This window comes from Nannobrachium achirus (assembly GCF_963921795.1).
Source record: "Nannobrachium achirus genome assembly, chromosome: 11".
Lineage (NCBI taxonomy): Eukaryota > Metazoa > Chordata > Actinopteri > Myctophiformes > Myctophidae > Nannobrachium > Nannobrachium achirus.
In genome coordinates this window covers 47,805,014-47,877,102 of record NC_137820.1, presented here as the reverse complement: position 1 = coordinate 47,877,102, position 72,089 = coordinate 47,805,014, and the positions used below count along the sequence as shown (strand labels likewise).

At 44.4% G+C, this 72,089-nt stretch overlaps 1 protein-coding gene across 1 annotated transcript; it reads left to right on the top strand.

Moving 5' to 3' along the window:
• The first annotated feature begins 13,996 nt into the window (after positions 1-13,996).
• On the top strand, positions 13,997-71,214 carry peak1 (pseudopodium-enriched atypical kinase 1). Its single transcript, XM_080737667.1, has 7 exons — positions 13,997-14,054; positions 25,552-25,622; positions 46,724-50,566; positions 57,522-57,757; positions 59,804-60,522; positions 64,980-65,201; positions 66,943-71,214. Exons 3-7 carry the CDS (start codon positions 46,869-46,871, stop codon positions 68,392-68,394), a joined length of 6,327 nt encoding a protein of 2,108 aa, XP_080593793.1. The 5' UTR covers positions 13,997-14,054; positions 25,552-25,622; positions 46,724-46,868; the 3' UTR covers positions 68,395-71,214.
• The last annotated feature ends 875 nt before the right edge of the window (positions 71,215-72,089 follow it).

Below are 72,089 nucleotides of genomic sequence, written 5' to 3'. Positions count from 1 at the left end.
AGCTTTCTTACTGTGTCTCAGTTTCCTACTGTCTGTCTCTCCTACGCTGTTTTCGTCCCCAACTTCTCTTTTGGTCGTCTCTTCTACACTGTCTCCCTTTCCTACGGTCTCTCTCTTACACGTCTCCCTCTCAGCTCACCTATTTTCTCTCTGTCCGACTCCTACACTGTCTCTGCTTTCCTGCTATTTCTCTCCTACACCTTTCCCTCGCTGTTTTCCCTACTGTCGGTCTTTTCTACACTGTCTCCCTCCCAGCTTTCCTACTATTTCTCTCCTACACTTTTCCCTCTTTGCTTTCCTACTGTCGTCTCACGTACATTGTCCCCCCTCATCTCATGGTGTTTCTCTTACACTGTGTCCCTCCCAGCTTAATTCCTACTGTTTCTCTGTTACTCTGTGTATACTGTATGTGTGCTGTGTATCTCTATGCTGACAATTCCACTGTCATTCAGGTAACATTATGCAATGTCACATTCCAATCTATTGCCCTCATCTGGGATTCATTGAGCGTGTGTGTGTAGCTAGCTGACTGTCGTCTCATCCAGTTTGCTGCAATTACATTTGTCCTTTATTTTCCATTTGTGCTTCAGTCCATCGCAGATCCTCTCTCCCCTCGTTCTCGCTCGAAGTTCATCTCATGATGTTTAGCGCAGTCACACTCCTATCATCTCCCACCACTGAAGAAAGGTCAGTATAGACGTAATGGATCTCTGAGAGCTCATCACATCCAGTAGTGTGCGTGCATGTGCTCTGCCTACAGACGTGTGATCCACCATACAGATGACTCATGATCAAAATACACTTTCTCATCGCCAAAAACCTGTGGACACGGTTTCTAATCAGTCCACATTGTTCCATTGAAAGGAAGGTCTTTATGTGCTAAAATGTTTGCAAAATTGTAGAAATGTTCCAACTAGTGAAAAGCCATTCCAGAAATGTAGAGAATGTTTAAAAGGGCACCAACTCCACATCGATGCCTGTGATTTTCTTCCATTAATCCACAAGATTAGCTCATTTACTGCCCCAACCCGAGAATCCAGAGAAAAAGCCGTTGGTCCAGGCTGCTGCGTCCGAGAAACCAGAGAAATTAATTTGATTTCATTTATAAAAACAAGCCAAAACCAGATTGCCGATCCGCGGCCCAGTAGTGCCCAGTTTGTTATACTTCCGGGTTAGGCCGGAACCGGAAATAGATTTTTTGGGTGGAAGTACTCTGTACTCTGTACTATTTCTTTCTGTTTGCTTACATTGTAAACAGTGCTGAGGCTAACTGGAGAACAGCAGATCGGATTCACATGTGTTTTTTTGTGTTCGCGAACAGCGTGCACACTCGTCGTGCACGATCTGTGCACCATCATGGACTATGGACGTCCAACCCGGAAAGTCGACTTTTTAAGGTTAAGATATACAGTATTAGTAACTTTCATTTTCAACCCCGGGTCTCCTGTGCAAGAGCTGAAATGTTAACCACTGAGCTAATAGAGCCTGCCTGCTTGCTCAGGGAAGAAATGTCACCTTCAAGCAGTGCCATTTGTCAACCAGTCGTGTCAAACCAGACAGGAGGATTTAAATGTCTCTATAGAAGAGCAGGGAGGACAAAATAACATTGTATTCACTACATTTTAAAGAACCCAAGAAATTACTTATTTTATTTCTACCGATTACTCACCCAATAATTGGATGACCAATAATTTGATGACCAGTAATTTGATGACCTGTGGAGTGTCCGCTGTCTCCTACTGACCTGCCACCCAGTCAGCCAATTATTGGCTCAGGAAGGAGATAAACAAAACAAATCTCCATGAATTCAAGGCTTCATACTGTGTGGGATGGCAATTCTGAAATGGGAAACGGCCTTCCGCAAACTGTTGCCACAAAATTGGAAGCCCGCACTTGTGTATAATATCGTTTTAGCTGTAGCATTAAGATTTCCATTTCCTGAGGGGGAAAAGGGCACTAATTAGAAACACTAATTAAGGTTTCCACTGACTTCTTGTCATATATTGAGCTAGAGATCTGCACTAGGTTCCCATTGCAGATTTCCAACGGAATTTCTGCTTTGTTTATTTGCGTTTGGATAAATTCAGGAAGCCAGCTCTGTAGCAAACAAAGGCTTATCATTTAGCTTTGTAGCAAACAAAGACTTATGACTACATTTTGTTCTGTGCTGCCTGCCTGCCACGGATGGGCCCATGGCAATTTGCATATCGTCAAAACAGATCCAGCTCTAAACCCCGTCCTGTCTGGATGAGGGGAACAACAACTGCTGTTTGTGGACTACAGCTGTATTTACTGTAGGTACTGTATGTACTGTACTTATGCTGCATTCACACTAGCAGCGACAAAAGCTATAGAACGTCCACGCGTGGTCAGCTATACTGTTGCTGAGTTCATGTGGGAACAGGTTATACATTTTTTTACATTGTCGTACAACAGTGTCAGAGGTAATAACCTGCACAGCTTATACTCTGCGTCTTTCAAACATGCACATTTTATTCTCTCTCTCTCTCTCTCTCTCTCTCTCTCTCACTCTCTCTCTCTCTCTCTTCACATATTTAAACACATTTTCTTATCCAGAGCAATTTACAAGTGCAAGATCAGAGCGGTAAATGTCATGAACCCTAGTGAAATTGCAAAGTAAATGTCAAGTAAATGAAACAATGAAAAGACTAAACAATTTAGTGCAACAATGTAACTAGGGTAGGTCACCCCCTCTTTTTTTACAGCGAAGACCTGCAACAAGGTCAATGACTCAAGTTTGATGTGAGCTTTCCAAGGGTTTTCCCATGGGGTTAGGCTGTGACGTGACATCACAGGATAACAGTATACTGTATACCAGGGGTCCCAAACTTTTGTCTCAGGGCACCCCATAAATATCTTTTTAATCCGAGGCACCCCTAAATAATAATTTTCACTCCCAGCACCTTATATTTATAGCATATCGTCGTTGTCGGGTGGAAACCTTGAATGTCCAAAACCATTCGTTTTGTATTTATCATCCATAAAATGTACTAAACTAGTGAAAACAGCAGATCTACAAGCACACAACGGCGTTGTGTGTTTGTAGATCTGCTGTTTTCACTAGTTTTGTCTTTTGACAGTCTTGTATGATGGAGCAGGGCTTTGCTTTACCAAAAGACGTACACATTTGAAACTTGGAGATACGAGGTTTCTGTCCGACAGTGACGATATTTTAGTGATTATGTTGTGAGAAAAACATTGAGATAATAGCCATTTTGGTTAGAACTGACTGAAAATAACTTTGTAATTAAAGTTTAAAATGATACTAAATATTTAAGTGTCCAAATAAATTCTAAATATTATCAAATGATCTCGTGACAGCCCTGGACTGCCGTCACGGCACCCCAGGGTGCCCCATCACCCACTTTGAAAACCCCTGCTGTATACAGTATAGTGCGAAATGAGCACCGCTCACTTCGCACATTTGTATCTTTTTTTGGTTAATGTGCATTTTCAGATATTTAACCACTTGAAACCCTCACGACTACTTGGTCTGCTTTTTTCCCCAGTCTGCACCAGAACGCTTCTCTGAAAAAACAATCTGCAATTTTCAGCAAATGTTCCCATCAGAATAGGGAGGGATGCTATGGTTGAAGTGTTTTAATGTGTAAAAAATAAAACTACGCCCCCACGTAGTAACTCTTGAAGACCCATGCCATACTCCTCCTGCCTCCCAGCCAACCATGCGTCGCAACAGAAACAACCCAACGCTGCGCTTTTTATCAGGGCCAAACACTCCTCTGTTCCGCTCATCTCTCTCTCCTCTGGGCTCTCTCAACCTCTCTCACTGTCGCTCTCCCCCTTTCTCCTCTTCCTCTCTCACCCTCGTTCTCTCTCTCTCTCTCTCTCTCTCTCTCTCTCTCTCTGGCACTCTCTCCCTCCCAGCAGTGAGACCATCCTCCTCTCCTTCTCTTTGATCTGTTCTAGCTCATTAGGAGTGTTTGCTGAGGGATTGAAGCAGGGACACCATGCTACAGTACTTACTGTATGCCAGAGAGGGAGAGACTGGGGGGGGGGGGGGGGGGTTACGGGTAAAGAAAAGTAGAGAGATAGTGGGGGGAGGGAAAGACAAATACACAGGCACGTACAAGGTGTGTGCGCACAGCCACACACACACACACTCACTTACTTTTCGGTATGTGACATTGCTGTTAGGGCTGTCACAATTATTACATAATCGTCTAATCGCAATTATTTGACATAATCGTGATTATTTTTCATAAACGTCTTAATCGTTTCCATGTTGAAAAATGTTACATAATCGTCTAATCGCAATTATTTGACATAATCGTGATTATTTTTCATAAACGTCTTAATCGTTTCCATGTTGAAAAATGTTAATATATATATTTTTTTAAATTGTGGAAATGGCAGTTCTACAAAGTTGTGTATAAAGTTGTCAAATATGTCAGTAATTTCTTTGTATATTTAGGTTATGTGTCATATCTGCCATGTGCAACTTCTAAGCCTAAAAGCCAAACAGAAATGTAATTGTCATCGCCAAAAACACAATTAAATCATTAATCGCAATTATTTGAGTGACAATTAATCGTCATTGTAAAATGTCATAATCGTGACAGCCCTAATTGCTGTGCATCTAAGTATAAAATATGGAAGTCTAACCCCAAACCATAAAACTCTAATCTTAACCGTACCCTCATCCTGAATCCTGTCCTAATGGTAAGCCTACAGTATCCATGCAACAGCCATTTGCATTGTGAGGACCGGGAAAATTGTCCTCACAATGTCTATTTCTCAAATTCTACCCTACTACTGAGGACATTTGTGCCTCACAAGTATATTAATACAAGTGAACACACACAAACAAACACGCGCGTGCTCGCATAGCACACCCATCCTTGATAATGCTGAAAGTCATTAAAAATCATGTGCTAGCTAGAAAGACTGGCCAAAACAGCTCAACTCTTCTCCGCTAATTGCCTCTTCCTCTCTCATTTCCTGAATCTCTGAGGTGGTGTGAACACTCCAACTGTGTAATAAAGTCATTATACTTGACTGATGATGTCAACCCAGAAATCTGTGATGGTACAATAACAGCCAGTTGTTAATATACTTTAGACATTCTGAATGGATTAAAGCAGCACTTTCCACCCATTTCCAACCTTATCTTCGTATAATTTGTCCTCACTTAATGCTTATTATACGATGGCACAATTTACGTCTACTAGCTCTGTGTCTTTTTTTTTAGCAGGCTGTGGACAGTTCGGCAACCTGCCTACCAAAGGCATCATTGACGTGGATTCCCAGCTAATAGAATCTACAGCCTTTCTTGTCCTGGAAAGTTGGCATACTGAAATAGAAGCCATTGTTCTTGCATCAAAAAAGTTAAATTAAAGAAAGGTTTGAAATCTTGAAATAAGCAAACCTGCCTACCGATGATGTCAATGTTAGGCACAATAGCAGAACTGTCCATATAGCCCTCCTCTGAGACATGAGTGAGTAGACATACATGGTGCCATCTTATAATGACCATTAGTGTGGATTAATTACGAAGATAGCCTGAAAATGTGTGAAATGGTCATATGACGATTTCTTCCAAAATCCATACGTGTGGCTTGTGTATTCCTTTTCATTTGAGGCGTAACTCGGGTTGGGATCTGGAAGAACCTGCGAAACCGGATCCAACATTGAGGAACATGAATGGGTTTCATCAGATATGGAACCGTTTCTGGAACTGATTTTATCACACTCATGTCAGAGCTGGTGTGTGGACTTCACGTCTGCTATACAATTATATAATATCGGTGGTTCTCAAACCTTTTGAATTTCAAGGACCACCAAAACTCTGAGAGTGCACACATGGGACTGGAAAGGTCCATTTGGTTCCATTTGTACACTCTTGAGTTACAGACCTTTGCACCACAACACCTAACTAAAGGGCAGCGCTCTGTGGATTTGTCTATAGGAATTGTTAAAGGGAAGCCTTAAGGAATCGGACTCAAATCGAAAATCCCAAAGGATCCCAGCCCTAGGCGTAACCACCTGTTGTTATTGGGAGCTGCCTCTGTGTGTTTTATATACAAAAAAGTCCTTTAAAAGTTGATGGTGAAGGACACAGGATGGATGGAGGGAGCCTCAGCGTGAGAGATTGTTTCTGTCTTTCTGTTAAACAGAAAGATGGATGGATGCATGGAGAAAGAGAGTTCACATCGTTTATGTCAAAAAGAGGGATGAGAAATGGATGTGTGCAGAGTGATGAGAGGTGTGTGTGTGTGTGTGTGTGTGTGTGTGTGTGTGTGTGTGTGTGTGTGTGTGTGTGTGTGTGTGTGTGTGTGTGTGTGTGTGTGTGTGTGTGTGTGTGTGTGTGTGTGTGTGTGTGTGTGTGTGTGTGTGTGTGTGTGTGTGTGTGTGTGTGCGCACGTGCATGCATTTTGCCTATCTCTGTACAGTACCTGTATATGCACATCTGTTTCATACAAACAAACACAGGCACACAGCTCTTCTGAGCTGTGTGTGTCACCTAGACTTCTATTCCCCAAAAAATCTGCAGATGAAAGAGAGAGAGACAGAGAGACAGAGACGGATAAACATCATGTTGACCAGCTGTACAGTCTAACCACAGGTCTCTCTCTCTCTCTCTGCGTACAGTACAGCTAAATTCCAGGTTGACCAGGTATAATTGACTATTACAGTCTAACCACAGGCATCTGTCTCTGTGTGTGTGTACAGTAAAGTTAAATGTCAGGTTGAGTGGGTATACAGCAGTATATAACACTTTAACCACAGGCATTGTGCCTGAGGCAGTGGAAGCAGGACTGACACACTCTGTGACTGCTCCTGTCTCTATCTCTGTCTCACTGACAGACAGTAAAAACACACAGCACCTTCCTGTTAGATCGTTGGTTCTCAAAGTGGGGTCCGGGGTAGGAATGGGACGATATGAACATTTCATATCACGATTATTGTGACAAAAGAAATCGTGATTTACAATACAAATACAATACAATACAAAATCCATTATTCTGGGGAGGAAGATTTGCCAAAAAATAGCAGATCTACAGCTATTTTTTGGCAAAGACATTTGATAGAGAGTGATAAAAAGACTATCAAGTATGTATATTATATTAAGTATCTTTTACCAATTATAGAGGATTAAATGGTACTGGATATGCAGCTCGGCAAATAAAAGTTTAATTGATCCCAGTGCATGACGGAGGACGATATCGTGATAAATTAAATCATGTTTTTTATCACGATAAACGACAATATTTCTTATCGTCCCATTCCTAGACTGCTCCTGCCTCTGTCTCACTGAAAGACAGTAAAATGCACACCACCTTCCCACCTGTTAGATCGCTGGTTCTCAAAGTGGGGTCCGGGGACCCCCAGGAGTCCTTGAAGGGGTTCCAGGGGGGTCCCCGGCAAAATTGGCTAATGTAGCATAAAAATAAGTTTAACCACTTGAACCCTATTTGACAACATTTGAACACAAAAACAACAATTTTAATTGATTGATTGAAGACTTTATTAGAAGTTTGCATAGGAAAAGGTACAGTTTCATGACGGTACAGTTCACTGGTACAAGGTCAACTAAAGAGATCCTAGAAAAGACTAAGCTTATTTCCATAGGAAACCATTGAAGTATCTCATATAACATTGAATGACAGACGGATAGAACACAGTACTATGCAGTAGATATAGTAAAAAAAGAAAAAAGTTAATAAAAATAAAATAAACAGTGCAAAAAATATATACAGTAGGTAAATACAAAGAAGGGTCAGGGGAGGCTGGGCTAGGTTTGTTATTGCCAGTTGCGAATGGCTGCCGCCTGTAAGTGGTTTTTCAGGGCGATTTTAAAGGATGCTAGGGAACCACACTCTTTGAGGCCTTCGGTAGGGCGTTCCACATTTTGGTTGTATAGCAGAAGAACGAGTTTGACCCTTTGTTTGAGTTTGTTTGAGTTGACACAAATCTTCTCTCCTGTGGTCCTTGTTCTGACAGGACATTTTTAACCACTGTGTTAGATACTTCTGTGATATTGGGTATTCTTTCTGTGGTATTCAGGATTCTTCAGTGGAATTTGGTATTCTGTTTCTTGCCTGATTAAAAAAAAAAAAAATGATGTACCCTCCATTCATACACAAATGGTCGTGAGCATTGCCAGGCATAAACAAATGTTGTCCACCAGGGAGGTCTGAGGTGTTGACACTAAAGGCATTATTATAAATTATTATTGTAAATATTATAAGATTTAGCACAAGATGCACATTTTCACCCGTAGTCCCCAAAATAAAAACAGGTGCTGGCTTGCTTACTTGTTACATCATGTAGTACAGTACTGGTACAGTAGGTCGGTGTTTCCCAAAGAACTGAGGGTCGGGAGTCGGGACCCATTTCTGGGCCGCTGACCCATTTTTTATGGGTCGCAAGTAAATGTCACTTTTTCCTTTTCTACCTTTTGTATAATTAGTATTATCTATACTATAATTTTGCGAATGTCTGAGTGAGTGAGTGAGTGAGTGTCTGTCTGTCACAGCGTTTCTCCTCGGTGGCTGGAGCAATTGATCTGAAATCGCATCACCATAAGCATATGAACACACCTGACGTAACTGTGAAGCCCGTTTGTCACTTTCACAAATCGTATGCTGTATATTAGCATTTTTATGGTGTATCTATATCTATTTAGCCTACAGTACCTTTTGTGACCACACATGTTAAGGGAGGGGCGCTGTTGTTCAGGCCATGCACAATCACACACAAACCACACACACACACACACACACACACACACACACACACACACACACGGGGGGGGGGGGGGGGGAGAGTGTGTGCAGGCGGGTGGGCGGGCGGGCTGGGGGGGGGACACAGTATCTCTGTAGCCATTAAACGAAACAAGTTTCTTACATTGATGCTCCTACATCATGCAAGCACCAGTTAAAGTTACTTTCCATCCCTCATATACTGTATGCACAGTGCACATCCCATAACCCACACACTGCACATCATTTTGGAGCTCATATCTTTGAACGGGTAAGGGCTAGTTATTTCTAAAGAAACAAAACACATTTTCATGAATAAATAGAAGAATAACATAAATAAAAAATAAAATAAAAAAAGAGTTCATGAAAATAACAGATACAAGCTCAAAACACGTCGTGAGCTTTTCACTAACTCGGGTCCAGAGGAGACAAGTAGCTCTTTCAGGACTCAACTCAAAAGTTTGGGAACCACTGCTGTAGGTGAACAGAACTGCACTATGAGAGAATATAAACATGTATAATGTTGTAGAGTTTTAAGGTGTCCAATGTCCATCCATCCATAGTGAAGCTGTCTGCCTCAAAATAATCTGCTCAGATTAGCCCTGATTGTCTCCATGTTTATGAGACAATGCTAGAAATGTGCAGCTGAGGTCTCTCTCTCTTTCTCACTCACACACACTGTGGACTGGGTATGGGGATTTGGGAATCGCTTGGCTTTCTGCAGCCACACACACACACACACACACACACACACACACACACACACACACACACACACACACACACACACACACACACACACACACACACACACACACACACACACACACACACACACACACACACACACACACACACACACACACACTACACAGAGTACACTTGCTCTCCTGTTATCCATTGTCCATTCTGCTCCTCCAGCAATCTGGCTTGAGAACTGTGGGTTTGAGGAATGGCAAGGATTTATTTGGCCTTGTTTCTCTATCTCTCCCCTCTCTCATTACCCCCTCCCCTCTCTTTCTCTCATTCTCTGCCCCCCATACTCCCTCTATCTCCTTCTCTCTAGTTCTCTCTCTCTCTCTCTCTCTCTCTCTCTCTCTCTCTCTCTCTCTCTCTCTCTCTCTCTTTCTCTCTCCCCTTGGGGTAGCAGTGTGTGACCAGAATCCTCTCAGTCTCACAGGGTATAACGACACCCACTGTAACCGTTTGCATTTTCCATTGATGAGTTGCAGCTTAAAGCTGGTGCTAATCCTTTTTTTTTAAAGAGTGAGGATTGAATCATACAGTAAGAGCCCTTTCTATTTATAGAAGCCATCTCTTTCAGCTGGTATCAGGCTCACTGCCTCCTTCCAGACAGGCTGCCCTTGCAGGTCCTTGGATTTAACAGCGTTTAGCTCCACAGCGGGGGGCTCACTGTGAACCTCCCTGGTCCTTTGGCCCCTTAATTAATGCAGACACACATCTGGACATGTGGTCCAGATGTCTGGGCAGATGACCACCGTCCATACGTTGTCCCTGTGTAGGAGAACTAGAGCAGTGGTCCTCAAACTGAGGCTCAAGACCCTCAACGGGGGGAGGGGGGGGCATCAAATGATTTTGGGGGGACCCCAGATGATTTGCTTAACACATGGGCTGCCATTGTTTGAAAATTCTATGTGCTGTAGAGCTCATAGAATTAGTACTAGTACTAGTGACAGCAGATCTACAAGCACACAACGCCTCGCATCGCGAGGCGTTGTGTGCTTGTAGATCGGCTTGTAGATCGGCTTGTAGATCTGCTTGTAGATCGGCTGTTTTCACTAGTTTTGTTCGACAGTCTTGTATGATGAAGCAGGGCTTTGCTTTACCAAAAGACGTACACGTTTGAAACTTGGAGATACAAGGTTTCTGCCCGACAGTGACGATATTTTAGCGATTATGTTGCGAGGAAAACGTTGAGATAATAGCCATTTTGGTTAGAACTGACTGAAAATAACTGTGTACTTCAAGTTTAAAATGATACTAAATATTTTTGTGTCCAAATAAATTCCAAATATTACCAAATTATCTCCCGGCACCCCTGGACTGCCATCACGGCACCCCAGGGTGCCCCGTCACCCACTTTGAAAACCCCTGCTGTAGAGAGCCGCCGTTCACTTACGCTTTATTTTGAAGAGCTCACGTGCGTGTGCATGTTGTCTAATCTGACGATTTTAATATGGACGTCAGTCTGTTTGCATTCGGTCGCGAATGTAAAATCCTAACTGCGACCTGTCGTCACGGCCCGGTGTCGCCGTGAAAAAGAGCGTCTCCCTGCCTTCTTGGCGTTCTGAAAGTGGATTCCAAGATAAAAGTTGTTTCTTTGCATCTGCATAGAACCGGAGTCTATGGAGAATATGCACTCCATGATGCTGGCGGCGGAGTTGCATGATGGGATTTGTAGTGATTTCACTCGCCAGCCGCTACCGCAGCCCCTGTTTACCTGGTAACCATGGCAACCCTTAACTCGTCTGTGGATGAGATAACGCTGCCCTGGCACAGCTTAATAAATAAGATAATGGAACAATCACGGTCCTTCTAATGTATGAGCGCTGCAATTTTTTTAATCTACTATTTTCAAAGCGAACATTTTTATTTTAAAATCTTTTCTTCTGGGGGTCCCTGGAACCAAATATTTTGGGATGTGGATCTGCAGCCAAATTCATATAATTCTAAATCAGGTCTAAATGGGTTAAGTGGTTAATAGACAGGGTATTAGGACAGACAGTGGACTGGGGTATGTCCTTGACACACAGCTTGGATGGAGGCCACTGGTGAGTAGATGTGTGTGTGCTAGTGGACACCACTCTCCCCAGGGCTCTGTGGACTCTTGTACAGTGTAATTACCCCCCCACCCCACCCCACACAACACACACTCACACACACCTCTGATGGAATGAGTAAGGATGACCTATATGCATCTCTACAATGTAAAAAAACTGAGTGGTCATTTTATGATGTGTTTTCTTCGTACAATTAAGTTACCCTAAAATCTATATTTTTAGAAGAAAATAAAAAAGGTATTGATGTTTGTTGATGATAGCTGATGTTTTCTGCACCAGGAAACATCAATGGGACACTTCTGACAGCATCACTTCATTTGTATTCATTGCCCCAAAATATTTACGGAGGCGTTTTGCCGTTTGTCTCTCCGGCTCAGGCTCAGAACATCAGTATCTCAAAAATATGCATTGTGGTTTTCATCCGTCACCTCTGGCCCAAACTCAAAAATACATTAATAGCAGCACAACACAGGTAATGGAGTAATAACTTGGCTGCCTGCCTTCCACTATGAATCCATTCTATGTAGAATATCGTCGTTCTCAGGTGGAAACTTTGTATCTCCAAGTTTCAAATTTGTATGTTCTTTCACCAAGTAAAGCCCTGCTTCATCGTACAAGGCCGTCGCACAAAAGTAGTGAAAACAGCTGATCTACAAGCACACAACGCCTCGCACGTGTGCTTGTAGTTTGGCTGTTTTCACTAGTTTAGTTCATTTTTAAAATGATAAATACAAAACGAACGGTTTTGGACATACAAGGTTTTCACCCGACAGCAACGATATTCTGCTTACTATGGAAGCAAAAGAAAACCACGCACAATGTCTTCTCAATATTTAATTCATCTCCCTGTGTTGGGCATAGCTGCAGGCTTTCAGATCATACAGTACGCTCTCACCCTACACACAACCACATCTGTACATTCTATCGGCTGAGGAAAGTGTTTCTCACATCAGCTTTAATGGAAATCTTTGATGTATAATGGATTTCTTGGTGGATATGGAGTCAACAGCGCAGTAGAATGAGCTATCACATGTCATCGCTGCCCCACTTTTACACCAAAGACGGTCTCGGTAGGGACGTCAAAGTGAATCCTTAATCACATGACCTAGAAGTGAAGGTTGTGAGTCGAGGGCTGACAGTGGGTTTTAGTAGCTGGTGAAGTTCTCAATCGGCGAACAAGTCACGTTAACCCCCTAAGACAGGGGTCTTCAGCGTTTTCAGGCCAAGGACCCCTTAGTTGAGAGAGAGATGAAGCAGGGCCCCCCTCATAGATTCCATATAGTTTCATTGTTTGACAGCACAATCATAAGTGTATTTTGGATTCTTGTCAATTTGTGTTTTCAGATATTTAACCACTTGAACTGTCAATACTTAATAAACTAAAGTTCTCAGAATATGGACGCTAGGGTTCAAGTGGTTAATATAAAAAAGGAGAAAAACAGTTTCTATCATTCAAAGATTTGGAGGACCCCCTGTAGTAACTCTGGGGACCCCCTAGGGGTCCCGGACCCCCTGTTGAATACCCCTGCGCTAAGACCTGAGGGCGATTCTACAAATCCCTAAAATAAGTAGTTCTCCAACTTTTTTTGTGCCATGGACTCCCAACAATGTATATTTGGCGGCGGATCCTCCAATCTGCAGTCGCAGTGCAACACGAAGTGACACGCTGTGAGCCTGTATAACTAGTTACTCTTTCCCATTAGGTAACGCCGTTATAGTTGCTGTGTTTTCATATAAACACAGTACACTGTAACTGTACATTTACAGTTTACACATCAAGAGTTGCCAGACGGTGAAGTCTACACAATAGAAGTCAGTCTGTAGTTGAGAGATAGAGAATGAAGAATGAATATGTTCCATATAATGTAACATATACATTTCTATATATAGTCTCATTAGAGGGAAGAACACAATAGTATTTGGTGTGCATTCTAAGCTGCCAGGAGAAAGAATGTGTGTGTGTGTGTGTGTGTGTGTGTGTGTGTGTGTGTGTGTGTGTGTGTGTGTGTGTGTGTGTGTGTGTGTGTGTGTGTGTGTGTGTGTGTGTGTGTGTGTGTGTGTGTGTGTGTGTGTGTGTGTGTGTGTGTGTGTGTGTGTGTGTGGTACGCTTCCTCATTAAGAAACTGATGGATCTCTCTGGGAATTCAGAACACTCTCTCTCTCTCTCTCTGTCTGTTTCTATAGCATGAAAGCTAAGTGTTATAGATCATCTCTCCATTCTGTTGGGAATTGACAAGTCATTCATAGGGGCTTCTCCCTTGACATTGTATCTCTCCCTCCCTCTGCTGCTCATACTCTCTCTCTCTCTCTCTCTCTCTCTCTCTCTCTCTCTCTCTCTCTCTCTCTCTCTCTCTTGCTGCAATTGTTTTAACTACTAATCCACACCACTCTCTCACACTTATTCTCTCTCTCCCCCTCTCTCTCTAGTAGCTGAATGGTGTTAATCCATGGTGTGTCTACTGTCTGCCCTCCTCCGCTCCTCTGTCCATCTGATACGCTCTCCTCCTATGTAAGTACACTTATCCATGTCCTTCTCACCTCTCCCTCTGTTTCTCTCTTTTAAAAAGATAATCTTTCCCTCCTTCTGTTGACCCACCTGCACCTCCTCCTCCTCCTCTGTCAGATGAACTGTTGACCTGCACAATTATGTTTTAATGTTATTGTTACACTTAAGGTTCATACAGTATATGTTTTAGCATGTATATGTTTTAGTTTTATGTCTGTGTTTCCTGTCCAGGGGTGTCGCACCAAATTCTGGGCCCTGGGTACAAGGATTCACTGCGGGCCCCCCATTAATGTTACTAAAATAGCAGATATACAAGCTCACAGCGTGGCACCGAGTGCCGCGCTGCAAGCTTGTAGATTTGCTGTTTTTTTAAAATCGTGAAAGTTTGTGCAAGTCTTTGAATATTTCAGTTTGTATGTCAGTGGTGCTCATGTGAAGAACCCCCAAAATGATATTTATTTGGCCACAGACCCCCATCTCAAAATATTTAGTTCCAGGGACACCCCAGAAGCAAAAATGTAGTTGTGACACCCCCTGTTCTTGTCCACCTGTTGGACCTCTGTTTTAAATCAATGTAAAGTTTGGTTGTGACCAATGTGAAAAACAAAAGAAAAATGAAAAGATAAGCTAATACAAGAATACAGAAACAATTAATTACAAAATCAGAACAAACAAACAAACAAAAAGACAAAACAAAGCAAGCAAGTATGTCACAGTCTAGCCTAGCAGTTATATTCTTACCTATACAGTATGATATACAGTATACAAATACAGTGCACCTAAACCCCCCCCCCCCCCCCCCCCCAGCCTCCACTAATATCCATGGTTTCATATTCTTATCTACATCTCCATCTGAGCTCAGGCCCTGATAATGTATTGTACACAATAAGATCCAGAGTGAATTTAACACTGCATTGTGTTCTGAGCTGCTACTGATTTTTTTTAACTACCTAAAAAAACGTTATCTGAACCTCCCACACCTCCCTTGCTCACTCACTCTCTTTCTTACATTCAATGTATCTCTCTTTCTCTCGCTCTCTCTCTCTCTTCCTCAACCCTCTGGGCGTGTTAATAATACAATCGGCAGAGGACTGTGTGAAGGCTCCTGTTACAATAGAAGTGTAAATGGAGTGACTTACTTACTGAGGTATTGTGTCAGTGATATGTCGATGCATAAAGGACCATAGTGGCATGAATACATACAGTGCCATTGTCCATTTGCACCTTCAGACATACATTGTACATACACACATTTTATTCCAATAAAATGTATGTTTTTCGACTTGCCATTTGTTTACATAATTGTGATTAACTCATTCGTAGTTTACGGCCGTAAAGCCCGTTAATTTCTCTGTCTTTCACTGCCGGCTTCTCCGAGTCCTACCTGTTAACGTGGGCGCTCGTCCAGTTCCCATCGTGCGTGATCGGACACTGCTCGTGTGTTCGCGTATTCCATCAGCTTCTCAAATCCGTTGAAACTTTTTCAATTGATCAATAAGTTCTCCATCTGTAAGCCGCGGAGTGCAGACAGTAAGCTGGGCCAAAATAGAGGACGGACTTCCGCTTCCGGTTCAGGGACTCCAATGTTAAAGGTGTCCGCTCAATAATGTGTCCGTGTAGAAACCGATCACGGAGCATTAGTTCCGGCCTATTTTAGTTGCGTTTCGATAAAAAAATGTTTTTTAATACATTTTTATTACATTTACGGGTTCTACGGGCATGGCAGAGAAGGGGTACAAAGGGGTATTTTGATGGCAGAGTTTGTGTTAAAATGTTACAGAACTTGCCTGAATCAATCAGTTAATGTTAATAGGTCATGGATGCTTGATTTTCATTTATTTCAAACCAACCGGCATTTTAAAATGCATTAAAAACATGGATAAGTTAAAATATCCATGCAGACCTGACACATGCTTCACACGTGTCATGTCTCTGCAGGTAGTTTTTGTTCGAATACCATATATAGGAACTCTCTGAACTCTCACTCTGTACTTGGTCTGCTCTTTTTTTACCTCTACTCCAAACCTATTTGCCGAAAATAGCCGATCTACAAGCTCTCAACGCCTCGCAGCTGCTATTTTTGGCTAAAGTTCTCCTGATATGGATCCAAAAACGATCAAGTGAATGAAAAAGGAAATGTCTGCACATGGCGATTCATCAAAAAATCTAACATGCTGTACCATGTTACGCTCTGTGAAAACGTCAAGTGTACTGCCAGTAAAGCTAAACATACCAGACCGCCAGTATGGGCCACATCGTCAAGTGGAAACCTTGGATGTCCAAAACAGTTACTTGTTTTTATATTTATTATAGAAAGAAAAGTAAAATAATGAGCCCGATTTATGCAATGCACTGCAAGATTGTACATCCGTTATTTTCACTACGTTTGTGCGACACTGGCATTAGTAGGGCATTCATTTAACGAAAAAAGGAAACATAAAAAGTAGGCTAAATATGGAGATAGAAGGTTTCGGACCTTGACCAATGATATTCATAATGGTTATTTATTGGTTCAGCTGTTGGACCTCAATCTTAACTTCAACTAACTTTCCTTTTTTTGCTTGTGTTGTTTTGAGGCTGTTTGTGTCTCTTCCATTGATAGAAGTAACAGATGGAAAGGGGGAGAGAGACTTGACAGATGTTTCTGGTAGAGAGAGAGAGAGGGAGAGGGAGAGAGAGAGGTGTTGTGAAATAGGAGAGCCATGTTATTAGGAGGAGTGATGATCGATTGGGTCATTTTTCCTGTACATCTGTTCATCTTTGGACTCCTCCTCCTTCCACAGAGCATGGATGCTTTTATTAGTTGGACCTTATGTTTATCTGACAATTACATTTACACGCCAGACACTGCAGAGCAGGCGGTCCTCAGACTTACTACAGGGGATCCTTCAAATCTTTGTGTGATAGAAACATTTTTTCTCCTTTTTTATATTAACCACTTGAACCCTAACATCCATATTCTGAGAACTTTAGCCAAAAATAGACGATCTACAAGCTGCTGTCAAACGATGAAACTATATGGTCCCTGTTTCATCTCTCTTTCAGCTAAGGGGTCGTTGGCCTGAAAACAATGTGTATTTCAGGACATATAGATAGCTGATCTAACTAGTCTTTCCTGTGTCTCTCCTCCACTGTCTCCCTCTCAGCTTTCATACTGTCTGTCTCTCCTACCCCGTCTCCCTCTCAGCTTTAATACTGTCGGTCTCTCCTACACCGCCTCCCTCTCAGCTTTCATACTGTCTGTTTCTCCTACACCGTCATCCTCTCAGCTCTCCTACTGTCCATCTCCCCTACATAGTCTCACTCTGAGCTTTCCCAATGTCTGTCTCTCTATCACGTTTCCCTCATCCTTCCGTTACTTAAGATAGAAACAGTCTGAGATGCCCTCTCGCTGTCCCTTTTAGAAAACTCAAGATCAAACTCTTTTGGACATAGTCTTCGTGTTCTAATAGATTCTGGCCCTCTGACATGGTGTGTTGTGATCAATAGAAGGTGTCAGAAGGACAACAGCTGTAACTACAAAGAATATGCTGCTGAGTCATGCCCCGGGGGAGCTGATGTTCCATTATGATGAGTCATACTGGATGGCAGTGCCAGTTGCAGTGTGATGGCAGCAGCAATGGCTTTGTAATGACTTTAGATTACAGAGAGAATTATTCAGAATTCATCCCAACAATACTGCTGTACATCAGCAATATCACACGAGAGGCAGTGCTGTGTCAGCACAGCTGTGTTTTCAGCAGAGTGCCGAGGATAATCTCATCTGTGCTCATTATTATTATACAGTTAGAACCACGTAATCTGCAACAGTTGGACTATAAGCTATTTATTTTAAAGGGAAACAACAGTTGATGATCCTGTCGACGATTTTGCCTCCCATCAACTAATCTCTCAAGAACAGAGGGTGCTGTTTTTTTTTGACGATGGGTTCCCAGATTGCAATAAAAAAAAATCAGCACATGACACCTCTTGTCATTTAAATTACCTCTCATGCCCTCTTTCACACATGAACTTTTCAATATGTTTTTTATTTATTTATTTAACTTGATTTGACACTGAAATAAACTGCTACGGTACAGTGCGTTGTTAACCCTTTCCAAGCCACGGGGAGCCACTTAATATTAAAACCGTTTTATACCGGACATCTGAGCAAGGATGTCTCAGCCGCGCCGTCTTTTACCGTACTGGGTCATTAAAAACGAAATAAATGATTTATATCCGAAAATCGAAAGTCTAACCTTCCCTAGTCACCGCTCGTCCATCGATAGCGCATGGCTCCTCTGACATGAAGCAGAAGTGACGTCAGGTCCTTTCCCTGTAATAGCTTCCCAGCTACCGTCCATTTTCTGTTTAGACGTTAGTGCTCGCACAGCTGGAGTGCTGGGGGCTAAGCTAGCGAAAATGTTCATATCTACTCTAGAGTCATACTTGGATTATTTGAGCCGACATTTACGTGAACGGATCGCGCACGCGAAACGCACGGGGAGAAGATGCGTCGGCCGAAACCACCACTCTAAGCCAATGCAGATGGAGGAATTTCGCTGGTGACTGTGGTGAGAATACAACGGGGATCGCGTGATGTTTATGGGGGATGAAGACCACGTGATATAGCGCTGATGGTCTTGTAAAATGAATGCAGTTCAGATCATCTATCTATAAATGCGACAAATCTCTGAGTATGTGCCCCGCGTATCTCGAGAACCGTTCGTCCCACCGGCTTCAGATTCGGCACGCGTGTTCCCCGCCGCGGCGCGGAGTGCAGTGTCGGGCCTCGACCCGACCCGACGCGCGGTTTTCCGAAAGCGCCGCAAAACGTTCGGAATCTCCTTATGCAGAGCTGACTGTTGACATCAGGCTGTTCCGGAGGAAATCGGCACAAGCGCTGACTCATTGTGACATCACTTAATAAAAGGCTCTGACATCACGTACGCCACATGAGTCAACAAAAAATGTCATGGTTACATATTGAATGTCATCAGTATGACGTGTTCTGATGTTCATATATGGGCTAAGGGACACAGACAAACAGATACAGAGATCTCCATATATGGGCATAAAATGGATGCAGACAGACAGATACAGATATCTCCATATATGAGCATAAACGGAGACAGGCAAACAGATACGGGTCCTAGAGAGATCTCCATATATGGGCATAAAATGGATGCTTAGAGACAGATAACTCCATATATGGGCATAAATGGACACACTCCATATATGGGCATAAATGGACATAGGCAAACAGATGGTCAAAACTGGTCCTACAGAGATCTCCATATATGGGCATAAAATGGATGTAGACAGACAGATATCTCCATATATGGGCATAAATGGACACACGCAAACAGATGGTCAAAACGGATCCTATGAACACAGGTATAATGGGGTTTGCATTAAAGGGCGGGGCATTCATTCTCTAATTACATTGTTCCCGAGTTGGCCAGGACGCCGACTAGACGCTCTGGGCGGCCGAGCTTCTAGTAATATAATAATAGAAATCTCACGTCTAATCTACCAACAAGCCATTCTATTTCGGCTGGCGAAGTGTTAACCAATTTAGACCTTAGGTCGATTCTAAATCCTGCGTTTTCTGAAAATAATAATAATAATAATTAAAAAAAAATAATATATATATATATATATATATATATATATATATATATATATATATATATATATTTAAAATATCAACAGATGCTTTCCCGGATTGAATGTTTTTCCATAATTCGCCTGACAATGTACAGTAATGTCCTACCAACCATGCAGCCGGCAGATGTTATTATTGAATAATAATATAGTGTTCTGTGTTTGTTCAGCTGTGCTCATTATCCTCTAATGTTTACTGTAACATTTATATGGATTCTAGACAAATACAGGGGAGTGGTACTGTATGCTGCTTGCTGTGTATGTTTTGACCACAAAGACAGACACAGACACACACACACGCACACACACACACACACACACACACACACACACACACACACACACACACACACACACACACACACACACACACACACATTTACCCACAAATAACTATACTGTAAACAACTCACAGGCTTAGTTGCATTATTTATTTTGTACAATGATGATGAGACACAGACACAATGAGATGAGACCAGGTTGTTCTGTCAAATAGCTCTATTGAAGATCTATTGTGATGGTTCTCAGCACGTCCTGATATGAACTTGTGTGTCTGCTGTTTTTGCCAAATGTTGGCCTATTTTTGCTGAATGTTCATTACGTTATGATCATGCCCAGAATAGGGATGCTATCGTATTTATGTCACGACAGTATTGGCACAGTGTTCATGGGGGGTAAAAAGATGAATTTATGCACGCATGTCTGTGTGCTCAGTAGAAGTAAAAATCACACCCGTGTGAACTGAGCGGTGGTTTACCCACCTCATAGATCATGTGTACCGATTTTTGTGACATTTGAAGAAAATATGTAGGAAAAGGAGCAAAAAGTGTGTTTTGGAGAAAATTCAAGATGGCGGAAAATCTATCCTGGCGCAAATGGGCGTGGCCTATATGGGGAGATGCGTCTTGACCCAAGGAATCCAGGGAAAAAGGATTTTTAATTTTCCGATCTACGGTTCAAGAGTTACGGGGCAAAACGTAAAGTGGGCCGTTATAGCGCCACCATGAGGCCGAGTGATGTAATTATTTTTCGATTCATTCTTAAAATCATTATGAATCTCCTCTCCGAGGTTTGAAACTGTAGCTCCTATAGTTTACGAGAGAAAAATACTTGAAAGTGATTTCTTGCATTGTCCCATTATAAGTCAATGGGGACAATTAAGCGTCGTTTTTTGCCGATTACGTCGGCATGGTAAGGCGGATCGGAACGAACCATTCCCGGCCGAGCCGCACATTTTGATGTATATATTGCGCGAGTGGCGTAAATGGTGCGGCACTAGTTACGCGCCGAAGTTTAGGCTACATACAGACACGGACGGAGACAGACAGACCCACACACACGGCCACGTATAGGAGCGTTGTGACCACCGCTCAAAAAAGGTATATTTACAGAAAAAAGGGGTGGGGGCGAAAAAAGGTGTTCAAAGTTGTTATGTAAGGGATAATGTCTGTCTCAGCGGTCATTATCGAGAAATAAAATCCCGATTGTCTGTTATAGAGCGGAGCGGTTGTTATCAAGAAATAACACACCGCTTATTTAAGCGATTGACTAAATCAGAATCAAACATTACACTAACTAACTGTGTAATAAAATAATTTATTTTAGGTTAGTTTTGAGTTTGGGTAGGGAGTCTATCTTTAATGGCTTTTAGTGAGGCATTCTACCTTATGGTGGAAGCATTGTAGAAAGCATTTTTCCTGTTTGTGTGCGTGCATGCATGTACACTCAATCCACACTCTGTAATTTACCTGGACTGGGATCTCCAACACAAAGAATGTGAGAAATATTGATGTAGAGAGGTGTCCTAATAACAGGACGGAGAGATGGGAGGAAAAAGCTGCCAGTTCAAATCCGCACAGTCACCAGGTGGGGAAAATCCAGGTGATGTCACAATGAAAGCTAAGCTGGAGTTAAATTGTTGTTCACCCAGAGTGACCAACAGTCTAACCCATCTTAGCTCACATCTGTTCCATTGGACAATTTAGAATTTAGGCGTTTTAACTTGCAACGTGAAAAAGAAAAAAACTTCCAAACCCCCAAGTTGAGCATATTTCAGCTCTCAGTAAGCAGAGAACAATATGTGAACGTGCAATTTTAAAATAAATGCTCATCACCTTGCCACACGGCTGGGGTTTCCAAAAACTCAGCCGTTCCAATTGTAAACAACTCGAAACAAACGTTGCGAGTATACTTAGCTTTGTGGACAAGCAAACGGTATGTTGCATCTGCAATTCCACTAACATTCATCAAAAATAGACAACAAGTGATAAAAGTAATGAGGCGTGCTGGGAGGTAGAGTCTGAAGAGATGAGTTTTCAGATTGTGGTGAAAATGGGGGGTGAGTTTGCTGTCCTGACTGGAGGGAGGAGGTCATTCCACACGTTGCGAGCCATTAGGGAGAAGAGTCAAGGACAGACCCCTGTGGGGGACTCTGGACAAGAGGCTTGCCAAGATTAAAGCTAATGTTTTTCCATGAAACTTTGTTGATCCGACCAATGATGCCAATGCCACGGTCTGAAAGGGTGTTGACTGTTTCGGATGCTGCAGAAATGAAGGATGAGGACAGAGGCAGTTTGAATCCAGACTGTTTGGGATTCCTAAAGGTTATTCTTTGAGAGATGCAAGAGAGGGGGTTGGAAACGACTTGTTTAAGAATTTTGGGAACTAAAGATGAGGACAGGGGTGCTACTGGTCTGTAGTTCTTGACGTCAGAGGGTCAATTTCTTGAGGAGTGGAGTAACTAGCTTCTGATATTAAACATTATTATTATTATTTTTTTAATCAAAGTAGGTGACAACTTCAGCAGAGAAGGGTGAGGGCTTGGGAAAAGCTTCTCACTGGAGTTTCTGAGTGTCCAAATTAAAGCGCCTTTCAGACGGACTGCGCTGTGCCCTAGTAATTCATTTTCAATCAGAGGCGGGCGAAAATAATATTGAACCAATGAAAAGTAGTAAAAAGCCCTTCGTCAAAACCTCCTAACTCCACTTGTGCTCATTTTCCCAAAAATGAACATTTTGGAGTTAGGAGGTTTCGGCCCGACAGCAGAGATATGCAAGTGGAAGTACAATATGTGCAACATATTATTACTAGAAATTCGCGGCCGCTCATATCTAGAAATCGCGCTCACATTTGATCATAGTCATTGAAGACACAGAACTGTTTTAAAGTAGCAGTGTCTCTGGCAATATCAGCAAAAAGACAAACGAACAGACAGACAGAGGAAATGTAATAGTCTCTCTCTCTCTCGTGGTACCCCTCTCTCTGTTACTGTATCGTTTGAGAGAGAGAGAAATGTATATCTGTGCACAAAGACGTAACGTTACGGAGCTGCCCTGCCACCAGGGGACACAGTAGGCCTACTACACTCATAAGTACACTGCACCGTGGAACTATTTGTAAGTCTGTGTTTCGGCCGGAAGGTTTATAATGGACGTACTATGATCGACATGGGTTCTGAAGGCAAAGGTGAATTCAGTGACGTAACGGCGGCTCCGGCAGAGAAGTATAGGTTCCACTTGCGCAAAGGCACGTCGCATCCGCATACGTCATGGACGTTTACTTGAGAGACACGGAAGAAGGAGAGACTGTAAAGGATAAGTAATTATCGTCTCAGGAAGAAGGACAGACCTTTCAGGAAGAAGGATATGTGACGTAGCACCGTTCGCGGTTGAGGCAGAAAAGCGTGGCAAAGAAGGTAAAAGAATGCATAAAGACCCAAGAAATAGCGACGGTCCAAAAGCGAGAGGTATGATTGTGCTGTCGGTTAAATGGTTTTGGGAATTGGGCCGTAGGTCTGTGCTAACATAGATGCAGTGTAGCTGCGGGATACAGTACACAGGGCGTGATTAACTTCTCAGGGAGTGGCTAACTTCTAAATTGTAAGTAAGGATGTGTTGGGGGTTTCATCCCAAAAAAGACATTGTATGAATGTTGTTTTGTTTTCCATTTCTTTGTTTTGGAGGGATTTGTACATTCAGGGTAGTTGAAAAAAGACAGAGATAGAGGTGGATGCTCCAAAAAGATGGAGAGAATGAGAGGAAGACACAAGAGAGGAGATAGGGTTGAGAGTGACTGACTGTGTCTATAGTGACAATATAGTTCCCAACAAGCTCTTCAGAATGTCTTGTGAATGTGAATCCAGCATCTGGGGGCAGCAGTACTGTATGTTCCAACAATTTACACACACTCGCTTCAAGGCTTCTCTCTCTCTCTCTCTCTCGCTCTCTCTCTCTGCAGAAACTCTGCTTTCATGACAGATTGTGTTTCCATTGAGAAATGAGTAAATAGTCTATAAACCCTTCTTCCCAAGGCTGCTGGGGAAGATGTAGGAGAAGTTATTTTTAACTCCTCCTAACTAAGATGTATGCATGGCTCCTCGTATGAATATGGATGCAGAGCTGGCTCTGTGTTTCTGTAATCATGCACGTTTTCTAACGTTGTTTTGGGATCAGTTCTTCTTAGTTTTCTTTTTTTCTTTTTTTTTTGTTGCGTAGCAACGCTGAGCGAAGAGAGGAGAGGGTGGAAGTGAAAGGAGAGATGGAGAGGAGGCAGAGGGGAAAATTGGGAGAAGAAAGGCAGTGGTGTAGTGTAGGGGGGTATGTGATTGGAGAGGAGAGGAGAGAGAGAGAAAACAATGGGTGGGAGAGGAGAAGGAAGAACGGAGATGGAGAGAGAAGCGAGAGGAAAAGCATGTGAGAAGACCACTTGTGTGTGTGTGTGTGTGTGTGTGTGTGTGTGTGTGTGTGTGTGTGTGTGTGTGTGTGTGTGTGTGTGTGTGTGTGTGTGTGTGTGTGTGTGTGTGTGTGTGTGTGTGTGTGTGTGTGTGTGTGTGTGTGTGTGTGTGTGTGGTACTAAGTTCTCTACACACGGGACACCACGCTTTGAAAATGAGCTACAGTACTGTAGTCTTCTAGACTCCTCGCCTCGAGCGAAGTAACAAATACGTCTCTCCTCCCTCCGCCCCTCTCCCCCCTCCTCTATCTCCCTCTCATCTCTGTTTCCAACTCTATTTCTGTTTTTTCGCTGTGTGTGTGTGTTACTGCACTGTACTTGTGAGGATCAAATGACCCCACAAGTATAGTTGCAATTGAGAAATAAACATTGCAAGCACCATTTTCCTGGTCGTCACAAGAACAATGGTTGATTTAATCCATTAAGACCTGAAGAATGCCTAAAAATGTCTTCTAAATCGGAATCCCAATGGTTTTCTTTGTGTGTGGTGCGCTGTGAGCTTGTATATCTGCTATTTTTGAATAGCCAAAGTATAAAAACATAATGGTTAAAGTGGTTATGTGACACAGATTCGTTCCCGGCCTTAGTTAATGGGTTAAAGTTAAATATGATTTGGTTTAGGTTACAATTAGGAAACAATATCCAGCTTGTGGTTAGTATTTGACCATTTTCTTATAGATTAGGTGAATGGGTTGAAGTTCTCCCGAAACACTGAGAAATAGCCGATCTACAAGCTCACAACGCGTCGCACTGAGACGCGTTGTTTTCAATCGATGCTGTCCTAGAATGTCAATGTCCTTACAAGTATACAGTACTAATACAAACACTTGCGTGCGTGCGTGCGTGCGTGTGTGCGCGCGCGTGTGTGTGTGTGTGTGTGTGTGTGTGTGTGTGTGCGCGCGCGCATCTCTCCTCTCGTTCTCCGTTATTCAGTTCATCTCCAGTGTGATTAATTAGATTGACATACAGAAGATGATACTTGTGTCGCTACAGTTGCTGCATTTCATTATTGCTTACATTAACAGATGACTGTAATAAAGTTAACTGTCAATACATGTTTGTATTTATGTTTCTCTCTCTCTCTCTCTCTCTCTCTCTCTCTCTCTGACTGTCTCTCTACCAGCTTGCAGAAGTGGTAGTACAGCCCTGCAGAAGCTGCTGAGAACCCATGGCTGCTGCCTGATCCATTACACTGTGAGTGTCTGAGGTGTGCGTGTGCATGGATATCCGTGTGTGTACATGAGTGTGTGTCTGTGCATTTGCCTTAATTTCTCAATGTGTCTGTGTCTGTAAGCATGTTGTGTGTGCCTGTGTACTCTTGTCTGTGTGTGTGTGTGTGTGTGTGTGTGTGTGTGTGTGTGTGTGTGTGTGTGTGCGTGTGCGTGTGCGTGTGTGCGTGCGCGCGTGTGTGTTTGTGTGTGCATATGTGTGTGTCTTGTGTTCTCTGTGGAGTCCTTTTTTTTTGTCGTTGATGTAGGTCAATGTTGTTTTCATTATAGTAATTAATTCCCTTGTAGAATCTTTGCTTCATTTTTAAATCATTATGAAACACTCCATCATCAACTCATTTGCCCTAAATCACTGTTACAGTATCAGAGTCTTAAGGGACTGTGTTTTTTCTTTCTTTCTCCAGAGCACAGCGTATGTTTTTAATTGATTAGTGCAGGGGTCTTCAACGGGTCCGCATCAATATGCCGACGGGCCGGTATTCAGACACTATAACTAACCCTAATCCTAAACCTAACCTCAGTAACCGTGACGAGTACCTAACCTGCCGACGCTTGAGCGGACCCCGTCTTCAACAGGGTGTCCGGGACCCCAAAGTTACTATAGGGCGGGTGCCAAATCTTTGTGTGAGAGGATCTTTGTTGCATTAATCACACAATCTTGTTTTCTTCAAATGTAAACATGGCTGCCATGTTTGAAAGGTTGAGTTCTGGGTGTCAAACATGCATTTCGCGATCGCGTCTGGCAGGGAGGTACATACGGTACAAACTTGTGTTTGGCAATACCTACTTGAACCCTAGCATCCCTATTCTGAGGAGAACTTTAGCCAAAAAATGGTTGTCACTTAAAAAGAAAAGTTTCTTAACTCATACCCTGCCAAACCCGAGGAACCCGAGAATTTCGCGATGTCCCTCCCTGCCACGCCCGAGGAACCCGAGAATTTCCGCCATTTTGAAAAGAAAAAAAAAAAAAAAATCAAAAAAATTTTTTTTTCAAAAAATGTTTTGGGACCCCAAAAACGTTAGTAGGCATGATAGCGATCGCGAAATTGCTTGTTTAACCCCCATACAACCCCCATACAACTCAGGTAGCAGACCTCCAAGCTCACAACAGTGTAAAACATAATGGCTGCTATCTCATGAATGCCTGAACGGATTTCCATTCGGATTTTTTTGTTTGAAAGCTGTGAGCAATGTGGACACACGTGGTGCATTATCTAGGCATGGGTGTGCATGATCCGTGCACTATGAATTACATGGAAGTCTATGGAGACGAATGGCAGTTAAAGAGTACGAAGGTATTGTTAAATGGCAGCATATGAGTTAAGAATTTCATTTAAAAAAGAGAAAAACAAAATTCCATTCAATGAATAATTAACAAAAACATTTAAGAAATTGCAGATCTCTGTGCTTGTAAGTCGGTTTGGGTCCCGGGGAAGACAGTGGACCTATTCCTACAGCTTGCTGTGCTGTTGACAACCGCTCTTCCATCCCACTTCACCCTCGAGTTCCATCCTCAGCAATACACCCACCCAGTGTGAAGTCGATCAGATTAAAGTTTTTAGAGAACTACTAAGGAAATCATTAAGTGTGCGTGCGTGCGTGCGTGCGTGCGTGCGTGCGTGCGTGCGTGGTTTCTCCAGCCAGACTGTATTGATCTCACAGTATTCAGTCATGCTACTCTAAACCTGTGTGCGCATGTGTGTCTACCTTTGTGCAGACAACCTTGACAACTGTATTCGCTCATTGAGATCACACACACAGTGTGCACATTTTGTGCCGTGGCAGTGTAATTTCCCTACTACTCTCTCTCTTTCCCTCATTCTTTATCTTTTGCTTTCTTTATTCCTCTCTCTGTCTTTCTCTCCCCTGAGGGTTCGAAAATGAATTGGGAATTAAAGTAATCAGTGGAATTCATGTTAAAAGGCGTGTGACCGCGCGTGCGTATATGTGTTTGCGTGTGTGCGGGGATGTGTCTGCAGGCAAAACTCCGGAAAGTGTGAAAACGTTTTCAAATGAGAGCTGCCAGGCACAATTTCACACACGTGTAACAACACACCCTGTTGGGTTGGAGAGGAGCAGAGGGAGCCATGATGTTAAGGGAGGAGGTGACTGTTGAAAGAGAAGGGAGGAGAAGCTTATAGGAACAATGGAGGGGAAAGGAGGAGACGTTAAGATTTAACTTCTCTCTTCCACTCTTTTCAGTCTTCACTAGGGTTGGATCCTTTGGGATTTTAATGATTCCCTCGCAACGGTCCGTTTCCTTAACGGTTCTCTTTAACCCCCCGGCTCCACTGCAGGCATCGAGCGTCGCGTCCGCGTCAACGCAGGGAAAGTCCCCTTTTTAATCAATGAAGGGTGCTCCACTGCCGACGTCGGACATCTTTTACCAAATTCTCCCTGGTTCATTTTTTGATGCCGTCACGACGACGGCACAACGCAACGCTCCTGGTGGAGCCCTAGCCTTATGATTCCTATAGTATAGGGGGTTCCAAATGGACCCTTAAGCCCGTATCAGAGTCGGGTCCGCGGTGGAAGGCTATCCACCGCGGTGTAGTGCCGTGTAGTCTTTTTGAGCGTTAACGTTGTAGTTTTATGACTCAAAAAGACTACACGGCACTACACCGCGGTGGATAGCCTTCCACCGCGGACCCGACTCTGATACGGGCTTTACATATCTGTAACTCTGTGTACAAATGGAACCAAATGGACCCTTGCGGGTCCATTCGGTTCCATGTGTACACTCTGAGTTATGGTGGTCCTTGAAATGAACTACGGTATTTTAATTGTATAGCAGACGGGAAGTCCACATAACCAGCTCTGGCAATGCAAAACCGGTCCCAGAAATGGTTCCATCACGTTCCGGTTCCTCATTGTTGGATCCAGTTCCTCCGATTCCAAATTTCAACCCTGCTCTTCACATGGTACAACAAATGCACACAAACATACTTGTGTGGCGCACAGCACACACACACACACACACACACACACACACACACACACACACACACACACACACACACACACACACACACACACACGCACACAATACAAACTATACACACACTACGCTATAGGCAGAACTCGTGCAGCATGGTTTTTCCCTGGGAAATATATTTAAAAGTAGGGCACGTTTTTTTTAAAAGAACTTTCATTTTGGCCTGCAGCACATTCCTGCTTTGTTAAGTGGTTCTGAGCTCTTATGTCATTTCTCTGTAGTTTATAATAAAGTGAAATGTCTTGGCAGCTGTCTGCTAAGTGCATTTCTCTGTGCACTGGACTTTTACAGCATGTATCAGTGTGTTCCGTCTTACCTTGTTATCTCTGTACGTTGTTGAGTCATCTTTGTTCTATAATTGAGTCTGATTGATTCTGATTTGCCTTTAGGGGCATTTTAAAATACCGTATGCTGTATAAAGACTCAGTATACGCCGGAAGGATGTTTTGGTTGCCTATGGAACCCGGCTCCAAAAACATTTACATTTATGGCGTACAGTAGCTCCCTCACAAATGTATTAGCTTTGTATTTATTGCCATGTTTTAAACTGCCTTGCTGTAGGTTTGAAACAGGAGGATAGGGTAGGTTTTGGCTGCAAATCCCAGCATGATAAGCACACCGTAAAATGGTGTCATTGATCATATCTATAGAAAGTATAATAGTGTCTCTTACCCGGCGACTCGATTAGATAGCGGAAGGTATCTTGGTATGCAACATTGTGTTGGATCGTCAGTCCAGATCATGATAGAAGGACAACATTCCAATCCGACTGTTTAATCTGACAATGTAGCGTTTATCGAGCGTGTCGACAAGGAATCTGTGTAAGACATGTCACCCACTTTTGAAATTACTATAGTTCTACTGCATCTCAGTTTGGAAACCATGCTATTTCCTCCAACTCGACTCCCCCAGCTAAGACACGCCGATGAAGCCACGCTAAATTAATTTATTCCTTCTACCTTCTCTTCTTAATCGTCTAAGATTTTGTCTTCATCCTGGATGTGTCAGATCCCAGAAACATGGTGTATAAAGATTTTCAATGTTTATTCCCCCATAGGGTTTTCACTTTATGCAGAAAATTAGGTACAGTAAATGGTTTACATAAGCCTAAGGAGAGTCTCAAAAAGGTGTGTTGATTTTTTTCTTGAACACAGATAAGTGTGAATCTTATATATACATTCCTTCAAAAGCCGCATCCCACTTCCACGCCCCCTTTACATCGACTTCAATTCATAGGTAGTCGTCTAGGACGTAAGGAATACCGCCCCTAACTCTATGCCGTCCGCTGATTCGCCATGGTGGCAGCATGGGGCCAGCCAATAGAATAAACCTTCCGCACTCCCAGGCTATGGGATCAGTGCAAGGCTATGGGATCAGTACAGTAACACTTAAAAAATAGACATTAAACAAATTCAAGCTTAGGCATCATTCAAATAAGAGAGAAGCCCCTGTAACCATACTGTTCTGCTTAGGCATCATTCAAATAAGAGAGAAGCCCCTGTAACCATACTGTTCTGAAGGACAATAAGTTATAGGCTAATCCTTTGCAAAAAAAAATAAAATACTTTTTGAGAGAAGATCCAAATAGGACGTTTTCAGCTGTTAGATTTATGACAGTTTGACATTGTTAAGCAGTTGCTTTTCTCTCGCAAAGTCCCTCACTTAAGTCAATTGTTTAGCTGCTGTTGTGCTGTAGAGCCGGGAGCACAACCGTGAGCTGTGTACTGCAGGGGATCTTCCTTGGGCTATTAGGGGGAGGGCCGGGGGTGTGAACACATCGCTCTACACTTCCACCGCACAAACGGAAAGTTACAGTACAGTCGCGGCTACAAGAAGAGCATCATCAACACTCTTTTTCTTCACCAGTGACAATGACGACCATGAGCCCAACTACAGCACAAAAAGGTAGGCCCCTACTGCCAATTTCTTTCTGTAAAAAAGTACACGCGCTGCTGCTGTCTCAGTGTGCATGGCCCCACTGTCCCACTATCTGCTCTCTAACTACAACGGCACAATGTTTTTACTTAGGTAAACCCTCCCATGGCCTACTGTACTCGATCCTATCCTCTTACGCTATGAACAACAACGTGTGTAGAAGAAATTACCTAAAACAAACAACATCTGTGTAGAAACGACAAAAACATTATTTTAAACATCGCAGACACCGTTTTCTATAGGTCACGATTCGCTGTATAACACCAACGGCAGTGTCCGTTCATGCTGCGAGTGGAAAAGTACTGAAATGTGTCTACTTAGGTAAAAGTACTCTGTTACAAGTAAAGTTTTTACTTAGGTAAACCCTCCCATGGCCTACTGTACTCGATCCTATCCTCTTACGCTATGAACAACAACGTGTGTAGAAGAAATTACCTAAAACAAACAACATCTGTGTAGAAACGACAAAAACATTATTTTAAACATCGCAGACACCGTTTTCTATAGGTCACGATTCGCTGTATAACACCAACGGCAGCGTCCGTTCATGCTGCGAGTGGAAAAGTACTGAAATGTGTCTACTTAGGTAAAAGTACTCTGTTACAAGTAAAATGTGTGTGTTTGAGTGTGTTACTTGAGTAAAAGCACAAAAGTAGTCTCTGTGTGCATGTCCCCACTGTCCCACTATCTGCTCTCTAAAACCAAAACGGCACAATGTTTTTACTTAATAGGTAAAAGTACTCTCCCTGGTAAAAGTACTCTCCCTCCCATGGCCTACTGCACTCGATCCTATCCTCTTACGCTATGAACAACAACGTGTGTAGAAGAAATTACCGAAAACAAACAACATCTGTGTAGAAACGACAGAAACATTATTTAAAACATCGCAGACACCGTTTTCTATAGGTCACGAATCGCTGTATAACAACAACGGCAGCGTCCGTTAATGCTGCGAGTGGAAAAGTACTGAAATGTGTCTACTTAGGTAAAAGTACTCTGTTACAAGTAAAATGTGTGTGTTTGAGTGTGTTACTTGAGTAAAAGCACACAAGTATTACCAATGCCAAAATACACTTAAAGGGAACAAAAGTGAATAATACAGCTCTAAAGGCCCATTCCCACTGGGCCAGATAACATTACAAAAAAATCTCTTTCTCCAGATATTTTTCCATTCAAAGTGGATGGTAGATACAGATAAAAACAATGTGTACCACAGATATTTGCCACAGATACTTTTATCTGTGGCAAATATATATTTTTTTTATCTGTAACTACCATCCACTTTGAATGGAAAAATATCTGGAGAAAGAGATTTTTATAATGTTATCTGCCCCAGTGGGAATGGGCCTTTAGCCTCTTTGCCCCTGCTTTGTGTACAGGCTAGCCAACAGTCCTGTACACCCAGTGTTTGTATCAGACTCCAAAAAATCACCAGAACACAGGACATTACAGGGGTGTGGGCAGTGCATGGAATCTCACAGATAAATTCACTGGCAGTAAGTAGTGAATATTAGCACAGATGGGTCTTCATTTATCAAATCAAATTCTGTACACCTACCTTTTGCATTTTAATTGCTGATATTGTACCCACCCTTTTCCAATGTGAGTCAAGCAAGCATAATCAAATTAAAAACAAAGAAACATTCATCAGAACACAGATCTACAAAAGGTTTTTGGTGGGAGGACCTCCAGACCCCCGTTTGGGGAGTAAAAGTAGTAAAATGTGTGAAAGCTGAATATTATATTCTATATTTAATACAAAACAAAGGGCTGTAATAACTGTGTGTGTGTGTGTGTGTGTGTGTGTGTGCGCGTGTGCGTGTGCGTGTGTGTGTGTACCTTCACACAGCCTACAACATCTTTCACCAGCTGAAGCTTTGCTTTCTTGCCTCCTCACAATAGGCCTATCTTATATATACATTCCTCTAAGAGCCGCATCCCACTTCACGCCCCCTTTACATCGACTTCAACTCATAGGTAGTCGTCTAGGACGTAAGGAGTACCGCCCCTAATCCTATGCCGTCCGCTCATTCGCTAAGCACGAGAGAGAGGAGGCAACAGGGGAGGGGGTGCGGGCAAGCGAGAGAGAGAGAGTGAAATTTGACACCACTGTGTTTGCATGTGCCTGCTGCAGAGAAATAGCAGAGGCTTAACAGTCACTTCTCTCCAGTGCGTCCGGCGGTCAAATATGTCCAACCGGAAACGTGCGCTGCGGCACAATAGTTCCGCCACAATAGTTCCGCCACAATAGTACTTTTTTTTTTTGCGGGCGTGGACTCTAGATGTGAGCGGGCCGAAGGCCCGCGAACCTCTAGTATATCATATTTTTGAACGGTGGAACACCATCTCCTATGCGTGACTGCGTGTGTCACCACTGCTCACTTCAAACTGTGTTTGATTTTTTCTTGTGACCACACAGCGAGTATTTGTCTCCATCGGTCTGTTTGTCAAACATTTCAACTTCTCAGCAAACTGAGAGCTCAGAGACTTAACTTGGAGTTAATTGGACACTAATAACACTTGTCATTTTGTGTTTTGTTACTTAAAATTAGACCATATTTATCAAGATTCAATAAGAGAGAATGACTACGGTATTCTTGTGGTTCTACCACCTTTTAAAGCCCATACTGAGCAGAGCAAATTACGATTATAATTCCTGGACAACGGGGACTGCCCATGAGTCCTACATCTCATTAGTCGTACATCTCATTAGTCCTAATTTGATTAGGGTTAGGTTTAGACATAGTTTTACTGAGGTTAGGGTATGGGTTAGGTTTAGGCATAGTTCTACTCAGGTTAGTGTTAGGATTAGGTTTAGGCATAGTACAGTATTTTCACCAGGTTAACATTCACCAGATTCTGACTAATGTGATGTACAGTAGGAACAATGACATGTCGGACCATTGCCATGGCACCCGGACAACAACTCCCTCACTTACTATCGATAAGCAGTAACTGGGAGCTTATTGAGGGGACACCTCTTAGTTGATGGCCTAGTAGTTGTAGAATATGATCATGCTGAATAAGGCAGTAATTAGTGCCTTAAGACAAGCTGTTACCCAAGTCCCTCTGTATCTGTACAGTGTCTGGAGGATGTGACAGGAAATGATGTAATCCACTGTAAACTGGAGTTTTACAAGTTAAAGTGTCTTAGACCCGAGGAAATAAACATTCTTCTGTTGTAACTGCTGTGTGTGCGTGAGTGTGTGTGTGTGTTTAATGTGATGTCGAACCTGAAATCAAGGGTTAGCGCACGCACATACATACACACACACACACTCTCACACACACACACACACACACACACACACACACACACACACACACACACACACACACACACACACACACACACACACTACTGGCAGCCATGTTTTAGTCAGCATGGTGCTAGCCTTGATGTTCTTGGTGTAGAACCAACTTGCACTCTGTGGGGGGTCTATGACTTTGCACTTAGTTATTTGTTTTCTCTGTGTTTTGCAAGAGTGTGTCGGTGTAGTGCCACCAGATTCATTAAAGCAGGGGTCTTCAACATTTTCAGGCCAAGGACCCCTTAGTTGAGAGAACGATGAAGCAGGGACCCCCACAACCTTGTCATACTGTAGATTCCATATCGTTTCATTGTTTGACAGCACAATCATTAGGCATTTTGATCTTGTAGATATGCTGGCTGAAGTTCTCAGAATCTGGTTAAGAATCTGGCTAAAAAGGAGATTTTATTCTTTTCTTCTCTCACACAAAGATTTGGAGGACCCCCTAGGGGTCCCGGATCCCCTGTTGAAGACCCTTGCATTAAAAAACAACAACTTTAAAGTCAGTTGAGCGGTAAAAGTACCACAAGCCCCCATATATGCAGATCTCTGATGTCATCAGTATGATATCACAGATGCATGGAATCTATGCGTGTGTGTCCGTGTGTCCACCTCGTATCTCAAGAACTGTCCGACCAATCAGGATTAAAACTCTTTGTTGCCGAGTGTCCTGGTGTGAAGCCGGTCAGATCCGCAGAGCTCCAAAAATATGTATATATCTCCAAAGCCCGTCATCAGTATGAATCATAGTACTACCAACATCATAGAATGCCCTCCATGTACAATGTCGTTGTACTGTTAGTAGTTCTCAAACGTTTTAATTTCAAGGACTCATAGTTTGATATGCATGGGGCCAAGGGGGGTTTGATACAATTTTATTTTTATGGGATACGTAAGGGTCAATTTGGTTCACTCTTAGAGTTAAAGACCTGTAACTCTTTAGTGTGTGTGTGTGTGTGTGTGTGTGTGTGTGTGTGTGTGTGTGTGTGTGTGTGTGTGTGTGCGTGTGCGTGTGCGCGTGCGTGATTGTGAATCAGCTGTCAGTATGTTCCCATCTCTGACTGTCCTGCTCACACTAGCTCAGTCTGTCTCAGCACTGCTACAGTATATCTCTGCCTGTCACTCTTATCCAATGTCCTTCTGCTTGTCCTTTCTCTCTCTCACACACACACACACACACACACACACACACACACACACACACACACACACACACACACACACACACGGAGAGGGAGTCCACTTACGAGTATATGAGAGTAAATACAGTCCATTAGTCTGATATTTTAGCTCACAGGGAATTTTACACACACACACACACACACACACACACACACACACACACACACACACACACAGTACAATATTAAAGTGCGTTCAGATCAAAGATCCAACAACGTCTTGTAAACAGAATGCTTGAACAACATTCTTAAAACCTGACCCATTCACATCGAGCAGAGATGACGTTTACCATTTCCATGTGAACCCGATGAACTTGACCCGCTACTGGTGCATGAAATGATGTAAGACTTAAGATCCACTAGAAGCACTAGGCAGTAGAGTGGAGGGAATAGAGGCAGGGGCAGCAGTGGCTCTAACCGGAAGGTTCACAGTTCGATCACAGGGCTTTCCCAATCCCCCCTGAGTTAGTGCCGAAGTGTCCTTGAGCAGGGGTCTTCAACAGGGGGACCGGGACCCCTAGGGGGTCCTCAGAGTTACTACAGGGGAGCCACCAAAATCTTTGTGTGATAGGATAATTATTTTAAATTAACAACTTGAACCCTCGCATCCCTATTCTGAGGAGAACTTTAGACAAAAATAGCAGATCTACAAGCTCTCAACGCCTCGCACTGCGAGGTGTTGAGAGCTTGTAGATTGGCTATTTCTGGCTAGGTTTGTGTGGTTTAGAGGTTAAGTGGTTACATTTCTGAAAAAACACAAACACAAATCCAACATATGACAGTGCTGTCAAACAGGTCTATGCTCTCCATGTACAATCTATGAAATCCGTGAAAACACAATTTTATACAATATGTAGTGGGCTGTGGGGGTCCCTACTTTATCTCCCTCTCAGCTAAGGGGTCATTGGCCTGAAAACGTTGAAGACCCCTGCCCTAGTTGCTCCCGTTAAACAGGATGGTGCATTGCTTGGTTTCCTCTGCTGTCTGTGTATGAATGTGTGTGTGAATGGATGAATGTGATGCACAATCTCTGTAAAGCGCCTTGGATAAATGCGCCAAATAAATGCACCATTTACCATTTGGTAGAGTAGAATACCGTTCTCTTTCTCCCGTTTTCTCTCGATTTCTCTTTCTCTCTCTCCTGTCTGCCCTCTCTTTGGGTGGTCTCTGGTTGGTGGCCATTCTCACGTTCCCAGTTTAGTTTACACTGTCAAATGGATTCATGGGGGAGTTGTTTTCAGTATTGCCCTCTATAACCGGGTTTGTCTGTGTGTTGAATGTCTCTGGGTTCTGTAATACGTTTGATGCAGATTTCTCAGTAAAATAGATCAAAATTCAATATTTTGAAGTTTTTAAATAGAGAGGAGAGTAGAGCAGGGGTCTTCAACAGGGGGTCCAGGACCCCCTAGAGTTACTACAGGGGGTCCTCCAAATCTTTGTGTGATAGAAACTTTTTTTCTTCTCTTTTATATTAACCACTTGAACCCTAGTGTCGCGTTGTGAGCTTGTAGATCAGCTATTTTTGGCAAAGAGCTTTGGTGTAGAGGGGGAAAAGAGCAGACTAAGTACAGAGTGAAAGGTCAAGTTTATTAAGTATTGACGGTTCAAGTGATTAAATATCTGAAAACACAAATTGACATGAATCCAAAATACACTGACGATTGTGCTGTCAAACGATGAAGACCCTTGCAGTAAAGGAACATGAATTAGCCCCCCCCCCCCCCCCCTCTCTCTCTGTGCCTTTCATTCATGCTCTGTTTAAACAGTCATGTTTATGAACCATTATGTGGACAACCTTTTTGTTGTATTGTTGGAGGCGCTCTCGTTCTTTTACAGATCCATTTGTATACTTTAAGCCTTAAATTAATGGATTTACTGCGCAGATTGGATTTCGCGGCTGGATGTGGCGGCACATTGTTCCAGCAATTTCTCCTGTCAAAATAGCAGAAATTGCCCCAGAGCCCTGTGACTGGAGGCAAACCACCGATACATTCCTTCTCACGGTAGAGACACACAGACGTTGAACAGGAAATAAGGAACGGGGCAGATTGAATTAGGTGTGCATCGATACAAGGCATCCAAATGTCACTTCAAATTAGATTGTTTGCTCCGTTAGCTGGCCTACATACCACACACGCCCCTGTCTCTGACAAACAACCTGAATGACTCCTCCTGTGTGCGCTTCTTGTTTTCCTGACCTGATTGGAAGGTGGAGGCACTTATCCGTTTGCTGAATGAGCAGCAACTGTGAAACATTTTTTTTTCCCAGAAAAGTTAGAGAACAGAAAGTTAGAGACTGCCAAAAATGAAAATGAATACACAGTTTTTTTAAACACGCACACATGCGCGCACACACGCGCACACACACACACACACACACACACACACACACACACACACACACACACACACACACACACATCAAAAGTATTCACTTCACTCAAAACCTGAACAGAGGGAGAGCTCGATCAGTGAAGGAGAAAGAGGGAGGCAGAGGCAGGTAGAGAGAGAGAGAGAGAGAGGGAGGGAGCCTATTTCAACCACCCAATAACCCAGAATAACATCAACCTGAACACACTGATATGTGTGGGTGTACACAGAGTTGATACTAACTAGTATGTACAGTGTACAGTATATGTCGTAGCTGCATATTGCAACTTTTAAAGCTTTTTTCCCCTGTAAAAATATGCCCTACTTCACCATACTACGGTGTCAAACAAAAGTAGAAAGATCTACAATTTGCGACTTTTTTTTCCCCCTTTTTTCTTTTTTTAAGTGAAAGTGGTTAAATCTGTCTGTAGGTTGTATAAATGAAACACATTAAGCTAAATAACTACTTTGGATCCATTGGACCATTTTATACCTGAGTCGAAACTGTTTTGGACATGGTTTCCACCCGACCACGATGATGTGCATGTATACAGTACGTATACTGTCTTGGATGCAGTGTTGCCTTTCCATTTCTCTGTTGCTTTGCCTTTAACCAGGGGTGTAGTACTCATTATTCTGATGAGACGTGTGCTAATAAATGAATATGCTGTGGTCTATAAACATCATTAACTGTTCATCATACTCCGTTGTGTCTAATGAGATATGTGATGGAGAGCATTCACCTCTCTGATCCAATAATGTTTCTGACTCATTATCTATTCATAACTCGGCTTAATTCATAACCGCAGCTGAGCGGCATGCTAAACAAGCATAAAGTTTGTTCCGCCGTGTGTGTGGGTGTGGGTGGGTGCATAGGCCATTTATAGTCTCTGCTAGCAGGGGGTGCAAGACAGGCTGGGTTCCTCATGCCAAAATGTCAGGTTTTGTACGGTTTTGTCCTATTGTTTTAACAGGTTTCTATGGATTTGTTTTTTTTTACCTACCGGTAAATGTAACACAATATAAACAAAAAAAAGTGCAAAACAGGTGCACCATGTCTATATGATTTATTTACTTATTTTGCAGCACAGGACATGTAGCCAAACGTCATCGGCATGTAAATGTCAGTCACTTTGCAACGTACAGTAACAGTGTCAAAGTATTTAGCAGGAACAAACAAATAATTGAGTAGGCTACATGACAAATGTATCTGCCTTATTATACAATGAATTGCAGCCTCCTGTCTTTTGCTCTTGCATACTGTTCAATTATTTGGTACCTTGTATCAGTTATTGTTGTCCATAAATAAATCAGTTGTCTCAGGGTCGAGAAACTGCGCTCCGCTGAAGCACTTGCGACCGGTATGTACAATTGACAACAACAAAAAGGTAAAAAAAAAAATCGTCCGGCTGTCAGGGGGTGCAATTGCACACTTTGTCCCTCCTATAGAATCGCCTACGTGTGGGTGGGTGTGTGTGTGTGTGTGTGAGAATCGCTATTATCACTTGCGCACAACAGAAACCAAGGAGTATATTTCAAGAGGGAGAGATCATAGAAAGCATCTTGTGTGTGTGCGTGTGCGTGTGCGTGTGTGTGTGTGTGTGTGTGTGTTAGAGTTTGTCAGAATATGCATGGTTGGAATGTCCCCAAACTCATTCCTAGTGCGAATCCATTCTACTCACCCTTACAATGAAATCACCATGGAAGATGGATGTCTACATTAAAGGCCTTATGTAAGAGCTGTTGCATAATAGAAAGTAATACAAAAAATCACACCCGTGTGAAGTGGAGCTGTGTGTGTGTGTGTGTGTGTGTGTGTGTGTGTGTGTGTGTGTGTGTGTGTGTGTGTGTGTGTGTGTGTGTGTGTGTGTGTGTGTGTGTGTGTGTGTGTGTGTGTGTGTGTGTGTGTGTGTGTGTGTGTGTGTGTGTGTGTGTGTGTGTGTGTGTGGATCATGTGTACCGATTTTTGTGACATTTGAAGAAAATATGTAGGAAAAGGAGCAAAAAGTGTGTTTTGGAGAAAATTCAAGATGGCGGAAAATCTATCATGGCGCAAATGGGCGTGGCCTATATGGGGAGATGCGTCATGACCCAAGGAATCCAGGGAAAAAATATTTTTAATTTTCCGTTTTACATCATTCCACAGCGTTTTTTATCATTTCCATCATTTCACTGAGCTGTGTTTAACATCCAGCTGGAATGCAGGAATACGCGTCCTCCTGATGACCCAGTATAAATATCCTCGTCTTTACAGCCTGTGATTCTGTCTGTCCTCCGCTGGAAAGTATTTGTGCAGCAACCATATTATTCTCTCTGTCTCTGTCTTAGTCGGGGATCCACATGCCCAAAAGCTCAAGGAATAGGGTAGGACATGTGATTTTCTGCCGCACTTTTTATTTCTGTTTTAAGGTCCACAGAATGAGAGGCCTGCTCTGCTGGAAACATCGCGAAAAAAAGTTATGGCCATTTGTATATTCACTGTCCCATTGACTCCACTAGAAATATTAAAAAAAGAAAATAAATCTACATGTGAGGGGTCAAACTAGGGGTTCTTCATCATTCTGAATCCATTGCAAGCATTTGTTTTGCATGAAAAACATTCCTTTGGCAAAATATTGGCCCCCAAATACTGTTAAAAGTGATGAGTCATCACTTTTTTTCCACTTTTCACTGTTTTGGGTGGCCAACATTTTGTCCAAGGAACGTTTTTCATGCGAAACAAATGCTTGCAATGGATTCAGAATGATGAAGAACCCCTAGTTTGACCCCTCACATGCTACTTAAAGTAGATTTCTTTTCTTTTTTTTATATTTCTAGTGGAGTCAATGGGACAGTGAATATACAAATGGCCATAACTTTTTTTCGCAATGTTTCCGGCAGAGCAGGCCTCTCGTTCTGTGGACCTTAATGACCAAACTAATAGATAAAACAGAAATAAAAAGTGCGGCAGAACATCACAGGTCCTCCCCCATTTTGAGGGACTGGATCCCCGGCTATCTGTCTGTCTGTCTGTCTGTCTGTCTGGCTGTCTGTCTGTCTGTCTGTCTGTCTCTCTCTCTTAAAAATGTGAATCTTAGCTTTGCTGTCAAAGCAAGACAGGGAAAGAACTTTAGCACGCAAATAGTTTGTTTTGAAGAGTTCATAAATTCATCCAATCATAGCTCAGCTTTAATCCAGTTGTGGATTACTGTCAGTATTTGTGTCCTGGTGCTATCCTGTTAGCTCGCTATTTAAATATTATGTATAGTCTCTCAGTAGCGTTTGTTTATAATCAGAATTTGAATTAATTATTCAACCCCAAATCCTTGGTGCATTTTAATTTAGGCAGTGTTTGCAGTCGGTTTGTTACCATGCATGATTATAGGACTGGTTGTGTAAACTCTACTGATTGTCTTAATCGCTCTGGTATTAATCTTATTGAAGCATGACCTGATTAACACAGCTAGATTCATGCTCAATCTTTTCATGCTCAATCTTTAAGCCTTTTATTTGGATTACTCTACTTTTTTTTTTAAACACGCATGTTTTAGCTGAGAGAGAGATGAAGCAGGGACCCCCTCTACATATTGTATACATGTGTGATGCAGATTTTCATCGATAGAGATAAATGCATAGACTTGACACAGTACTGTCATCAGTCTACTGTATGTTGGATTCGTGTTTCGTTAAATTGACCTTTAAATCTGTACTTGGTCTGTTGGCGTTGAGAGCTTGTAGATGCTCTTTTTGGCTAAAGATCTCCTCAGAATAGGGATGCAAGGGTTCAAGTTTTTAATTTAAAATAATGATCCTATCACAAATATTTGGCGGCCCGCCCTGTAGTAACTCTGACGACCCCCTAGGGGTCCCGGACCTCCTGTTAAAGACCTCTGGATTAGAGGTTAAATTATTAGAGGTTTGAACCATAAAATATCACTTACACTTTCCGTCCGTTAATGTCCATCCATTGTTTTGATGCTGTAGACAGTGGGTTTCCTTTATGAAAAAAAGCAAATGTACACTAAAGGTAGCATTTCAACTAACAGTCACTGCAGAATAATACAGAGTGGCAGTCGAGTTAGGTCAGGAGATCAGTCGGCTGGAAGGTGTGAAAAAAAAGTTGCTGAATGCACCTGAGAGCAGAAACCGATAGACATGGTGCTAAAAATAGTCTATGGCTTTGAGGTCTTTTTCAACAACATCCAACAGTCGGCTACAACATATATTGCATATTCATGTATAAAATTGTTTCATAAGTATAAACATAGGCTATTCATGCTTTTATTTTAAACATACATGTACAAGGTACAACGAGTAGGGTGGCCGTACCACTGCCATTTCTAAACATACCTTATTAACTGAGAACCAATGTCAATACTACGGTATCAACAATCTGTCAATTGCACAGTAATCATACAAGCTATTCAAAATGTTCAGAATAATGATACATTTTATTTTTAAAATATATATATTTAAAGACAAATGGAAAAATTTCCCCTTGTTTAATCAAGCAACAATTTTGCGGACCCCCTGCAGTACCTCCGCGGACCCCCTGTTGGACCCCTCTATAAGATCTTAGTCCTATTGATCCAAGCCAGAACACAATTTATTCATCATTAAAATAAGCATGTGCTGAAAACGTGCGTGGCGCGTGGCCCGCCCATGTGACCACTTAGCAGCCGGTACACATTGGAGATGTTAAAAGTGGCCTTGGGCCCTTGTCCAGGAGAGGTTGGGACCCGCTGGTCTAACCTATAGACCAGCATATAGTGTGGTTTCCTGTCAGGATGTCACAGGGTGGGGTGGTGTTGCGAACTTGCGGTATAAATCTTCCCCTCGCCAAACAGCCTCTCAGTCGGGGGGCTTTATTGTGACCTAAATAGGGTGGGGACGCAAGCCTCTGGGCGTTGCCATGACGATGTCCTTCTATTTGGGACCGGACCCCTATGACCCCCGTTAGACGGACAGGCTGACAGATGTGGCTGTTTCCATGGAGACAATAATTCGTTGCTGTCGGGCAGAAACTGAAAATCTCTGTTTTTCAACGTTATGTTTTTATCCTCAATTGAATGCCCTATTTCAGGGGTCTTCGACGTTTTCAGGCCAAGGACCCCTTAGTTGAGAGAGAGATGAAGCAGGGACAGCAACGATACACTGCAGTGTTTGAACCGATATAATCCCATTTAGTCACACAGAGCTGAGATGGAGCCTGTCACCACAGTGGTCTATCAGAGAGCACTTTGTCCCATTTCACTGACACAGAGATCATGTATGTATGAAATGTAATTGCATGGCAATATCCAGACTGCAGCGTCATAGTCTCTGGAGACAGATTGTTGACACAATTCTCCAATGCTTCCGTCGTACATTAAGCCTGTGCGACGGAAAGGCTGACAATGTGAAGACTCTACAGCGGACGTCCACCTCCCGCCCCACTTCCATTTTGTCTTTGCAATCGCTCACATTTTGTCCTACTGTAAATCTATTTAGTCAACACATATACAGTAGCCTGCTGTTTAGCAGCACATTTAAAAAAATCACACTTAGTGTGATGAGCGGTGCTATTTATGAGTTAATTTAATTAAGCCTCCAGCGAAGCTTGGCCAATGTGACCCTGGGCTGTGACCCAGGGCGTCCGACAAACTTTGAACGATTTGTGCCAAGATGTAGGCCAGATGTAGGCCATGCTTCAGAGCCCGGGCATTTAGTGAGCATACAACAAACTTTGAGCGCTTTGTGCCAAGATGTAGGCCAGATGTAGGCCATGCTTCAGAGCCCGGGCATTTAGTGAGAATACAACAAACTTTGAGCACTTTGTGCCAAGATGTAGGCCAGATGGAGGCCACGCTTCGTGTCCTGTGAAAAGCCAGATGTTGGAGCTTAGCTCCATCCAGGAGCACCGCTCAAAGATTTACTTGGGTTATGATTTAGAAGGTGGACAGTACAGCTCACTTTAATAGCGCTGAAACTCCTGTCCACGATATTGGGGCTGCAAATGTTTTGCCCATGTGCACGCCATCCTCACTGTCCTGTCATCAGCTCCCAGACGTCACCTCACAAACTAATTAAAGACGAAAACGGAGACAACTGATTGATGTCTTCCTCTAAAGTAAACTGTCTTCCTGTCGATTTCATTCTTAATTCATGACGTTTGTCCCTAGCGGCCTTCCATCCTAACCTCATTTCATTCTATGCCCTGTCCGCTTTCCCCTTTTACTTTACTGTATTTCACATTTTTCACATTTCACTTCCAAGTCTTTCATCGTTTGACCTCCTCTTTTGAAAGTCTAATGGCGTCCTCCTGGGGGCCGGCATAGAACGGCTTCAATCGCAGCGAATGAGATGTGATTAGCCGGAGGTTAGCTGACGTATTCCAATCCAGAGCTATTAGAAAATGCAGTCATAGTCACACACATTACACACACAGGTGTTACATTTAATTAGAACTGTGAACAGCAGGCTGTTGGATGGGCTCATCATTTAGTTTTTATGTCTCTGGGGTTTTTTATGAAGAAATGTTTTGTTGTTATTGGCTCTGGATGGGTCAAATGGAATGATGTAAGCCAGGAATTGCAAACGAGTTATGAATGCAATTTCTTCAACATATGGCACAATAGTGACACAGATTGATATGAACCAGGTGTTCTTAGCCTTGATTAGACAGTGGTCAGTTATTGAGTTCAGTGATCAATCCGGTCCAGGCCCGGCGGCAGGACTCAATGGCTAAGGGGGCAGTCCGTGAGCTTCAGGTTGTGATCACTATGCAAATTAGTGTTTCGCCTTCGTTTTCGAGTATTTGCAGGTTTCACTGATGGGGACGGGTGGTCCGAGTGAGGGGGATGGGCCCCAGGCGCCCCCCTCGCGCTGCCGGCGCTGATCTGGTCATTATTCAAAAGTAACAGGCAGCTGAATTCACTGATTGACCAATCAGAATCGAGCATTCAACCAAGCCATCTGTACTATAATTTTGAGAATGTCTGAGTGAGTGAGTGAGTGAGTGTCTGTCTGAAACAGCGTTTCTCCTCAGTGGCTGGAGCAATTGATCTGAAATCGCATCACCATTAGCATATGAACACACCTGACATAACTGTTTAGCCCGTTTGTCACTTTCACAAATCATATGCTGTATATTAGCATTTTTATGGTGTATCTACTATCTATTCTGCATCTAGCATGAGGCACATCTATTCTGCATCTAGCATGAGGCAAAATGTTTAACCAGCTCTGTGTGTGTGTGTGTGTGTGTGTGTGTGTGTGTGTGTGTGTGTGTGTGTGTGTGCAGGCAGGCGGGTGTGTGTGCAGGCGGGTGGGCGGGCGGGCTGGGGGGGGGGGGGGGGACGGGACAGTATCTCTGTAGCCATTAAACGAAACGGGTTTCTTACATTGATGCTCCTACATCATGCAAGCACCAGTTAAAGTTACTTTCCATCCCTCATATACTGTATGCACCCCATAACCCACACACTGCACATCATTTTGGAGCTCATATCTTTGAACGGGTAAGGGCTAGTGTAATAAACTTTGTCATACATTGGTGCCATATAATGTACCAAAATGATAATTCATCAATCTTAAACGAGGTGAACTTTTTAAATAACAGTGATATTGATTTGAAGTTCTCTATCACCCAGCCCTGCTATCTACGCTAAATACCCTGGCTTGATGTGTGTTCTGCTTGTTTCCTTTGGAAACATAACTCCAATGAAAGCCTTGTGGTGTTTTGTCAGACGTCGGTAAATCTGCCTACAGCTGAAGACTTTTACTTCCATTGTGTTCCTCTGGGAGGCAGGATTTAGGAGATACTGCGTGAGATTTATTGCTGTTGGAGAAGGAGCTGCAGTATGTGTCACATAAACCTGGCTGTCTGTCTGGAACCTCTGCTCATCTGCTGCCCTCAACATAAGCATACACCTGGCGTGTGTGCGTGCGTGCGTGCGTGCGTGAGGATATTTGACGAACACTTTCCTGTAGACCAGTCTATTACATTATATTTCTTATGTATTCATTTATGTATTATTCTCTATTTTATTTAGCTTAAATAAACCATTTGGTCTAACAGTTTTATCTAGAGATATTACCAAACGGCCAAACAGCATGGCCTTGTTTTAATACGTTTTAATACTCCAGCCCAGGTGCTGGACAAACGGCAATACACTAAGAAAATGGAGTCTGCAACACTGGTTCCGAATGGATCTTCTTCAGGAATAATGATCATTATTCATCAAGAACATTCAGATCGAAACATTGAAGCAATAAAAACCAGTGGAGCTGAATAGATACCAGTGTTGCAGCTGTTTTCTTTCTTGCTTTAATAAGTCCCAGACATTTTCATGTATGCGTAAATAACAGTCTTTTCAAATTAATCCACGCTTTAAAAAGCATTCAAATGCACGATAACTTCACCAAAAGATAATGCATGTTTATGTCATACCTTACTGAAATGAATGGCTTCCAATGGCTTTCTTAAAATTAAAATTGCTCTGGAAAATTGCAGGCAGTCAAATGTTCTGTAAGTCGAAATCAATATGCCAAGCATATACTACACCACCAGTATGGTCTTTTTATGTTGATTCCTTGTCATACCAATGGTGTTGTAAGTACAGCAATTGAGAATGGAGAGCATTATTATTGTTGGCATTGTTTTTGATGTGAAATATAAACTCTAGTTGTCACCTATGGGGTTTATCACACCCACATTATGTCTCATTGTACTGTAGTTTCTGCTGTGGAAGTGGACCGTAGAAATAGAGATTGATTGCCATCTAGTGGTGAAGCATCAGCACTGCTTGTTATGGGTTCAGGTTGGCCAGAAATACAAGCTCAGTTGAACTGTGTGTGTGTGTGTGTGTGTGTGTGTGTGTGTGTGTGTGTGTGTGTGTGTGTGTGTGTGTGTGTGTGTGTGTGTGTGTGTGTGTGTGTGTGTGTGTGTGTGTGTGTGTGTGTGTGTGTGTGTGTGTGTGTGTGTGTGTGTGTGTGTGTGTGTGTGTGTGTGTGTGTGTGTGTGCCTGCGATATTTGCATGATTTCATCTGTATGAATTTGAATGTGTGTGCATTTCTCACAATTTTGAATATGTGTATCTCAGCGTGAGTTAAAATGGGTGTGCTTGTCTCTGTGTGAGTTTGATTGTGTGTGTGTGTGTGTGTGCGCGTGCGCGCTGTGTGAGAGATGATTGTAAAATGTAAATGTTTGCTTCCTGTCATGTGGGGGGACTGGGCAAATATAAACAAAACACATTTGACTCATTCTTCAGCAAAATTCAGCCGATCTTTCTGCCTCTTTTCTATGTCTTCCAGCCCCGGTGTCTGTCTGTATCCAGGGAACTGCGCTTTGGTGTAACCAGTCTGTTCCGGTGTCCTTGTGTGGCTCCATGGCAGGATTTCCTCCTGTCCACTGACCCCAGCTGGGCCTCAGCAGGACCCGGCGGCGGCGGCAGCAGACATGTCTGCCTGTAGCACCTTCACTGAGCACGTGTGGAAACCTGGCGAGTGCAAGAACTGCTTCAAACCCAAGAGCCTGCATCGCCTGGCGCAGCAGACGGCGGGGTGTAAGGCCTCCTCTGAGCAGAGGCCTCCGCCGCCAGCGCAGACGTCCACACACCTCCAGCTGCATCAGAGCCAGAACGGATCCAAGCCCAACAACAACAACCCCAACTTCTCCACCGGCGGCACCCAGAGAGCCGGGACCGGTCCCTCGTCGGCCGCCCGGCCGGCGCACTTCCGTCCTCCGGTGGCCAAAAAGCCCACCATCGCAGTGAAGCCCACCATGATGCTGCTGCCCGGCTCCACTGCCGGCAGCCTGGACTCGGATGGGAATCTCCCGCAGCAGCAGCGTTCTCCACCTCCGCAGGAGGAAGTGCCAGGAGGGGAAGCGGGGAAGAACACGTTTCCCCCCTTCACCGATGTTTGGAAACTGAATGGACTGAACCAGAAGCGGCCCAACAACGCCGGGCCGAACAACAACAATGAAGGGGAGGCGGGTTTAGGCAGCGGCAGGGCAGCTGAAGAGGTAATGGACCGTTATGGACCACTAAGCCCAAGGGCGCCCAGCAGAAACAACAACAATAACGGACTGACTGACGTGCTGAAGGAGATCGCTGGCCTGGTTCCCGGCCCCCTGTCGGGCTCCAGGGACCTGTTCTTCGGTCGGATCAACACGTCATACCGGCGTTCCCTGGAGAGAGGCCTCCCGGCCTCCGGCTGCCTGGCCATGGGGGGTGGCGGGGGAGGGGAAGTGGGTGGGGCCCACAAACGCGTGTCACTAAGCGACAGCGCAAAGGTCATCAGCGCCGAAGGAGGTCTCTTCTGCTACCCCGAGTTCTCCAGTGAAGACGAAGAAGACGAGGAGGAGGAGGATGAGGAGGATGAAGAAGAGAGTGACGGGAATGATGACGACGAGGAGCACGAGAGCTGGGATGAGAGTGATGAGGAGCTCCTCGCCATGGAGATCCGCATGCGGGGCCAGCCGCGCTTCTCCAACTTCCGCGCCGCCACCCTGTCTCCGGTGCCGTTTATGGTAGGGAAGGACAAGTGGAACACGGTGCCGCTGCGGAACCGCTCGCTGCAGCGCATCTGTGCCGTGGACTACGACGACAGCTACGACGAGATCCTCAACGGATACCCGTCTCCCATGGACTCCAACGGAGCTCTGCTCCCCCTCCCCTACGGCCCCGCCATGGGCTTCCTCACCCACTCAGAGTCCGTCGCCTCTCCCGAGTCTTTCTCCTCGCTTCCGGAAGACTCCCACACTACCTCCAGCAGTGGGAGTAGCGCCCCCTGTTGCTTGAGGAACGGCCTACACTCCCCTTCCTCGCCTTCGTCCTCGTCTGCCTCCAAAGCGTTGCCTCTGCCCCCTGCCACAGCGACGAAGAAGGAACCGGAACCCCGAATGCCACCGAGTCCAGCCAAGGTGCTGGAGACACACAAGGCTGTCCTGGCCATTCGATTGGAGGAGCAGGACGGGAGGGACGGAGCGCCCATGCCTCAGGCTCTCCCTGGTCAGCCGGTGACCATCAGCTTCAGTCCCACAACAGAGGAACAAGCCAGGCCGTATCGCGTCGTCAACCTGGAGAAACCTCTGATCTGCAAGCCCTACACTGTAGTGGATGTGTCTGCGTCCATGGCCAACAAAGAGGAGACGGCACCTGAACTCTTTTCTCCTAAGCACAAAACCCCCTGCTCCATTCGCTGCACTCCTGTTTCATTCCCCACCTCCCCCTCTGCCCATCCTCTTTCACCCGTCTCCCCCACGGCCCTGTCCTCCCCCATCTCGCCCATGTCACCCACCACCACGTCTGATGCTGCTCTGCCAGGCAACTCCCGCAAGAAGCCGGGAAACATCCGCTACCAGGAGGTGTGGACATCGAGCACCAGCCCTCGCCAGAAGATCCCCAAAGTGGAGCTGGGGGTTCAGTTCAGTTCCCATCCGGGCCCGGCCATCCCTCCGCGACACTGCAGCCACAAATCGGCTCCCACCTCGCCCATCGCTGGACTGTCCTCCGCCGCTTCCTCGTGCTCCAGGACCGTACCGGTGAAGTCGTCCAACCTCTCGGAGATCAAGTTCAATAGCTACAACAATGCTGGCATGCCCCCGTTCCCCATCATCATCCGGGATGAGCCCGCCTACGCCCGGAGTTCCAAGAATGCTGTCAAGGTGCCGATTGTCATCAACCCCAGCGCCTATGACAATCTGGCCGTGTACAAGAGCTTCTTGGGGCTCAGTGGAGAACTGCCTCAGCCCAAAGGGGCGTCTGGGTCTGGGTCTGGGTCTGGGGCAGGTGCAGGGGGAAGTAGCAGTAGGGTAGTCAGCCACACGTATGAAGAGATTGGCTCTTCGGAGAGCGTCCAGTCTTCATCAACAGAGAAAACCCTGTCAGGTAAAGGGACATCAGAAAGAGCCTCTTTTGATGACGCGAGAGCTACGCCCGACATGGCCTCGAGGAACCAGAATCTCCACTCCCTCCATTCGAAAACCACTACAGATTCTGGGACCGTGTCCAGTACTGTACTGAGCTCTGCCGTCGGCCCTGTCTCTCCGTCCACTCCAAGCAGCACCACACCTGTCGCTGCGCTCCTCCCATTCACTGCAAGCCTGCCCAAAAGCAGCCCCACAGCCACTGCTGCTGCCGTTTCACCCTTCTCCCATAAGATGGTCAGCAGCGGAGACACCCTGTCCAGTAAAGGCAGTAGCACTGGTACTGACTACTCCTTCTCCTTTGGAACCGGATTAAGCCACAGGGAGGAGGCCAGTGCGGTTCTGTCTCAGATCGTCGCCTCCATCCAGCCCCCCCAGTCCCCTCCGGAGGATCCTCCGTCCTCCCCAGTCCAATCCAAGACATTCAGCTCAGAGGAGCTGTACTCCCTCCCTCCCAACGACTCCAAGGAGTCCCTCATCCGTCCCAAGTCCCTTTTCACCTCTTCCGCATCCACCGATGGCTGTCTGTCCAAACCTGCGAGGAAAGAGGCGTCCTCCAAGCTCTTCCCCAAATCCCAGAGTGCTTCCTCGGCCTCTGCGGCCGCCGTCGCCTCTCCTCCGTCCAGCCCCAAGTCTGCGGAGCCTAGTGCTCCCTTCCCTCCTCCCAGATCCACGTCCTCGCCCTACCACGCCTCCAACATCCTCCAGAGACACTTCAGCAACTGGACTTCCAAGACCTCCGCTGCCTCCAGCTCTCCCTCGAAGCCCGCAGAAGGAGAAGCCAGCCCGGCGGCCGCAGGTGGAGGAGGCGGAGAGGGGAGACGGAGTGCTGGGGCTGCGTCAGAGGCCGCCAAACCCAAACGCTGGATTTCCTTCAAGAGCTTCTTTCGCCGGCGAAAGGACGAGGACGAGCAGCGGGAGAAGACGGAGAAGGAGAAGGGGAAGCTGGTGGGGCTGGATGGGACGGTCATCCACATGCTGCCTCCCCCGCCCATCCAGCGCCAGCACTGGTTCACCGAGGCCAAGCCGGAGGACCCCACCCAGAAGCCCACCCTCATCTTCAGCTACAGGCCGGACGGTGCCGGCGCCCCCAGCGACAGCGAGGGAGAGCTGCGGGCGGAGGAGTGCAAGGAGACCGCGTTGCTCTCTGCGGGAGGAGAGGAGAGTCCTGTGAGGACGCCGTCACCTCTCAGCACAGGACCTGACCTCCTCAGCCAGGTTATGAGGTACGTCACCATGCCTACAGTACTTCTAAGTCTACTGTAGTTTTGTTTGAATTCAGTATTCAGTCCCAAAAGTATTCATTTGTTTGTTCATTTATGTTCATGCACTTGTGATGGTATAAGTTTATGTAATTTCAGCTAACCTTCTCCTTGGTATAATGCTGAAAGGCTGAAAGATGACCACATTTATACAGTTCTTACTCTCACTGTTTGGAATATAGATAGATATACCTATATAGATATAGATATATATAGATATAGAAAGATAGATGCAGACTAGCCTGGGAGTCTTGAGAAGCCCCACCAAACCAAAAGTAACCAACACGGAAAACGGAACATGGCACAAGACAGGACGATAGCATAATTCAGTGACGTTACATGGACACACATTAACCTAGATCGCCAGATTGCAGTGAATTCTGATTATATTAATCAGATTGTGTATGGTCAGCTATCTCAGCTGACTGGGCAAAGAATACCAAACACGTGATCTTCCTAAATCATATATTGTGGACAGGACAGGACAGGACAGGACAGGACAGGACAGGACAGGACAGGACAGGACAGGACAGGACAGGACAGGACAGGACAGGACAGGACAGGACAGAGAAATGTTTGTGTATAAAAATGTTTGATTAATCCATTTCTAGCTTTTTGAACATCCTGTGTAGTGTAGTGTGCAATATCCAGTTTCTATAATCAGGATATTAATACAGTTTCTTAATTAGCGGTGACAACAGGAACATGTCAGCCACCTGTTGTAGCAACCCCTCCCCCATCACAGATGAGTCCCAAGAAATCACAGAACGTTATACTAGCATATCCAGAAACATGTTTTATAGTGAATTAATGAGGCTGTGGTTGCAACATCTGCTGTGTGTCTGAAGCAGATGTACCAACTGTGGTGGCTTCCTATATTTGTATTAGTTTTAATATTAACCACTTAAAGCGTCTAGTTGACTGGGGTCCCAATGTACCTCTATTTTTGCCAAATGTTCGCCCTGATAAGGGACACTAGGGTTCATGTGGCTGGAAAGGTATTTAAAGGCCTGGTAGCTTTTCCCAACACCCAAGGTCGCCATACAGTGCATATAGAAAGAAAAAAAAACATGACTTTCTAAGAACACTCGTATAAAAAGGATACATCAATATATCAATAAATCAATCTAGTTAAGATGGTTAAAATAGGAGGAGCATGGATACAAAAACAGACAGTCAGAACAAATAGGTGATGTGAGTGATTTAGAGTAGGCCAGTTTGCGTTTTGAGGTGGGATTTGAATGCAAAACATACATGCAAAGAAACTAAATATAAGATACATACTGTACATACATACATACATACATACATACATACATACATGCATGCATGCATGCATGCATGCATGCATGCATACATACATGCATACATACATACTGTACGTACATACATACATACATACATACATACATACATACATACATACATACACACATACACACACACACACATACATACATACATACATACATACATACTGTACATACATACATACTGTACATACATACATACTGTATGTACATACATACATACTGTACATACACACACACACACACACACACACACACACACACACACACACACACACACACACACGTCACACACGCATACACATACATACATACAGTGTGCACCAACATTTCCAGCTGTGTGACCTGTGCTGCATTTCTCACCTCCTGTGTCCTTCCTTGTGATTTAATGAGCCCTTACTTCCTGATCACTTAAAGTGTCAGTCATTAACTGAAGCTCTATGAAAAGAGAATCACTTCCATCTGAACTGTATTCTGTCACTACATCCTGTAGTTCACCAAGTTCCAGCTCTGGAAATAATTAAGAGACCATTGCAAGATTATGAATCTCTCTACTACTGCAGTTCAGACAACATTCCACGTAGATTAAATAAAGAATGCTGTAATTTAGAGAATTTATTTGCAGAAAAAGACAACAAGAAAACAAGAAAAACGGTACTCATTTATTCAAAGAAAACACATTTTATTCAACACAATATTGATGTTTTAACAAGAAAAAAGTGTTCAGAAATCAATATGGTGATAAACCTGATTTCTTTAACTAAGGTACTACTAGCACTATTGTTGCCACAGCATGTTATACTTGCTTGTTAAACACGATGATGTTCAGGTGATCACTCAATCATTACCCCAGTTAGTAGAGTGAGTTTTTGTGTTGGAATTCAACAGGCACTGAAAAGGGATGGCTGCCTTACATGCACATTATGTAAGAAAATATAGGAGTGGTCTCTTAAAACTTTCCAGAACTTGTATGTGGTTGTAATGTTTTGCTGTGGTTTGATTACCTTTAAATTGTTTCAATAACAGACCCTACTGTGCATGCAAAAGCAAATACCTTAAATGTGTCCAGCAGCATTGATTCTTTAGATCCTTTGTCAGGTTTAATTTTTCATTATTTCGCTGAGTTGCATTTAACTCTTTCCAGGTTTCCTCCTGATGACATCACTGGGAGTAGAAATTCATTTTCTAGAAAAATACAGAACTATCAGAGATACTCTTAGTGTGTGGGTAGTGTGTGGGTAAGTAACTTGTGCACAGAATAACATTTGCTTGGGAAATCCCCTTTTATGATGTCAGACATCGTAAATTCATGTTGGAACCAAATCCAGCGTGAGGTTGGAACATAAACGCTTCCCAAATACCCTCTCAGGTGTTGGAATGTGACTGCAACGCGATTATACATGAACAGGATATACCTGACACACACACACACACACACACACACACACACACACACACACACACACACACACACACACACACACACACACACACAGTCACAGAGGAGACCCCCTCTTCACAAACACACACATACACAGTGAAATCCTCTGTGTTAATGTATCCTTTTGAAACCCAAGAGAGAGTTTACAAATGGTGTCCATTTGGTTCAATTCTGTAGTAAATAACACACATTTCTGCCCTTGTCGTCTGTCTGGAATGCTGCCAGGGAACATTAACTACATCCTGTGTACTTAAAAGGTCACAGGTCAGGTCTAGGGCTCAGATTCCATATCAACAAACATCAAAACCCATAAAAGCTAATAATCAACATACTCTCCACGTCTGTGCCGAGTGCCGACTGTACTTTGGTGGGGCGGGAGATAAACTTGTTTTATCTCCTGTTTCTGCTTCTCAGACAGTGACCGTGTAGGACAGGTCAGTGGTTGAATGTCTTCCAACCAGTCATGTAGGTCGGTCAGTAGACCTTCCCCAGTTTATTGATCTTTGCCACCAATTGGTAGAACAAATGGTTAACTCCGCCTCTGACTGAAAGGAAGTGTTATTGGCCAAGAGTGGGCGTGCTAGTATGTGGGGCCCAGGCAGACACACATCACCTTTAGACAGGTGAGAAAACTCCTAGAGCACTCAGAGGGGAACGCAGAGGGGGAAAAAAAGCGAGAAGGAAAAACAACCTGCGCCGTCCTCCGTGAACGAGCTACAGTAGGAAGAACAAACAATGGCTGCGCTCTTTCCAAGAATGTGAGCGGTGTGTAACGTGTGAAGCCTTGGGCAGCAGACATGGGCAGCTGTGTGAGCCAGTACAGCGGGTAAGCTTTTCAAATAGATAGGAGGCCTAGTCTTCTACTTCACCCCTCAGTGACCTGCTTTTAGCGAAGACCTGCAATCTGGCGGTCTCTCCGAAACACCGCGCGTCTGTGTCTTTCCATCAGGTTGACCTGGGTGAAAGGCATGTTGATTTAGCAGGGAGGAGAGAGCTTGTTGAGATTGGTCGCTAGGTTCTATGAATGGACACTTGTGTGTGTTTGGGGTTTATGGGATATGTCAATGAATGTGTATGGATTTATGTATCAATATTTGAATATTCTGGTAATATGTGTAAGGGGGATCTGTAGTGGTTGTGTCTGGGCTGTGGGCTAAAAGAAATGTGAAGGGGTGTATGTGCAACTTTGTGCTCCTGTCTCAACAAGTCAGGTCCTGACATGGAAGCGTGCCGCAGCCATAAAGGTATTTATTGTCGGGAGCATTTCTGTTGCAGACTGGATTCATGTTGCTGCTCCCCCCAATATAGGATTATGTAAGTCTGTGATCATGTAGGGTAATGACAGAGTATTTTGTCATAGTTTTGTGCATCCTTTTCATGCTATTGCATGAGTTGGTGTTGTTGCCTTTGTGTTGCAGTGCTGCATCTAAAACAAGTGTCTCCTTTGGAAATTCCGGTGCTTCTTGAATTTTAAGTGTTGGGCTGAAGTTTGTGTTACCAGCTGTTTCTACACATTTCAATTCTCTCTTCTAAGAGGCTGAGTGGTGAAAGTGAGAAAATTGATTTAGTTATGTTATGCTCTCTCAAAGTTCTGTTTACAGGAATATATTATATCAATTCTATATTTTAGTTGCACTCTTATTGATATGTTTTGTTGATGTGTGGAGTATAAATGGTGATTATAGCATTTGACAGAAACCGAAATAACTGTGGTACCTACATGGAGGTAATGTAACTGTTTAGTTTGAAGAAAATGGTATGTGTGGCTGTACCCTTAATGTCCAGCTGAGCTCACTTCCCCTGCTGCAGCTGCCCTGCCCATCACAACAAGTATGACCTCACAGTGAACTCACCTATGACTCTTTCTGCCAAACAAAACAGACCTTTTGTTTCCCTGTTTAAAAGGAAATGACTAATGAGCGGTATTGAACGAGTACTAATCTTTACATTAGTCATTTCAAATCACCAATTCACCAATTCCAAGAAACCAAGTGAAGCTATTTTCTGTTTCGGATGACAGGTGACCTAGAGGTAGGGACTGACTCTGTCGGGTGTGTTGTACAACAAAAAACGTTGAAACTTTAATATTTTACAGTACACAGTGAATCAAATGTAAAGTTGACTGTGTTTACTCCCAAACTGTTGGAGGTGTGTCAGTACTGCCCAGCAAGTACTGTAGACCTACCTGGGGGCGGCATAGCTCAGGGGTAGAGAAACTGGTATTAGAGCACGAAGGGTATAAATCCCGAAGGGTTCCCAGTTCGAATCTGGGCTCCCCCTGAGTTAATGTCGAAGGGTCCTTGGGCAAGACTCTGAACCCCTAATTGCCTCCGGTGAGTAGGTTGGTGCCTTGCATGGCTTCCTCCGCCACCGGTGTATGAATGTGTATGTGAATGGGTGAATGTAATGCACAATCTATGTAAAGCGCTTTGGATTAAAAGCGCTATATAAATGCACCATTTACCATTTACCATTTACCTGTATTGTGAGATGCCTGTGTATGTTTTTTGTTGTCAGGCGTTGTCAGGTGGGTTATTGTGGTTGAAGATCACCTAAAACAAGCATAGACAGCTTTCTAGTCCTTTGGATTTGTGGAGTTGAGATTGCTCAGTATTTGCCTTTGGGGTGGCTCAGTGGTTAGCTTTGTTGCAATGTTACAGTGCCTCAAAAGGTCCTGGGTTTGAACCTGACCGAGGCCTTTCTGTGTGGAGATTATTGTTCTGTTGTTTTCCTCCTGTTAGGAACATATTCCGGTTAGGAACATATGCCTGCCAGCTCTCCTGTTAGGAACTTAAACTCTATTCTGACCGAGAGGCTTTCTTTAAAGCATGCAAATGTTCTCTGAAGAAGTGCCACAGCCTTGGGTTTGCATACTTGTGGTGCTCTTGGCCTTATACTAAAGGTGCTAATACTTTAGTTACATATTCTCTGCATCACTTTGTCTTTGTCGTTGGATGTTGCTGCACATAAGTTACTTATAGGATGTGGTTTTTGATTGATTTAATATTTCATTAGACAAAAATGTTGAACAGTCACACAAAGAATGTAGTACAGCACAAGTACAGTCAAAAACACCCTGCCTAAAAGGAACACTTCTCGCCTGTCTAAGGGAGAAGCGATAACTACCTCCGCCTTTGGCCTCCTGAAAGGTGAATTGTCAGGGAAGGAGTCACTTGGGAATTCCACACTTGGGTTGCAGTGCTGTAGAAGGAGAATTTACCCATATTTGTCTTATGGTTGGGTATTACCAGATTGTTGTTTGCGCTTCCTCTAGTGTTGTTCAGCAGTCCACTTTATGATTCCAGCTATGCTTAACCCATGTCTCAGTGCTGACACAACACCACAGTGGTTAACATTATGGAGTTCAACAAATAACCGTTTGTTTTTCTGAGAAGAATCTTGTGTTTTGTGTTCAGGTTGGTCAGAAATATGAACTCTTGTCTTCTCAGAGAGCTGTTGTTGAACTGTGTGTGTGTGTGTGTGTGTGTGTGTGTGTGTGTGTGTGTGTGTGTGTGTGTGTGTGTGTGTGTGTGTGTGTGTGTGTGTGTGTGTGTGTGTGTGTGTGTGTGTGTGTGTGTGTGTGTGTGTGTAGGTTGTATAACATTACGGCAAATGAATTTGTGTGATGTGTTTGCAAGTGTTTGTCTGTGTGTGTAGAGGAGTGAATTGATACTTTAGCAATAAAGCGTAGGCTGTGGTAATGAGTCTGTGTCTGTTTTTGATAAGAGCCATGTCACTGATATCTGAGACAGAATTAATGTTACTATCACCTACTACCTTGTGTTCACTGACTGAGGGAAATGTAACACGGAAATCTAAGTGTGTTAATGGATATAATGGAATACAATTTTTTTTTAAGTTGAATTCAATGAATTGTTCTTTATAGAAAGTGGATGGAAAATTATTAATACAAATAAATTAATGAACATGTGTGAATTAACATGAATAACAAATATTAGTAAACATAAAAATGAGAACATTAGTAATAGTAGTAGTAGTATCCCCCCCAATTTAAAATAAATAAATAAATACAATTGGAACAAATATCTGTAATTAACAATTCACATTTTAAATGATGATCTCTCTCTCTCTCTCTCTCTCTCTCTCTCTCTCTCTCTCTCTCTCTCTCTCTCTCTCTCTCTCTCTCTCTCCCTCCTTTCGATCACAGCCATGTGCCAATCATTGCCAGCGATGCCAGAGGGGGCGGGGCCTCCCTGCCAGCCAAACTGGAGCTGTCCTCTCAGGAGGCTGGGCTGGGCCTGGGGGAGGGGCTAGGAGTGGATGTGGGCGTGACCAGTGAGGGTAGCACCAGCCTGGGGGAGGAGCCAGAGGAGGATGGAAGCCACTCCCACCACTCCAATTCACCTGCATCCAGTTCCTGCAGCGCCACCTACAGCAATTTAGGTAAAGCAACACATGATAAAAGAAACGTAAAAACCAACTGATGGAGCGCACATCTCCACCAGGAGGCAGGACCTAATAATAAAATAATAACATTCGGATTAGGTGCAGTATCGTGTAATACAGTGGTTCTCAACCTGTGGGTCGGGACCCCCAGGGGGGTCCCCAAATTATTTTGGGGGGTCCCCAGATGATTAACATTGTTTTCCCAATCAACAGTAAACAAACCAACAAAAAGTTTAAGTGTATAGAGGGAATCTGCACATTTTCTAAAGTGACAATTTAAGGACTTTTTAAATACCTCTTGCTGCCTCTCTCTCTCTCTCTCTCTCTCTCTCTCTCTCTCTCTCTCTGTTGTGATTTAATCAGAGCATCTAAAGAAAGCAATGCTCATTTCCTCTGTCAAACAATGTCCAGGTAGTAGTGGAGGAAGAATCTTTCCTGTCATCGTGTCTGTGTGTCAGTCAGTCAGTCAGTGTGTGCCAGGCTGGTATGCGTAACGCGGCAGGGGGTTGAGAGACTGGGGAACAGAGAAGTGCAATATTGTATTCTTCCCCATTCTCTGAAAAGCCATCACATTTCAGCAACATAGGCACACTCTGACACCTTTTAGAGCCACCAAGGTAGGATCTCTATCTCTCACTTTACACATTCCCTTCAATCTCTCTCTGTCTCTCTATCTCTCTCTCTCTCTCTCTCTGCGTTTCCTATCTCATCTCTCACTTAACCTCTCTTCCCTCGGTCTCCTACCTCTTTTTTATCAGAGTGCTCTTTGTCTGTCTCCATTTTTCTACCACTTTCCTCTTCTCACCACCTCCAGCTGCTCCCATTCTGCCTCTCCTCTCCTCTCCTCTCCTCTCCTTACTTATAGTGTTTGCTCTATATGTTTCACATTATACAAAAATGTTCTATGTATTCTGGTCTTGAGGAGAGGGAGAAGATATGATGAAGATTATACCTGATCTAGGTTATCTGCCCTGTAAAAGTCAGAGCAGGGATCGACTTGACTCCAGCATTCCATTGTAATTCATTATGAAGTCTCGTTTTTTTTGTTTTGTTCTCATGCAAATATAAGCACAGAAAAAGGAGAAACTTCAATAGGAAGAACTGAAGTGAAATGGGAAGCTACAGGAAGCTCTCCCTTAGGGAAACGATGGCAGTTTGAACTTGTATCTGTTCAGCAGGCACTTAGCCGGAAATAGCCCACCCTCAAGCTGACAGCACGTCACGATGTGCTCGACAACTTAATATTTCCGGCGCACAACACAATACTGTATAAATAAGTCAGCCTGAAGTACCTCCATTTTTCAGCTATGCTGAAAGAACGGCTCATTAGCATGATGCATGGTAGTCATTCCTTACTGATAACCAATGTGAATCATGTCCATTTCAACTTCATAGGTTGCTACAGGGGATGTTCTTAAACCTTTGCTTGTCTGGGGAAAGTTGACTTATCAGTATTATTTTTTTTCTACAGCCGCATGCTTTTTCACATGAATACTAAGGGGGTAGAGTGGTAGGCTGTACGTAGTCCACTCTCCCTTATTAAAACACAAGTATGAATTAAAAACAAGTACGTATTAAAAGGGAAATGTCTCCTTAAGTTCCCCTTGGGGGGACTGTAAGGCAGACATCTGGATGGATTGAAGAAAGGCCTGCCCAGCTATTCTGCCCTCTGGTCTCACACGCACGCACATGCACACACACACACACACACACACACACACACACACACACACACACACACACACACACACACACACACACCTCATACTGACCATTTTGCGATTTTTGTTTGAGTGCATACGAAAGGCCATGCTCTGCTGTGTTGAAGTACAGTATCTGACAATGACCAGTTGAGCACCAATGCTCATTTTGTGTTACATGTCAAATAAGAACGATGTTTTGTGTCTGTTTTTAAAACGATGATAGGTTTGAAATCTGCTTGATTTCCTTGATAATTTGTTGCTCTTACTTATTTCCTCAGCACTGTCTTATTTCCTCCCTGTTGTTGGTTGCCTAACTAGTGAAGCGTTGTGTTGTGTGCAGGTCAGTCCAGAGCCAACATGATCCCCCTCAAGCAGCCCCGGAACATCAAGGCCTCCGACGACACGCTGGCCTCCAACGACCACGACTCAGACGCCGACCTCCATGGCCCCCGGCATCCCACTCCTCCCCCCCTCCTCCCCAAGACCACGCCCCCTCCGCCCCTCCCCAAGAAGTCCGCCCCTCCCCCCGCTCGCGCCAACACGGAGCCCAACCTGCTGGGGCTGGGGGCCGTGGCGGCCGGGGGGAGCAACGGCAAGGACGCCTGCCTGCTGAGGGCGCGGGGTGAAGCCAAGCCCGGCGGCACCAACCTCAGCGTGGCCAACCCCCTCTACGACCTGGACTCCACCTGGGAGACGGCCAGCCAGAGCTCCTCGCTCAGCTCCGAACCCCCGCACCACCACCAGCCCCACCCCAACCCCCGAGGAGGGCCCCACGGGGAGCAGGAGAACGGCGGGGACTCCCTGGAGAGGCCTGGAGGAGGCCAGGGCACCTCCGACACCTCCATGTCCAATAAGGGCCGTCCGGCCAACAGCCTGTCCTCCCTGGTGTCTCCTCCGTCCGCGGTGCCTCCTCCTCCCGGGGCCGGGAGCACCGGCAGCAGGGAGAGGAGAGGCTACAGGAGCACAGAGTGTCTGACCTCCAGGGTCCGCACCACTGGGAGAGGAGGTTCAAAACCCCACCGGCCCGTCCTCTACCGAGGCATGGACAGTTGGGAAGAGGTATTCATTCATCCGTCTCTGTCTTGGTTTTTCTGTGTTTTTACCTTATTTTCGCTGGCAACGGGGAACGTAATCACTGAGTTTTAGTCAATGGCACGAACCGTTTGAATGATGGTTTATGACGTCGATGGCAGTAAATTTCTTTTTAATAGTGGTGGTGATTATAATATTGAATATTTTCTACTTTTTCTGTCATGTTTCTCCGCCTTTTACAATTGTCAGCATATTATGTTGACAATTTATGTTAACCCTAACCCTAACCCCGGTACAACAGCACTGGAACTTTTTACTCTTACAATTTGCTCCGTTAGCCAGTCGGTGTTATGTGTTGCTTAGTAACTGAAGGAACAATATCTTTTGGCTGGGCCGTATTAATGAACACATAAACTGTTGTGTCCCATTACTTGGTTAAAGGTCCTACACCATGCATTTAAAAATAATTTATATAACACTGTTTGTGTCCCAAAAACGTTTTTGAAAAGGTTTGAGGCTAAATTACCACTCCTGAATACAGAGCCCCTGTCATTTCTGCCTGGCTTTCAGAGCATTTTCTTTTTTTTTTTTTTCACTCAATTTTTATTAATTTTTTCACACAAACAAATACACCATGGCATCCATCATCTCTTCACATTAGTCTTCACATTAGTCATCATCATACTGTTCATATACAGGATTTACTTTTTTGTCTTATTTTTTTCTCTTTTCCTTTTAACAAGTCCATCTTCATTATCACTAGAACATTTCCACCATCATATCCGTCGTTATACCCTTTCTCCTTATACTGGAGAGTTAATCACATTTACATTCATTGACACTATACACATCTTGTTAACCATCCTTTGTTCAAATAATTCCCATAATATTAACCATCAGTTATTCACTTATCTCCCCTCATCTGTTCTACCTGTTTATGTCCAATATAATGCTAACATCCAAATGTCATGCCATACACGCACTCACAAACAAACTACTACACTACACAAACACACACACACACACACAGGACTTCCACCTAGGGGCGACTACCCCCTACCCTCTCTAACTAAACTGAGGGGTTTGTCCCCATCATGGACAGGGCCCCCTCTCTAGACCTGAAAATATTCCCTACTCTTGGGTCCTTCCAGCGTCTAGCCAACTACACAGATGAGTAAAAAACAAACAAACAAACAAACATATCAAAAACTACACAATCCCCCTAAACTAAACATCCCCTCGTCGGTCCCGTCTGTCATTCAAATATGCTTCTATTGCAACTCTAGATTCCCCTTGTCCTTTAGCATGCGGTGGTGCCCGCACTCGCTTTTTTATCTGTTCTTGTCTCTTTCTTTCACTTTTTCCACCGTTCCACTTTTCTCTCCCGTCTTCTTCCTCAATACTCGCTGCCATCTCTCTACCTCCTCCTTCCTCCGTCTCTCGTCCATCGCCGCCTCGCCTGTCGTCTCTGCTCCCGTCTCCAGCGACACCTCCACGTCCCCCGCCGCCGGGTCTACGACCCGTGTCTGTGTTGTTGTTGTTGTTGGTGGTGTCGTTGATGGCGGTGGCGGCGGTGGTGGTGTCCTCAGGCGCACAAGCTGGGGGCCACTGTGCCAATTCTTTGACTGTTCTTGCCTCCTGTCTTTCTGTCTTTCCCCTTTTTCAACATTCCTCTTTTTTCTTCTCCCGTCTTTCTCCTCAACACACGCTGCCATCTCTCCACGTTTTCCTTCCTTCGTCTGTCCTTCTCCATCGCCGTGTCAGCCGTCCTCTCCGTTCCCGGTTCTTGCTGCGCCCCCTCGTCCTGCATCTTCTCCGTATCCTGCGTCGTCTCCTCGCCCAGCGCCGTCGATTCTGGTGCCCGTGTCCGCGGTGCTGTCCTCTCCCTGTAGCCTCTGGCTCGGATATCCCTCGCTGCTTCTGCCGCGGACGTATACATCTTCGTTCCGTCGTCCCACTGGACTCTTAGCTTTGTATATGGCGATTGAAACGTGATTTTTTCTTGTTTTAACAGCCGTTTAATTGGCACATACTCCTTTCTAAGTTTGACCACTTCTGGTGGGTAGTCATGGTCCCATCCGAGCCTCTTCCCGGCCACCTTTGTTTCTTTAGCCCACGCCTTTCTGAGAACCAACTCCTTTACATCAAATCTGTGGAAGTTGATAATGATCGAGCGTGGGGGAGCCGCGTCGTCCCGAGGTTTTCGCGTCAGGGCTCGGTGGGCTCGCATGATCTGTAGCTCCGTGTCCTCTGGTAGGTCGAGTTCAGCCCACAACAGTTGCTCTATGAAGTCAACCATGTTTGTCCCGTCTTCTGCTGTTTCTGGACAATTGAACAGCCTTATATTGTTTCTCATTTGCCGCGATTGCATGTCCAGCAGCCTTTCTTGTAGTCTCCTCACCCGATCCTCCAGGTATTCCACCGACTAGCTCGCCTCTACTTGCCACTCCTCCGTTGCTGACACTCGGCTTTGGACCTCCGCTATCTCCGCTTTTCGTTCCTCCATCTCTCCGCTCACCTTCTGCTGCTGCGTGTCCATTTCTTCTTTTAGAATCCTTATTTCTTCTTGGTTCTCTCTCCTTATTTCTTCTTTCAACTTTACAAAGTCTTGTCTCACTTCTTGTCTAAAAGTTTCCATGTTTTGTTTGATGTCAGCGAGTCCTCTGATCACCTCCGCCATTTGCTCGGCTGACGCCATCTTAGCTTCTTCTTATTTCTCTCAAATACTTGTTTTTAAGCACCACTATTTGTTTTTTACCGGTTCTAGAGTCGCCCTAGCTTCTTCCACACACTTTTTTTTAAAATGTTTTTATCTTACATGTTGTTTTTCATAGATTATTTTCCGACTATCGGGGAGCTTGCTTTTCAGGCTGTTACTCCATCCGCCATCTTCCCGGAAGCCCTTTCAGAGCATTTTCAGCTGCAGTACCACCTTGTTCTGAGTGGGAGGACTGCGCTATTGAGCCAGTTTTGGCCCCACACTCCTCCCCACCTCCTGCTCAGCAGGCCTGCCCACCCCTCCCCAACCCTCTCCCAGCTCCTCCTGCCTCCTTCTCAGGCCTGCCCACCCCTCCCCAACCCTCTCCCAGCTCCTCCTGCCTCCTTCTCAGGCCTTGTGACATCACAAATCTGACCTTTCACAATCAGGACCGTTCTGAGACATGCTAACATAGATCTGCCCATAAACTGAGAAAGACACAATGGTCAGAAATAGGACTTTGTGAGGATAGAAGTTGCTGGTGGGACACCAAGAAAATACATAAAAATTGGAAAAATGTAAATTCATGGTGTAGTCCCTTTAATTTTATAGGAGACGGACTGTTGTAAAAACAAAATATTACACTCGTGGTTGTGCAGTATTTCAGATGGGCCTGTGCCTACAGAATAACAGCCATGTTAATATACAGCGGTACTCTACTCCCTGTTTATTATTATTATTATTATAACCTTCATTTAACCAGTAAAAACATTGACACGTCGTAGGTCTTTTTTACAAGGAAGAACTGGCCGCGAGGCGCTTATGTCACATAGCTACAGCAATATAAACATGGATGGACTGAACAATACAAAGCACAGCCATATGACTGACACACTACTGACAATGCCCACTTTTTTGAGCAAGCGAAGAGAGTGTTTTTTATTCTTTGATCTGTGCGTGCCGTGTATATACTCCACCAACGCACCTGTCAAAAAGATTTTTTTGTTCAGGTATGCAAGAGTCTTTTGATTAGTTGCAAATGCAGATATACAAAATAGAAACACACATCAAAACATACTCCGTCACATACCTTGGCATGAGCTAAATACAGTATAATTGCGACTGTCAGGTCGCAAGTTACTATGAAAAGCTCCACCGGCTCTCTGTCAGTCCCTCCGTCTGTCCATCACGTCAAGTCACACAATTGGCTCACTCTTATCTCTGGCACCATTGCCCCTATCCATGCCAAACTTTGCACACAAACATCTTCGCTAACAAACCACAGCCCCTGATTTCTTAAATGCCCCTGTTCTAGTGCCATATATGTGCGTTTATACATGCGACCTGGTGGTCTCTTATCTCCCGATTAGGGAGTCTTACTGGTGTGTAGATTGTGTACACAAAAGTATAGTACTTTTCACCTAATTGATACAGTTTAGGTATACGTCACAAAACTGACAACGCCTCGCAACAATAGAACCGTGTTATACAAAATTCCTCAACTCTTAGTGCTTGTCAGGGTGCCGGGTCCCCTGTTAAAACATGATTATTTCGGGGGTCACGGCCTGAAAAGGTTGAGAAGAACTGGCATACACTACCTGTCTTTGGGCATTGCGCATAGGAGTAAGCGACCTGTTATTGAGCTGAATTATTGTTATATAGTCCTGGAAATTGGGTTAAATATTCTGGAAAGGTTTTGGAAATTAATTGGTAAAAATGTGTGGGAACCCTGCATACTGACATGTTGTGTATTACTGTAATGCAAGCATGTGTTGCTTTTGTCCAGGTTGTTGGGAGAATCCGGGGTCTTCACACGGACACCCTGAGGAAGTTGGCAGCCAAGTGCGAGGACCGCTTCATGGCGGGACAGAAGGACCACCTGCGCTTTGGGACGGACAGCTGGTCTCACTTCAGGCTGACCACAGGGACGCCCTGCTGCGAGGCTGGAGATGCTGTTTACTACACGGCCTCTTATGCCAAGGACCCTCTGGTCAACTACGCCATAAAGGTGAGACCAAGTCAGAATAATGCTCTTATTGCCTTCCCTTAACCCATTAAGACCTGAGGCCGATCTTCTAAATCTTAAAGAATGGGTGAAATGGAGCGAGACAACGATAGACAGTCAGCGAGATCGATTACAAGACAATAGTCTGAGGTAGTGTCAGAGAGAGACGGACAGTTATAGAGATCAAGTCAAAGAGACTGACAGACAGACAGACAGACAGACAGACAGAGAGATAGTCAAAAAGTGACAGTCAGAGTTGGTCAAAGATGGAGAAACATTCTGAGAAAGAGTAAAAAAAGACAGCTAGTCAAATAGAGAGAAAGAGAATGACTGTTAAGCGCCTTACAGACGGACAGCGGTTGAGGCGGGTGTTTTCGCTTGGATCAGCTTGGATCAGCGGGATCACGCCGCGGTGGAGACGCAAACACAATCGCTCCACGGGTAATCGCTGGGCGATATTTACAAAGATTACCACAATCCACGCCTTGCCGCCACCGAGCGCGTGAACAAACGAGCACCCGTGCGAGAATATCGCCTGCTTGCCTCTCCGCTCCTCAACTTCTACGCGCGTCCCAAACAATCGTCTCTCATTGAAAATGAATTACTAGTGCATGTCTGAAAGGCGCTTTAGAGAGATGACAGTCAAAGAAAGAGACAGATATTCAAAGAGAAAGAGACAGAAAGGAACAGAGGTAGGGAGACACCCATAGCATGCATATTGCATAATACTGCCATAATACTCATTATATAAGTCCTAGTTTGTATTTATGTTTTTCTTTCTGTACTATTTATGTGAGTTGTAAATGTCTTTTTTATTAACTGGGTCCTTCTGGGGAAATGCTCATCTTTTATGTTCCATCTTATCATTTCTCCTCTGCTCTTCTCTCTCTCTGCCTTTGTGTTCACATAATAAATTTGAACAAATAAATAGCATATTATGTTATTTACATACTGGTAGTCAGTAAATTGATATGTAGTACATAGTAAATAAAATAACAACCCATGTTATTTATTCAAGATCCCAGGTTTTCTGCTATCCTGGTTACCTTGTCCACACCAAGCACTATAACTATAAATACTGTATATTGTTCGCCACTGTTGTCGTTATAGTTGTAATGTAGACTTTAAAACAATATATTCATAGTCATTGTGCATTGTTTGGACGGACCATTACACATACTTGTACTCAGCATTGATTTGCTAGACAAATCAATGCTGTTTTTCGTTGACAAAGGTCTCCGGATAAGTGTCTGCTGCTCTAGGCCAGTAGTTCTCAACCTTTTCAGGCCGTGACCCCCAAAATAATCATATTTTATCTGGCACCCTGACGTGCATTAAGACTTGAGGCATTACATTTTGTATAACACGGTTCTATTGTGAAAATAGCAGATACACATGCTCACAATGCCTTGTGTTGCAAGGCGTGAGCATGTAGATCAGCTATTTTCATAATTTCTGCCTCTAATATTTGACAATTTTTTGGTCAAATATTTGGCCAATGTTTAATTTGTAGTTTTAGAGATAGTAAAATGCCCTAAAATTGCCACTTTAGAAATGTGCAGATACTCTCTAAACACTTAAACTTCATGTTGGTTTATTTACTGTTGAGAGAGAAAACAATGTTGCACATTAAGTTAATCATCTGGGGACCCCCCAAATAATTTGGGGACCCCCCCTGGGGTCCCGACCCACAGGTTGAGAACCACTGGCCTAAATTGTAACAGTGTCCTCTCCTCTGTTCCAGATCTGTCGTAGTAAAGTGAAGGCCACCCAGCAGCAGTTCTTCCACAGCCTGGCTGTGAGACAGAGCCTGTCCGTCCACTTCAACATCCAGCAGGACTGTGGACACTTCCTGGCTGACGTCCCTGCTCGCCTCCTCCCCTGGGAGGAAGAGGAGCAAGAGGAGGACGCAGGTGAAGAAGAAGAAGAGGAGGAGGAGGAAGAGGTCGATGAAGGGAATTCTGAGAAAGTAGAAAGTATGGAGGAGAACACAACGTCTGACTCTGTGAACTCCAATGGTAAAACCCATGACTCCCGAGTGGGCGCAGGGAGCCATGCCAGCACCCCCGGGGGGCGCTTGAGCAGCCGCGTGGTGGTGATAACCCGAGAGGTGCCCTTCCAGACCGTGGCAGACTTTGTGCGCGAGGGCGTGGCGCGCCACAACCGAAACCCAGAGCTGTACGAGCGCCAGGTCTGCCTGCTCCTGCTGCAGCTGTGCTCGGGCCTGGAGCACATGAAGCCGTACCATGTGACCCACTGTGACCTGCGGCTGGAGAACCTCCTGCTGGTGCACTGCCAGGCGGGCGGCCCGCAGCTCAGTAACAATGACCTGCCGGAGCCCAACAACAATGGCAACGGAGGAGCCGGCGCCTCGTCTGGCGCCAGCGCCAGCGCTGCGGCTAACTCCACCTGCCCCGCCCGCCTCATCATCAGCAACTTCTCCCAGGCCAAGCAAAAGAGCCCCGTCTTGTCGCCGTCGACGCCGACGGCTTCCGACCGGGAGACGATCCGCGATCAGTCGCGGCTGGCGCCTGAGCTCACCACGGCGACGCAGTATCGCAAGTGCGACGAGTTCCAGACGGGGATACTGATCTACGAGATGCTCCACCGGCCCAACCCCTTCGAGGAGACGCCCGAGCTGAAGGAGAGGGAGTACACGTGGGCCGACCTCCCGCCGCTCCCTGTGCGCTCGCTCTACTCGCAGGGTCTTCAGCAGCTGGCCAGCCTCCTGCTCACCGTCAACCCCTCGGAAAGGATCCGCATGGTGGAGGCCCGGGCCTGCCTGCAGTGCCTGCTCTGGGGGCCGAGGGAGGACCTGTTCCAGGCGCTGGGTGGCGGCGGGGTCGGCGGGGGCAGTGGTCCGGGGCCTGGCGGCGCCGGGGGACCCGTGTCGGAGTCCCAGCGCGAGACGACGCTCCAGAACTGGCTGGACCTCAAGCGGACGCTGATGATGATCAAGTTTGCGGAGCGCTCGCTGGACGCAGGCGGGGGCGTGAGCCTGGAGGACTGGCTGTGTTGCCAGTACCTGGCGTTCACCTCCACCGACGGCCTCAGCCGGGTGGTGCACATACTGCAGCAGACGCAGTCGCAGAGCCCGCTGAACCCCAACCCCTCTGCTGTGCACCTGGCACAGCCTCAAACGCCAACCCATCTCACCCATCACACCTTCCATATGAAACAAACCCAGCCACTATGAGCCCTATGGTACCGTTGACCCCCACCCCAGAGCCTGAGCCCACCAGTCTGCAGTGCTTCTGGCACCCGACCCAATCTCCACCGCTATACCCCCATATGCACCCACATTCTCTGTGTTCGCTGTGTCCGTTAACAATCTGTGCTAAAGGCTAACATAACATGCCATCTTGCTAGTGATGATAGTGAATTGATAGTGTACACAGTTCTCACTCCTTCATCACCTCAGTCACTGCCTGCTGGGTGTTTGTATTCCACGAGAGGGAACGTCTCCGTCTTTGTGAGGGAGGAGAATAGAGAGGCTTTAGTCGTCAAAGCAACCAGACTTTACAATTGGCAGTATGCATAATGTCAAATTGGGTTCAAGCGGTTAAGATTTTAACAAGTGAGAGTCTCCCTCCCACCCAGACAAATTAAAACCCAGTGGCAAGGTACTCTATGTTCACCTTATTTTACCTTCCTTAGCACTTTCACCACAGATCCACTGAAACACACTGGCATCAAGCCTTTTGAACCACATTGGAATGCTTTGTGTCTCAAGCCTCTCAGATCGTTGTGTGCGTGTGTGTGTGTTTGTGGGGGGGTGCACGCGCTTCTCTAGCCCTAAGATAAGAAGGTGTGTGTGGTTCCTTCATTTGTTTCAGCCGAGCTACAGTATGTATGCTGACATGAACCTGTGACTATCAAAATATAACAGACTGGACTTCCACAGGATCTGAGGACTTTTCTAGTGGCACAACTGAACGTGAAAAGATCTAATGTTTTGGCACGAGACGGAGAATGTTGTTCTGTTCTTGTTGTGCTTTTCTTTTTCTTTTCTTTTTTACATAGGAGAGAATAGAAAGTCAGGATGCCAGGGGTAACGAAAGGGGGAACGACATGCAGCACACGTCATCGGCTGGGATTAACTGGGGACGTTGTAGTTATGTGGTTGACACATAACTACTACTGGCATTGCCCAGAGAGAATGTTTCTCTATCAATTGAAAGGACAAAGTTCCTGGGTTCAGTTGGGTGTAGTCCCTAAATGTATGCCCTTCGGGATTCAGTCGCTTCACATCTCTATCTAGCTGTATCTGAGATTAGCTTTAAATGTTGGCCACATTTCCAAAATAATGAATATGCCATGTGGTTGGCCAGGGGGTGTTGGTTGGCCACCAAGTTGCCAACAAGACAACAACGTTGACCAATTAATGATGTATACTCTCTTACAGCAACACCCTATTAATGCTGTCCATACTGTACATACACCTGTACACTGCCCAGTACGACCAGTCTTCTACCGTTGGCCACTGTGACAAGTGAGAGTTTTACATTTACTTACATCCAACACAGCGACTGATATTGGTCCTTAGACAGAATAATGACAAGATCATACGTTAGACTTAGGTTAATGTGTGTAAGGGTTGGGACTAGGGTACTACGCCTAAAACGTTAGAAACACATTTAAAAGAGAGAATAACAATCAACAACAATGGACAAGACTGTTACCTACACACACTGGGGTTTCCTCCTCTAAATAAAAGCTACCCTAGGCGATTATTAGAGATATAGATGTCTGTGAGATATTTTTCTACCCAAAGAGATATGCAAAAGTCATTCGCCAAAGATCAGAAACCATAGAGAGAACTGTTGGGAAGTCCACAAGTCATTTTAAGATTAGTTTATATACCAGAGATATTTAATTTACATTCATGTAGTTTATTGCTGTAAATAATCTACTGTCATGGACTGTCCTATTCATTTGAAGTGTCCTTACACAGTTTAAACCAGTTGGATTTGCAGTTTGACTTACTACACACTACTACACAGCCCCACAAATTGTTTCACTTGTCAAAACTAAAGTATTGTAGATGTAGATGTGTATTGTATTTAGTGGCATTTACAGTATCTGTATACTTTTTCTTGATATAAGATCTAACACCAGTCATGACCTGTGATGTTTAAAACATCAATTTATAGTATTTCAGGTCATGGCTGACAAGGTGTAGGTGAATCCCTCCATGTAAAGGAGCTGGTCTTGAAGTTTTAGAAGGGGCGTGGCTGTATACTGTAGATAATTGGTTCAAACTAATCTCTTTCTTTTGGAACATGTGCAATGGATGATATAAGACGAGTTATTACCTATGGAAGAGGTGACCGTGTTTTGGAAATGTCTGTGATTTTGTTTTTAATCCAAAGTTTCAGTTATCCTCGTCCATTTCCTGGCACATAAACCGACGAAAATGTCTCACAAAGACACCGAATCCATTCTCATATGAACCTTTTTAAGAACAATGTCATGTTGGACTCTCAGACCTAGACAGAGCCTTGGATGGCGGTGAATAGGAGAACAAGTATGTTTCAGGGAATGCAAGGTCTTTTCTCTTCTTTCTCTTTAAATTTCTACAGTGTTTGTGTTGTTTTGCCATTTGAATGCTTCTGGGTTTTTTGGATGACTTTTGCACATGAATAAATATGAACAAGTGAATCTCCTAGAGGGAGGTTTTCAACTGCGTTTGGAGGCGAGGGTTGTGGACGCAGAGAGATCGGCACAATGTTTCCTCGCACTACAGCGATGGAACTGGCTTTGAATTGAACTCGTCGCTTGTGGAGCGTACAAGAGTGTGTATGGACTGTTGGATGAGACGTTGGACTCGACTGAACTGAACTGAAGTGAACAGGATCCTCAACTCCCCCAACGGACCCTCTCCTTTCTGCCCTTGTGGAGGCTGCTTGTCTCAACTCAACCACTACACTTTACACCTTTTCACTTTACACCAAGACTTTTTTTCTTTGCCAACTGATAACGAGCATGTAGGACGCACAACATGTGTAGGGACTAGGTGGAGTGACCTTTTAACTGGAAGGTCACAGGGTCAACACCCACATGACGGTGTGTGTGTATCCATCCTGTATGAGCGTCCTTGAGCAAGCCACTGTACCCCTATCTATCTGCCTATTCTCCAGGGGTGTCACAAGGGGGGAAAGTGGGACTGAGTTACTAGGGCCCAAGGTGGAGGGGCCTTCATTATTTTATACTTTAGCTATTGAAAAATAGCAGATATACAAGCTCACAGTGCGGCACCGAGTGCCGCGCTGCGAGCTTGTAGATCTGCTATTTTTGAAAAGTCGTGAAAATGTGTGCAAATCTGTGTGAGAACATTTGTAACTTAACTTTTGCTTCTGGGGGTCCCTGGAACTAAATATTTTGAGATGGTGCTCCGTGGCCAAATACATATCATTTTGGGGGTCCTTCACATGAAAATATTTGAGCACCACTGACATAGAAACACCTTAAAAAAAAACCTTAGAAGGATTTGAAATATTCAGATTCCTTACAAATTTTCAAGACTTTTCAAAAATAGCAGATCTACAAGCTCACAGCGCGGCACTCGGTGCCCTGCTGTGACCTTGTATATCTGCTATTTTTCAATAGTTAAAGCACAAAATGTGAGTGTATCCTTGTACCCAGGGCCCAGAATTTGGTGCGACACCCCTGATTGTCTCATTGTTGTTCTGGATTAGATCAACACCTAAACTATGAAAGGTTGAATGGGCGACCATGAAGAATGATTGATGAGAGACGTTCAACACTCTGAAATCTGTGTCACAGATCAGCTCTTAGATCAGCTCTTACAGTATATTAACATGAGGTTAAACTGAATGCACTCCACAATCAGAGTTACTAAAACATTTCACATCTCAATGAACTACGCAA

Bases quoted from the DNA above. Each gene is read 5' to 3' on its own strand.
- peak1 (XM_080737667.1), top strand. From the start codon at position 46,869: ATGTCTGCCTGTAGCACCTTCACTGAGCACGTGTGGAAACCTGGCGAG. The intron at 50,567-57,521 runs GTACGTCACCAT...TTTCGATCACAG, and splicing joins CTCCTCAGCCAGGTTATGAG to CCATGTGCCAATCATTGCCA. The intron at 60,523-64,979 runs GTATTCATTCAT...GCTTTTGTCCAG, and splicing joins GCATGGACAGTTGGGAAGAG to GTTGTTGGGAGAATCCGGGG.